General features: G+C 38.7%; 2 protein-coding genes across 8 annotated transcripts; both read left to right on the top strand.

The window, feature by feature from the left end:
* Positions 1–11,176: 11,176 nt before the first annotated feature.
* On the top strand, positions 11,177–12,702 carry LOC137940639 (uncharacterized). Its single transcript, XM_068785792.1, has 2 exons — positions 11,177–11,584; positions 12,163–12,702. The coding sequence occupies exons 1-2, from the start codon at positions 11,177–11,179 to the stop codon at positions 12,700–12,702; spliced, it is 948 nt and encodes a 315-aa protein (XP_068641893.1).
* Positions 12,703–29,036: 16,334 nt separating this feature from the next.
* On the top strand, positions 29,037–62,115 carry LOC137940988 (uncharacterized). 7 transcript variants are annotated; one of them, XM_068786160.1, is made up of 11 exons: positions 29,037–29,203; positions 30,423–30,504; positions 30,662–30,820; positions 30,958–31,116; positions 32,538–32,624; positions 39,661–39,756; positions 39,904–39,996; positions 40,090–40,233; positions 41,208–41,315; positions 61,669–61,720; positions 61,802–62,115. In XM_068786160.1, exons 3-11 carry the CDS (start codon positions 30,725–30,727, stop codon positions 61,837–61,839), a joined length of 873 nt encoding a protein of 290 aa, XP_068642261.1. In that variant the 5' UTR covers positions 29,037–29,203; positions 30,423–30,504; positions 30,662–30,724; the 3' UTR covers positions 61,840–62,115. The 7 variants fall into 7 exon arrangements, with proteins under 7 accessions (XP_068642261.1, XP_068642262.1, XP_068642263.1 ...); XM_068786161.1 differs by lacking the exon at positions 29,037–29,203 and adding an exon at positions 29,213–29,311; XM_068786162.1 differs by lacking the exon at positions 29,037–29,203 and adding an exon at positions 29,350–29,543.
* The last annotated feature ends 9,974 nt before the right edge of the window (positions 62,116–72,089 follow it).

Genomic DNA, 72,089 nt, shown 5'->3' with positions numbered 1-72,089 from the left:
CGGTCCTCATTCTTGACTTGGTGAGAGAAGCCCATGCCACTCTTTCGGCCCTACAGGAGCTACACCTTAAAATTTCTGAGGGGACGATGGAGTCGAAGTGGTCCATCCAGGATTCACTTATTTGCATCAAGCAGCGCATTTATCTTCCACACACATCCGAGTTGATTCCTGCAATCCTCTTTGCATACCATGACAGCGCACATGAGGGAATTCCAAAAACTTTGGCCCATATTTGAGCAGACTTTTATTGGCAAGCCATGAAGATCTCAATCGCTACATCTGTCTCCACATGTCATGTATGTCAACGTCACAAGGTGGACCACTTAAGCCCCACAAGCCTCCTACAACCACTAGCCCTTGCTACTCAGTTATGGGCCAATATTTCGATGGATTTTGTTGAGGGTTTACCATAGTCTTCCGGGAAACCAGTCCTCTTTGTGGTGGTCGATCAGTTCTCCAAGTATGGCCACTTTATTCCTCTCGCTCATCCGTATACAACGTCATGGGTCGATCAGATTTTCTTTGAGCAGATTGTACGCTTACATGGCATTCCTGAATTGATTGTATGTGATAGGGATGCAGTGTTCACCAACACTTTCTGGCGGGAACTTTTTCGTCTGAATGGTACAAAATTGAAATTCTTCTCTGCATATCATCCCTAGACCGATGGGCAAACCGAGGTGGTTAACCGCACCATCGAGATGTCTCTATAGTGTATGGTGGGCGATCATTCGAAGCAATGGGTCCAATGGCTACCATGGGCCGATTACTGCTACAACACTTCGTTCCACTCCACTTTCTAATCTTCTCCGTTCAGGGTACTTTATGGCAGGGAACCCCCTCGCCTTCTATCTTATACTGCAGGGTCCATCCATGTGGATGTCATTGATAAGGCCCTCAGGGATCGTGACCAGGTGTTGGAGACTATCACAGAACGCCTGCGCCATGCTCAGGTTCGTATGAAAGATATCTACGACAAGGGGTACCGTGATGTCTCCTACGAGGTTGGGGACTATGTGTGGTTACGTCTACAACAGCACAAACACCAGTCCATTGGGGGATTGTCACGCAATAAACTTTCCCCCAAGTTTTTTTGGCCTTTCCCCATTGTCCAGCGTGTGGGACCGGTGTCCTATCAAGTACAACTACCTAACACGGCTAAGCTGCATGATGTGTTTCATGTTTCCCACTTGAAACAACATAGGGAACCACCTCCTACATCCACTCCGTTCCTTCCTCCTATAGTCGAGGGACAAGTCATTCTTACACCATCCTCGGTGTTACGTGCCCATTTTCTCAATGATCAGTGGAAAATTATCATCCAATGGATAGCAACAGAGCCCGAAGCAGCTACTTGGGAGCTGTTAGACATCTTCAAACAGGTGTACCCAACTTACGAGCTTGACAACAAGCTCTTTCTCCAAGGCGAGGCAGATGTTGTAGACTCAATAGCACACCTAGTCACCCAAAGGAGGAGACAATGACTTAACAAGTTCATTAGTTTTATAATTCATAGTTTATATTGCTTTAAGTATGATTTTTCATTAAGTATGTAAGGATTATGGACTTAGGGGTATAATGGGTATTTTTAGCCCTAAAACACTTATGACGTCAAACCCTATTTAAAGGGTAAGGAAATAGAGAAAAGGCAAGCATTGATTATTAGGTTAAACAGGCTTGGAGCTCTCCTTGACAAGTTCTAGGGTTTGGAGATCTCCCTTGATGATCTCTAGGTCTAGATTTCCTCAAAATCTGCATATCCACACAGCATTCTTGATCCAATCTTCATTGATTTATACCGAGCAAGGGAATGAGATTTTCTGTCCCTTTTTCGAGTTCAAAGAGAGGCCTCAGCCTCCTCTCCATTGCCAGTAGTAAGAGAAGGCTTCTCCCTCTCTTACCGAGCCAGAACTAAGTAATTCCCTCCACTCCATCACGAGCAGCAGCAAGCTAGCTTCTTGCCAGCATTGAGTCCAATGAGAAGCTAGGAAGGAGCTCCTCAACATAGGCCAAAGGCTATCCAAGTTAGGGCTCCAACCCTAACATGAGCAACAACAAGAAGAGGGGTCAAACCCTCTTCGTCGTGGTCAAGAAAAGGTAACACCTTTCCTCCATAATTCGTGTTCATTATATAAGGGTCTTTGATCTCTATCAAGCACCATAACATCCTCATAAAGAGGGTGTTTATCACTTGACCAAGATCAGTCCAAGAAAGGGCTTCTTTCTGACCTTACCAAGTCCAGCCACTCACATACAATGCTGGATTCTCAAGTCCCACGCCGTGTTACTCGATCCATGACGAGGGATTGTAACACTCATCATGTCATCTCACGTTCACATGGTGAGTCTCACTTGCTCGTGAAACCATGGTGGGTCCCACATTCTAACATCAATATTCTTTCTAGTGCTTGTCTGTGACTAAGTTGTGGTTTGCATGTATTGACTCACCACACTTACTGTATATGATATATTCAGCCTTGTTACACAGAGATAAATGAGTTTCCCCACATGTCTTTGATATTTTCTGATATCCACATCTTCTTCACTGCCTGCAGATTATTTTGTATTGGAATCCAAATGGATTTTTACTAGTCTACACGCCATCATTCTTGTCTCCTCTAGTAAATCAAGGACAAACTTTCTTTGAGATAGTATAATCCCATGGTTGGTCCCACCTTCTAACACCCTCCCTCAAGCTGAGGGTGAGAAAACATCGTAGATGTCCAGCTTGCTGCAGATGGTGGACAAGATCTTATTAGTGACTGGTTTGGTGAGAATGTCAGCAACTTGCCCTTGTGAGGAGATATTTTTGAGAGATAATATGCCAGCTTGGAATTTCTGTCGTATGAAGTGGCAGTCCACCTCAATGTGGTTTGATATCTCATGGAAGACCGGATTGGAGGTGATATGAATCACCGCCTAATTATCGCAATGTAGATCCATAGGAGCTTCTTTATTGAATCCATGTTCAGTGAGAAGGGAACTGATCCATAGAAGCTCACTAACAGCGTGTCTCATGCCTCTATATTCTGCTTCTGCATTGGACCTTGCAACTACTTTCTACTTCTTGCTTCTCCATGTAACCAAGTTCCCTCCAACCTTTGTACAATATCCCAAAATAGATTTTTTGTCATCCAGGGATCCAGCCCAATCTACATCTTAGAACCCTTCTATGTTGAAGTGACCATGATTCTTATAGAGAAGCCCTCTTCCTGGAGCTCCTCTGAAGTATTGCAATATTCTTTCTAGTGTTTGTCAATGAGTAAGTTGTGGTTTGTGCATGTATTGACTCACCACATTTACTGCATATGATATATCTGGCATTGTTACATCGAGATAAATGAGTTTTCCCATAAGTCTTTGATATTTTTTTACATCCACATCTTCTCCGATGTCAGCAGATAATTTTATATTTGAATCTATAGGGGTTTTTGTTGGTCTACACCCCATCATTTTTGTCTCCTCCAGTAGATCATGGACATACTTCCTTTGAGATAGTATAATCCCATGTTTGGACTGTATGTTAAGTTGTAAAGCCTAATTAACGCCTTACGCTGAGTTGGTCACGGATCCATGATGTATCGACTGTTGTTTCATTAAGGGCAGTTTTGGAATTCCTCTCTTGTAATGTGGTTGTCCTAGCTTTCTCATTCAATTGGGGGGTGCTGCTATTAGGGTCTTATGGTCTTAATCTGAAAAGCATCTCGAGTTTCAGCCCAAGAGGTTAGAGAGAAACACCTATAACTGTGTGATTTCTCTTGTAAATTATTATGTCTTCATAGTGGATTACTGCAATAGCGGAAGACAGAACGTAGTCTCACTTTGAGGCGAACCTGTATAAAGCTTGTTGTGTTTTTATGTGCTTGTTTTCCCCTTCTTTCGCATTTATTATTATTGCTCTCATTAGATTGGAATTAGGGTGTCTAATTCCTAGCACTATATCACTTCAATACCCAGAAAGTATTTAAGTAGTCCAAGTCTTTAGTCTTGAACTCTTCACATATATTTTTCTTGGTTTTCTAAATGCCCTCAAGATCACTGCTGGTTAAGACAATATCATCAACATAGATGGCCAAAAGTACATTCCCTTTAGGTGTGTCTTTAAGAAAGATGGAGTGATCTACGGATCATTTGTGAAATTTGGCCCGTATTCGTGCTTGGCTAAATTTATCAAACCATGCATGAGGAGACCGTTTTAGACAAAAAAGAGATTTCTTCAATCGACATACCGACTCCCCCTCAACCACAAATCCAAGTGGTTGTTTCATATCAATTTCTTCCATTATATCCCATTGAGGAAAGCATTTATCACATCAAATTGATAGACCAGCCACAAAGAATTAGCAGCAAGAGATAATAAGATATGTACCGAGTTCAATTTGGCCACCGGAGAGAACGTGTCCTCATATTCGATCCCATAACACGGTGTATAGCCTTTGGCAATGAGGTGGGCCTTAAGGCGAGCAACTGACCCATCCACATTGTGTTTAACTGTATAGACCCACTTATAGCCGACAAGCTTTTTCCCTATAGAAGAGGAACTAGAGCCCATGTCTTATTCGCATAGAATGTTTGCATTTCTTCTTCCATTGTTGTCTTCCACCCTGGATGTCTCAAAGCCTCCTACTAGGACTACAAAACAGAGATAGATGAGAGATAGACATAATAAATTGACAACATGAAGAATATAAACGGTGGTGAGACACAAAATTGGATATGGGGTGAGAAGTAGAAGGCCTAGAGAAAGCTCTGGGTTCTTTCCTTAAGGCGATTAGTCGAGTATCATATTGTGGTCCAAAAGGAACAGGAGAAGATGGACTTTCCTCTTTGGGATCCGCAAAATCTGCATGTGTGGTGTTAGCTAGTGCTTTAGGGGTTAAACAGTTTCTGTAGCATGGGGCATAACTGGTCGAGGAGAGGCTAGTACAAAGGATAGACCTGGAGGGGCATTTTTAGAATAGTATGAAAAGTCTTTAAAAAAGGATACTGTTGAATTTATGGAAAAGTGAAATGCTTCATTGACTTCATTAACTTATTATAATCAGCGTACATGAACCTCTATTTATAATAGAGGAAGGTAGTAGAGTCCAATTACAATAAAACTACATTTGTCCCAATTACACGCAAACTCTAACACTTAAAGATAAATCCTAACATAATTAAATAACTCAATATAGATAAAAGACAAACATAACTCAAACTAGAACTCTTCTAGAACGTGACCATAAGATAATGATGCCTTTGTGAGTCCTTCTTGATCTTCCAACTGATATGATAAGGATGCCAGCTCGTGGTAATCATGGTGGGTCCTGCTTCTTATGTGTTTGGGCCCATCTTGTCGGTCTTCCTTGGTCTTGTGGCCCATCTTATAATACTCTTAGATATGTGGGCCTCCCTTGGTCGTGTGGGCTTGGGCATATCTTCCAACACTCCCCCTCAAGCTGGGGTGAGAAAACAACATGAACTCCCAGCTTCCTGTAAATGATGTATATAATCTTTTTTTTGTATAAAATGGCACATCTTCCAATATACCTTCATCTTCCAACACTCCCCCTCACTCTGTTGCATCCTTCCATGAGGCCTTGCTAGCATAATATAAGTGAGAGTAAAAATCACTCCTAGTCGGTAAGACATTGTTCCATACTCCAGTCCTAATGCTAGATGTAGGGCACACTCTGTCTTTTGTAGATAGTGTGTCTATCAGCATTGCATTGAAGTGTCCACCACCGTGCCCCTCCACAGGACAACGAATCTTAAGTGGTAGGAGTAATAAAATTTATTACAATTGGGGTAGTGGGTTTATTTATAATAGTGTCCCAATCTGGACACAGACTCTCATGGTATCCCAATCGTAATATTTTTTAGAGTCAAATTTATCATGGTGTCCCAATCTGGGCACCGACTCTCATGGTGTCCCAATTATGATATTTTTTAGAGATAAATAAATTATGGTATGAGAAAAGGTACTGAGGCCACCTCTTCTTCAATAATAATGTCTCATTCAAAGAGACATAATAGCAGCAGCTGCAATGTAACACAACCATCTTCCAACACATAAACCTTGTAGAAGGACCCATTAAATAATCTTAATTTGATATAAATATTTTTTTCTACATGCATAAACTTCATCTTTTGTGCTCCCCCTTTCTTGAATATTTTTTTTACATAAACTTATCCACAACATGGAATAAAATACCTCTTTCTTCTACTTCTTCTACTTCTTCTACTTCTCCCCCCTCAAACTGGGAGATAATGATAGTGACCCCAGCTTGAACCAAATATCATAGATGTAGCAATAAGGCCAAATAACATAGACGTATGAATAAGCCTTCAAACCAGGGATAAGTGAGATATTTTCATGATATATCAACTCAAAAAGTGACGCAAAACAGTGGGCTTAAATTCTGATTTTTCAATGCAACAGAATACCAGCATGACCTTTGATTCTTCCAATGTGAATATATCTTTAAATATAGATAAGATTGACATAAAAATTTTTACTTATGAAACTAGACTTAAATACCTTTCATTCAAATATATATATCTTCATAAAATATAAGTATCAGAAGATAAATAATCAGATAGATTTCGGTCTCTGTCATCTGGCCGAACAAAGCATTGTTCTCCTTTTTTTCATCATGACCATTGACTCTTCCAAGATCAATATCTCCTTATAAAAAATTCAGATCAAGAATTGATTGAATAGGTAAAAAACTATACTTACATATATTTTTTTATATATATAATTATCCATATAAAGTCTTGTTCTTGATAGCATAATATACCTCGGAAGTTGAAGCTTTCTACTGCCGCTTGAACCTTTTTTCCAATCTGACCTTCACTGTTTCAAATATTAATTTATCTTTGTATATAAATCCGATTGAAAATTTATTGAATATTAAAGAGAATAGACTTACATATATTTCTTTTGATACAAATTTTTCCATATAAAGTCTCGTTCTTGATAGCATAAATTACCTCAAAATTTGAAGCTTTCTGCAACTGCCGAAACCTCTTTTGCAATCTGACCTTTGCTCATTCAAATATCGATTTCTCTTTGTAAATAACTCCAATTGGAAAAAATAATTTTTTTTTTGAAAGTAGACTCAAATATATTTCCATCAATATATAATTTTTAATATGAAAATATCAGTATAGAGGTGAAAAATGCAAAGTAAACTACGAGTGTAGAAACAGAAAAAAATCACGACGAACCTAGACTTAGGGTTTAGGTTTTAGAGAAAATGATCTCATTATCTTTGTGGGTTGACCAAGTCAACTCACAGAACCTGCTCTGATACCATGTTCAATTTATGGAAAAGAGAAATACTTCATTGACTTAATTAAATTATTATAATTATAGTACATGAACCTCTATTTATAATAGAGGAAGGTAGTAGAGTCTAATTACAATAAAACTACTTTTGTCCCAATTACACCCAAACTCTAAAACTTAAAGATAAGTCCTAGCATAATTAAATAACTCAATATAGATAAAAGACAAACATAACTCAAACTAGAACTCTTCTAGGATGTGACCATAAGATAAAGATGCCTTTATGAGTCCTTCTTGATCTTCCAACTTATGTGATAAGGATGTCAGCTCGTGGTAATCATGGTGGGTCCTACTTCTTACGTATTTGGACCCATCTTGTGGGCCTTCCTTGGTCATGTGGTCCATCTTATAATACTCTTACATATGTGGGTCTCCCTTGGTCATGCGGGCTTGGGCCTATCTTCCAACAGATACATCCCTATACACAAGTAACCTTTGTAGAGTAGGATTGTAGCAAACATAACCCTTCTGCATGCGAGAGTATCCTAAGAAGATACACTTGACAAAGTTTGGATTAAGTTTACTATGTTATGGGGAGGTAATATGAACAAAGCATGTATAGCCAAAGACTTTCAAGGGAAGCAAAAAAGGATCACCATGTAGAAAAATAAGGAATATGGAGATCTATGACCAAGAATGGAAGAGGGTGTTATGGACTCCATAGCATCAAGAGTGGCTAGTCGACACAAAGGGTAGATTATGTAATTTTCAACTTATTTCATTAGTAGGATTTCTTGTAATTCGGTTGGAACTTATGGCCTCTTGTTTGGCCTTTGTTGGCGGCATTCCCGAATCCCCTTAAAGGGATGTCTGGTTAATGAAAGGGTAAGCATTGATCAATAGTTGTAAATGAGATCAGGTTCTCTCTCTCAAGAGGCCTAAGGGTGGAGCTCCTTCGAAAGCTCAACATCTTCCCTACCCTAAGTCACTCCCTTCATCGTCATTCAACCTGGAAGCCATAGGAGATCCCTGGGTGACTCGATCTATGGCAAGGGAACCTAACATCGTAGTATCAGACAGGACCATCATTGGTGATTCCTCTTCCCCGACTGATTTGCAAAATTTCATAGAGGAAAATCATGCTGAGCTTCAAGCTCAGGTTGATGCACTTCAACAGGAAGTTTTCGGCCTCAAAGACAACTTCCACCAAATGATGGTTCGTATGGAATAAAGGTTTGCTCGCATTGTGGCTCAGCTAGGAAGTTCCTCACACTCGTCTGACCACCCACCAGCCCATCCCTCTCCCCCACCACCGTATTTGTGCCAAACACCTCCAACCGAGGGAGTCCAGGGACCAGGCCACACGACGGTGCCCCGGTATACTAAATTAGAATTTTCCACGTATGATGGGTTTTTGGACCCTCTGATTCGGTAACACTGGTGTGACCACTTCTTTTGCAATCGAAGAACCCAGCCCGAGGACAAGGTTCCATTAGCTGAATTCCACATGCTCGACGAAACGCTTCTGTGGTATCATCAATTTAAAAATGAGCATCATGTGTATGGTTAGGAGATTTTCAAAGACTGTTGCATGTTACGGTTTGGTCCTCCAGCACGTAGCAATCCTCTAGGAGATTTGGTCAATCTCAAACAAATTGGGTCTATTAAACAACACCAAAAATTATTTCAAGAACAACTTGCCCGCCCGCGCCAGTCTGTTGGTGCATCCAAACCAATATGTCCACTTGTTTACCGCTGGTCTGGTTGAGGCGTTGTGCCTTGAGGTGGAATTACACGACCCCCCATCTTTAGCACACGCCATGAACTTGGCACGTACACTGGATGCCAAACAGCATATCTTAAAGGAATCATTGGGCAGGAAACCCCCATGGCTAGGCCGAGCACCACCAGGTGTTCCATCAAGACCCCCCCCCCCCCCACCTACTGCGCCAGGGAACCCCTCCCTCCAGTACATCATAGACTACCACGCCCACTCCCCCACCACAATTTATCAGACGCCTTTCCAAAGTAGAAATGGACCAAAGATGGGCTCAAGGACTGTGTTTTAATTGTGAAGAAAAATATCGAACGGGCCATCTCTGCAAAAGGCTATTTTGGTTAGAGGTGGACGATCCAGGAGAGGGTGCCACACAAGAGGATGAAGACGACACCGAAGTGGAGGAACCAGCTATTTCCCTTTCCCTCCACTCCATGACTGGGTTGCACAACACCAACACCATGCAGGTCCATGCTACCATCCAAAGTCTCATGTTACTGGCACTAGTCGACTTGGGCAGCACCCAAAATTTTCTCAGCCAACCAGTGGTACAACAGTTGGGCTTATCACTTCAGAAAAATTCAGGCATTTTAGTCTTTGTGGCTAATGGGGACAAGGTTATCAGTGTGGGGTTCTATTCAGTTGTTCCATTTGTTATAGAGGGGAACACCTTTGTGGCCGATTTCTTGGTCATTCCACTTGCTGGCTTCGATTTGGTATTGGGAATTAAATGGTTGCAACAGTTGGGTCCGATTCTATGGGATTTCCAAAGTTTTACACAAGACCATCACCAGCTCACCCTACATGGCACCCAGGCTCAGTTACCGTGCACTCTCCAGAGTATCAACGGTATGGATTCAGATTGTTGTCACTTAAACACACTCTTGACAAAATTCGCTGACTTATTTCAGCAGCCAGTTGCACTTCTGCCCATACGAGCTTGTGATCATTGTCTTCGGTTAAAGATGGACACCGAGCCAGCGGTAGTGCATCCCTACCGTTACCCATATTTTCATAAAAATGAGATAGAACGACAATGTCAGCAGATGTTAGCTCATGGCCTTATTCAACCCAGCCACTCCCCATTTTCTTCCCCGGTGTTGTTGGTGAAAAAACATGATAATTCTTGGCACTTTTGTGTGGACTACCGCGAGCTCAACGCTCGAACAGTAAAGGATTAATTTCTTATTCCGGTGGTGGACGAATTATTGGACGAGTTACATGGGACACAATTATTTACTAAGTTGGACTTGAAATCTGGCTACCATCAGATTCGGGTACACCCTGAATACGTGAAGAAAACAGCATTCAGAACGTATGATGGTCATTTTGAGTTCTTGGTGATGCCATTTGGGCTTTCCAACGCCCCTTCCACCTTTCAGGGGCTTATGAACAAGGTATTTCGTCCATTCTTACGTAAATATGTTTTGGTCTTCTTTGATGATATATTGATTTATAGCAAGACTTGGGAAGACCATCTGCAACAATTGAGACAGGTATTCATACTACTACATGCCCACCATCTCTTCCTCAACCAATTGAAATTTGCTATCGGTATGTCAAAAGTTGCTTATTTGGGTCATGTTATCTCCGCCTCCGGCGTCAAAGTGGATACTAGCAAGATTCAGGCAGTTATTGATTGGCCTACTCCCCAGTCAGTCACGGCATTAAGGGGATTTTTAGGCCTCACTGGGTATTACGGAAAATTCATTCGCGAGTATGGTCAGATTGTAGCACTATTGAACAACTTACTCAAGCATAATGCCTTCCAGTGGTCTGATATTGCAGTGTCATCCTTTCAAAAATTGAAATAGGCATTAGCTTCTGCCTTGGTTCTACAACTACCCAACTTTGAGGAACCTTTTGCATTGAATGTGATGCTTCAGGAAGAGGCATTGGCTCCGTCTTAAAGCAATAGGGCCACCCCATTGCCTATTTCAGCCGCCACCTTGCCCCGCACCACCACAAGTTAGCTGCATATGAAAGGGAACTTATCGGCTTAGCAAAAGCTATTCAGCATTGGAGGCCCTATCTGTAAGGTACGAACAGACCACTGCAGTCTGAAATACTTGTTGGAGCAACGCCTCACTACTTCGCCGCGACAACATTGGCTGAGAAAATTAATGGGGTTTGATTTTCATGTGGAGTACAAACCAGGCCATCTTAACAGGGCGGTTGATGCCTTGTCACACAAGGAAGTAGGGGACTCGCAGCTGCACGCCATTAGTCAACCCCGATCACTTTTACTTAATTCCATCCAGGAGGACATTCAGCACCAGCCCGAGCTTCTGGAATTGTACGATAAAATCGAGCACCATACTATGGATAGCGACTGGGCAGTTCAAGACCATCTTGTAGTGTATAAGAGCTGCATTTATCTCCATCCGACTTCTGCACTCATCCCCAGCAATATCTCTTCCTTTCACCACAGCACTCATGAAGGCCAGCAGAAAACATATTTTTGTCTTCGTCGTGACTTTTATTGGAGGGGTATGAAAAGGATGATATCTGAATATGTAGCTGTTTGCCAGGTTTGCCAACGAAACAAGGAAGAATCTTTAAATCCAGCATGCCTGCTTCAACCTCTTCATCTACCGTCACAGATATGGGTAGATATCTCCATGGACTTTATAAATGGCCCTCCCCCCTCTTCCAGCCTATCCATTATTCTGGTCATTGTGGATCGGTTCTCTAAATATGAGCACATCCTGGCCCTCGCACATCCCTATACCGCCTTCATGTCGCTCAGCTTTTCATGGACCAGATTGTCCACCTTCATGGCTTACTCGAGTCCATCACCAGTGACCATGATGCAGTCTTCATCAGTAAATTTTGGACCAAACTATTCAAATTACATGGCACGAAGTTAACCTTCTCCTCGGCCTACCACCCTCAGACCGATGGGCAAACATAAGTGGTCAATCGCACTCTGGAAATGTATTTGAGGTGTTTCGTTGATGACTCGCCCAGGCGTTGGGTCTGTTGGTTGGCTTGGGCCGAGTATTGTTATAACACCTCTTACCTCACAACACTGGGCACCACATCGTTCCGGGTGGTCTATGGGCAAGACCCACCTCGTCTCTAATCTTATGAACCTGGGTCATCTCAGGTCGCGGTGCTGGACCAGGCTCTAGAGGAACGGGATACCATGCTTTCCGAGGTTAGAGCTCACTTGCAGCACTCTCAAGACACTACGAAGCAAACATATGACAAGGGCCATTGTCCTCTTTCCTTTGCTCCTGGGGATTATGTATGGCTGAAGCTCCAACCATACCGCAAACTTTCACTTGCTGTATCCAAAAGGCATAAACTTTCTCCCAAATTTTATGGTCCCTTCCAGGTGCTACAACGTATTGGCAATGTGGCGTATCACTTGCAACTTCCACCTAACGCCAAGCTCCATGACGTTTTCCACGTCTCACTCTCGAAGCCATTCAGGGGCGACTCCCCACTACTGCATACACCCTTGCCGCCTATACAAGATGGCCGGTCGATTCCTACTCCAACGCAGGTACTGCAAGCTCGCTGTGCTCAGGGCTCATGGGAAGTTTTAGTTCAATGGACTACCCAAGACCTGGTTGAAGATTCTTGGGAGCCACTCGAGTCCTTCCAGGCCACTTTCAAGCTTGAGGACAAGCTCTTTCTCTAGGAGGGGGGTGATGTTATGGACTCCATAGCATCAAGAGTGGCTAGTCGACACAAAGGGTAGATTATGTAATTTGAAACTTTATTTCATTAGTAGGTTTTCTTGTAATTCGGTTGGAACTTATGGCCTCTTGTTTGCCCTTTGTTGGCGTCATTTCCTAATCCCCCTTAAAGGGACGTCTGGTTAATGAAAGGGTAAGCATTGATCAATAGTTGTAAATGAGATCAGGTTCTCTCTCTCACGAGGCCTAAGGGTGGAGCTCCTTTGAAAGCTCAACATCTTCCCTAACCATTGGTCGTTCTAAGCACCCTAAGTCACTCCCTTCATCGTCATTCAACCTGGAAGCCACAGGAGATCGCCGGGTGACTCGATCCATGGCAAGGGAACCTAACAGAGGGTAACCTATTTATAAGAAAGCATGCAGTAAGGATGACATACAGCGAATAAAAATATGGTGCATTCATGGTATACAATAAGCTACAAGCTACCTCAAGAAGATGATGGTTCTTCCGTTCTACTACACCATTCTACTAAGGGGGGCGTAGACACAAGATTTTTTATGGATAATGTCATTCGCTTGAAAAAATAGTCAAGATCACTAGAAATATTCTTTGGCATTATCAGACCTAAGTACTTTTATTTTTCTCACTGAATTGAGTTACCACCATAGCATGAAAGAATTTAAAATTTGATGCTATTTGAAATCATTCTTTATAGAGAATGAGCCTTGTGGTACGAGTAAAATCATCAATAAAGGTAATAAAGTACTTCACTCGGGAAATGTTTGAGACGCTCAAGGGTCCCCATACATCTGTGTGAATCAACAAAAAAGGAGCAACACTTTTAAGTTCAGGACGAGGAGAGTATGTGGTCCACTAGTGTTTGCTCAGTGGACACACTTCACAATTTAAACTTGACATATCCTTAAAGGTAGGAAAAAGAAAATGAAGAGATTGTGTAGATGGATGTCCCAACCGATTGTGCCATAATAGACTTGTCTCGGTGTGCTTGGTTGAGACGAAATTTATTTGAGGAACATCCAGGTAGTAGAACCCCCCTTGTTCACAACCTTCACCAATCACCTGCTTCATTGTAAGATCCTAAAACACACAGGAAGTGGGTGTGAAGGTAATGGAGTAATTGAAATGTTGTGTAAGTTGACTAAAAGATAATAGATTCAAGGGAATGGTAGAAACAAAAAGAACATTTGTGAGGGAAAGTGATGGTGTAACAATGGTGGATCCTTTCCCAAGAACTTTAGTTTAGGTGCCATCAATTATGGTCACAAATTTATTTGAGAGACAAGTAGAGATAGAGTGGAGTACATTTTTGTTAACTGTGAGATGCTCGGAGGCTCCTGAGTCAATTATCCAGGATGAAGGGGAGGAAGATGTAGAGAGCATACTTGAAGCGGTGGTGGCAGCAGCAGTTGAGGAGGAACTTGGAGGAGAGACCATCAGAGCTTTCATTTTTTTGAATAAGTCATACTCATCATCCGTAAAGGTTTTCTTTTCTGTTAGTGAGGCAGACTTGTCCTCCTTTGTAACGCTTACTGAAGCTTGATTAGCCTTGGGCCATTCCGGCGTGCCATGGAATTTCCAACATTGATTGATAGTGTGGCCATATTTCCCATAGTAGGTGCATTCCTTGCCTTATGTTCCAGAGGAACTATTCCTTCCACCTCTTCCTTTTCCTCCTCTATAATTTTTTCAATTGTCTCGGCCGCGATCGATTGATGTTGCCCTATTCCCATAGTATATTGTGGATGATACTTTAGTGGGAGAAGAAGAAGAAGAGTCTAGAATATGGAGTAAGGTGGAAAATACATCATCAAAGGTTGGAATAGCAAAGGTGTTAAGGAGTTATGTTTTAGCAACCTCGAGATATGGCTTAATATTTTCTAGACAAATGGCAGTGGCTATGGCTTCCTTTTGCTTGTCTTGAACAGAGAGACATCGGTGGAGTTAGGTGAGCTAGCTTCCATTCTTAAAGAAGGCCTCTAAATCGAGCCAAATATTCATGGATATTTTCTCTTTGTTTAGTATTTAACATACTTTGGAGAATATCATGTGGCCTTTGTAAGTTGTCGGAGCTGGAGTACAACTGAGTACATGTCTCCCAAATTTGTTTGGCAGTGTCGAGATGAACAACATTATTGGAGACAAGTTCTTGCATGTTGTTGATGAGCCAACTAATTACCAAAGTGTCATTTTTTAACCACTTAGCATAAGCAATATCTTCTTCATCAATGGGTGGCCCAAATTTGGTTAGGTGGCCGCGTAGGTCCCTGTAATTAGAAACCCTCGAACCGATTTGGACCAGCTCAAGTAATTTGATATCCCTTAAAAGGGTATGGTAGTAATCTTGAGAATATAATTCTTGTTACCCATATATTCTTCTGCCATAAGAGGCAATTCAAGGCAAATAGTATACTCAAATGTCAAGTTGCCTAAGTAAGTGGCTTGTAGAATCAAGTGAAGCCAAGTCTAGCTCAGGTAAATGGGAGGAAAACCCGAGCTTATCTAGCCTTTTAGGCAAGGAGGAAACCCTTTTAGGGAAGTAAATTTGCTGGCCAAAAAAATTTATAATTAATTCTCTACTCTTCTTTTTAGAGAATAGCAAAAATCGATCAACCAACATGAAATTAAGTAAGGTAAGGTGGCATTTTGAGTTAGATCTTTCTATGATCATTCCAAAAATATATTTGACTTCAGCCTGGAATAAACCAATTTAGATTCAATCCCTCATGAATTAGGCAAGATATGATTGATCAAAAATTTAACAAATCAGGCCTAATCAAAATGATATTGATTGAATGTGAGATCTCAAAAAAACACAACAATCTTTCTTCAAATAGATCGGTGCCAACTAGACCACTTCCTTAAATATTTTGTATTTGCTTCCTTTTATGTAAAACAGAATATTCCATTCTTTATTTTTCAAGAACAAGCAGCCAACTCGTGGCTTTGAATCAAACATGGTCTAGCCTCCCAATTTTTAAAAAACTCTTCACAACTTTTTGTACAAAAAACAACCTTCTTCTTTGAGCTTTGCCTTTCTTTTTTTCTTCAAAACTGATGAACCTTGGCATGAGAGATGAGCATAACTTTTTAATACTCATATGAGCACCGAGACCTAAAAAAAATCTCCATAAAAAAAGTCACAAAACCTAGTAGAGTTCCAATTCTTCAAACAATTCATTTAATGGAGAAGCTTAGCATAGAAGCTAAGTAATTAGATTTTAAAAATCCAATGGATAAAAAAACCACTCATAGTAGGCTCAAGAACATTGATCTTCATCAGAAAAAGTTTGTTCCTTCTAAATAATAACTCTTCATGCAAAAAATTTCAACATAAACTGATTTTCAGCCAAGAACTTGCAAACCAACAAAAACAGCCATGGTAAACTTATTGTAATCCGAGATGCATAAATCTCAATACTTTCATATGATGAAGACAGTACAAAATCATCTTTGAACCATATTCTAGAGATAAGAAAATCAAGAGCATGAAGTCATAATAACAAAAAAAAAACTTATCTCAACAAGTTTCAATCTTTCTTCACAAAGAGCCTTCTACGAGAGGCATTGATCATTTCTTAGAGCATCCTTTTAATATGGGGATCCTAAATTCAATACTCTGATACCATGTTCAATTTACAACCCCATGCTTGAAGCCTCAAGCAAGATGAGAGAGTGAAAAGAGAGAAGAGAGAGAAGACAAGAAAAGAGCAAAGAGAGAGAGCTCGGGTAGAAAGGAGAGAAGAGAAAAGGGAGAAGAGAGACTTTAAGGTAGGAGAGAGATTCTTCCACGCATTGGAGAAGAAGAGAGTTTGATTGAAGCCTTCAAACAAGACCTCTATTTTTACTATTTCTATTACATATTTAGGGAAACTCCTCAATCAATTAGGATCCCTAATTACATTAATCACGATTAGCTAAATTACATCAATCAAAAGAAGATCAATCAAATACATTAATCAAGGAAGATTAGAAAATCTTCCAACTCATGTGATGAGGATTCCTCCTCATGTGACTCATTATGCCTCTTCATGTGATGACTCATTATGCCACCTCATGTGGTGACTCATCATACCACCTCATGTGGGCATGGTAGGTTTGGTCCCACCTTATAACAATTACCCTCATTGCTGCATATTGGGTCCTTTTAATTGAGATATTTGTGTTGAAGAAGAAAATCCTCGAATTGATTACCTTGGATTGTTACTCACTAACTATTGTTAGTACGCACTACGATGGCTCTTAAGAACACCAAAGGCTAAAAGACTGTCTCTGCCATAGAGTTTCTTCTACTTTAGTAGATAAAGCGTCTGATGGCTTATACAAACAACCAGGTCACCTCCAACAAAAATTTTCCTATTTTCGCTACTTCTATAAAAGGTATGGTTTCAGCTAATTCTCCATCATGGATCACTGACTATGGGGCCTTTGAGCACTTGACAGGTAATGGTACCCTCCTGAGTTCTATATCTTCTTAGTTTTTTTATAGTAGATGGATCCCAAACCAAGGTCTGTGGGATGGGGTTCACATTTGCTACACTTACTCTTCATTTGAAAGATGTCCTATTTGTTCCTGAGTTTCCATTAAACCTTTTATCCATCAGTCAACTAGCAAATTTAACTGTTCCATCACCTTTTCTCTCACTTCTTGTATTCTTCAGGATTTGAAGACAAGGTTATTGGTGGAGACTGTGAAAGAGGGAAGCTCTATTATCTTGATTCACCAGCACTAACAGCCACAACTAGTGCTTGGCATATGACTCTTTAGTAGCACAATAGATTAGGACATCTATCCCTCCAGTCTCTCAAATAGATTATTCCCACATTATAGTCCATTTTCAGTCTCAATTGTGAAAATTGTCACGTGAATAAACACCAACATAGTACTTATTCTCCTCGTAGTGAAACCAAAGGCGTTGCCCCATTTTCTTTAGTTCATACTGATATCTGGGGCCATATGAACATCTCAAATGTTTCTCGTTTAAAGTATTTCGTTACATTTGTGGATGATTTCTCTCGGGCTACATGGTTGTTCTTATTAAAAGAGAGATAAAAAGTCTTACCTCTTTTATGTCTTTTTGTGTCATGGTATCTACTCAACTAAACACTACCTTAAAGATTCTTCATTCCAATAATGCCAAAGAATATTTTTTTACAAACTTCCAATCCTTTTGCTAGGACAGCACCAAAACTCTTGTGTTTATACACCACAACAAAATGGTGTAGCTAAAAGAAAAAATATACACCTTCTTGAGTTTGCCCATGCTCAACTCCATCATATGCATGTGCCTCATTTCTACTGGCCTCATACCATCCTCACAGCCTGTTATCTCATTAAGAGGTTACCATCTTCAGTGCTTGGTAACCAAACATCATACTCTCATCTTTTTTTCCTAGAGATAAGTTGTTCTCTCTTCCTTTGAGAGTTTTTTGATGAACCTACTTTGTTCATGATATTTTATCTCATACTTCTAAATTGGATCCCAAGGCAATTAAATGTATTTTATTTTGGCTAATCTCATACTCAGAAAGGATATGTGTGTTACAATCTGTCTCTTTAGAAATTGTTTGTTTTGAGTGATGTCACATTCTTTGAGCAGGCCTTTTATTCATCCATCGGTGCGCCCACCTAGTGTTATGTATCAAATGATTTTCCTAAGCCTATTGTGCCAATTGATTACTCAATAGCTCATGATCGTATTAATGTAGCTGTCCCACCACTACACCTATGGAGTCTCCAGATGCCGATGAGGTAGGTTGTCCTTCTCCACCCCCTATTTTTGGTCCTCGGTTTGATACTCGGCCTATTGCTCTTCGGAAAGAACCTAGGGCGTGCACTTGACCTTCTACCTCTCACCCCATTGCTCAATTTTTATCTACCCATTGGTTATCACCATCTTGTTGTCAATTTATTGCCTCTATTTCTTCTGTTGTTATTCCTCAGTTTTATCAGGAGGCCCTATATAATTCAAGATCAAAATATGCCATGGGCGAAGAGATGACAACCCTGTACAAGAATCAAGTGTGGCGCCTTGTTTCCCCACTAGCTGGCAAAAATCCAGTGGGTTGTAAATGACTCTTCACTGTCAAATAGAATCTAAATGGCACAATGGCTAGCTTTGAAGACCGCTTTGTGGCTAAAAGCTATACCCAGTGTTATAGTATTGATTATGAAGAAACCTTTTCTCTAATCGCCAAGCTAAATTCGATGCATCTGTTATTATCTTTCACTGCTAATTCTCGAGGACTATCTTTCAGCTCAGCTCGATGGAAAGAATGTCATCCTTAATGGAGATATTAAAGAGAAAATTTATATGCATCAATTACCTAGATATGTGGTTAAGGGGGAGTTGTTGTGCCACCTTAAAAAATCATTATATGGTATGAAGCAATCTCCATGGGCCTGGTTTGACAAGTTTAGTCAAGTAATGATTTGATTCGGGTTTACAGAGTGCTCTGTGGACGATTTTGCATTTGTCAAACATACTGAGAAAGGTGTCGTACTACTTGCTTTATTCGTGGATGATATTATTTTGATGGAAAGTGATACCGATAGTATTAGACAAGTAAAAAAAAAATTGTACAATGAATTCAAGATGAAAGATTTGGGACTCCTTAAGTACTTTCTCGGTATTGAGGTTCTTCAGTTCAAGAATGGTATTTTATCACAAAAAAAATATGTTATTGACTTACTTGAAGAAAAGGAATGGTGGGATGTCACCTTGTTAACACCCTTATGGAGATAGATACATAACTATGTGTTGCCTCAAGAAAAGAAGTTGATGTGGGCAAGTACCAGAGGCTAGTTGGCAAGCTTATCTATCTGATTGTGATTAGACCATATATTTCTTTTGCAATTAGTGTGGTCAGTCAGTATATGCATAAACCTCATATGTCTCCTTGGCAAGCATTGGAGAGGATTCTCAGGTACTTGACAAAGGCACAAGGACAAGAGTTTTTATATAAGTGTCATGGTCATTTCAATATTGAAAGCTTTGTCAATGCGGATTGGGTTGGATCATCAGATGAAAAAAAATCTACTCAGGATATTATACTCTAGTTGGAGGTAACTGTTAGGTTCTTCCCGAGCCATGGATCGAGTCACCCTGATTTCCTCTCTTCGCTCCATATTGGTTCTTGACACTGGAAGAGGATTCTTGTTTCTTGAACGATGGAAATAGGAATGGAATGATTGAGCTTTGAAGGAAGCTCGATCTGGACCTCAAAGGGAGAATCCGACCTAGATCTCTGAGGGAGAATCTTACCCATTTAATTCTATTTCTCAATACTTACTTTCCTTCACCTTGACATCCCCATAAATAGGGTTGAGGACGGAAATACAAATTAGACCCATGGTTCAATTGGTTCATGCCATATTACAAACCAAACCAAACCAAATGGAATTACATTAAAAGTAAATTAACATAATTTAATTCCTATGCTTGTGGATAACTCGTGATGCTATGGAGTCCACAACAATAACTTGTTACATGGAGGAGTAAAAAAAATGTGGTTGCAAGGTCTAGTGTAGAAGCAAAATACAAAGCAATGGCACATGCGGTAAATGAGCTTCTATGGACTAAACCTCTTCTAGCAGAATTGGAATTCCACGAAGAAGGCCCTATAGAACTCTATTTTGACAATCAAGTAGCAATCCACATTGTCTCCAACCCAGTTTTTCATGAGAAAACTAAACTTGCCGAGGTGGACTGTCACTTTGTGAGAGAAAAGTTTCAAGCAAGAATCATAAGTCTTAAACATGTCTCAACTCATAGACAACTTGCTGACATATTCACAAAGTCAGTCAACTCCAAGATTCTCTCCACTGCATGTACCAAGCTAGGGATATATGATGTGTTTTTAACACCAACTTGAGGGGGAGTATTGAAAGACATAGACAAGCTTAGGTGTCATTATTATAAATATCTTATATTTTTTTATCTTTTCCTCACTCTTGCTTGGGTGAAGGGTATACTTGTAATTTATGTACTTTTGACATATATAAATAAAGGCTAAGGAGGAGGGTTTGGTTATCTTCCACATCCCTAATTCACTTTCTCTCTTCTCTACTCTAAGTGACCATCTCTCTCTCTTTCTCGCTCAGCCATACTCACACCTCTCCTCCTTCACTTCATCTCTTCTCTTCTTCTCTTCTCCTTCTTCCTTCTCTCCAACACTCGAAGTTGAAGATCTTAATAGTATGTAATCCTAAAATCAACAAGTTATATGATGCTCTTAAAAAAATGTTATAATACCAAATAGGGGGAGAATTTGCATGATTATTTTTGTAGGCTTAGAAGACTTATGCAAGAATGGAAGCTTGCCCTACCATATTCAACTAATATTACAGCTCAAGAGAAGCAAACAGAATCATTAGTGGTTGTCATCTGTCTTGAAAATCTGAAACCATATTTTGAAGTGGCTAAAACCCAAATTCTTAGCTTCACTGCATTGCCCTCATTTGATGGTATATGTGTCAAAATGTTCCACATAAAAAATGCATCCTCAGCCACACCTACAAATACATCATTAGCCATGTACTCTTAGGGTAGAGGAGGAAATACAAATAATAGAGGTCATGGAAGGAATACTAAGGGTGGAAAAACTAGTCAAGGTTCCTAGAGAGTAGAAAATCATAATCAAATGTGTACTTATTGTGGAGGACCCGATCATCTAGTTGAGACAAGTAAGAAAATACATAGAAAAATAGCATGAATCACTGTTGAACAAGCTTCAACTACAACTACAACCAAGTTTGAAGGGAGTGTTGAATCCTCAAAAGGTAAATAGGCCTTAAATAATGAGGGGTTTTGAATAACTTCAAAAACTAAAGGTTATGTTCCATTCTACCTCAACACATTATCCACCTCTACTACTGCTGCATCTATTTTCACAATTATGTTTTCTATTAATTCTTCCTCTCATCTCCTTGTATCATTGACTCTTGGGCCTCTCAACACTTGACTGGTAATTTTAATCTCTTGAATTCTTTATCTCCTTGCCTGAATGATAAGTTTGTGTCTATAGCAGATGGATCACAAACCATGATACAAGGAATGGGATCCACTGCTCCTACACCCCCTCTCTACTTAAATGATGTTCTTTTTGTTCTTCGATTTCCATTGAGTTAATGTGTGTCATTTAGATAATAAAAAAGTGAAATTTCTATATAAATTTTTCCTACTCATTATATTTTTTAGTATCTATAGACCAAACAGTTGATTGGTGGAGATGATGAGTAGGGGGCATTTACTTCTGAGACAAGCCAGTAGTAACTACCACAATAAGTTCACAAGAAAATGCTCTACAATGGCATAATAGATTGGGACATCCTTCACTATACTTTATCCAATCATTGTTTACCTCCTTGAATTCTATTTCTAACTTACAATGTGAAGTGTGTCATATGAGTAAACATCATAAAAGTACTTATTCTTCTCGGTCTGAAATTAAGGTTGTTACTCCATTTTCTTAAGTTCTTAATGATATAAGGGGTCAACTGAATGTTTCAAATATCTTGTAGTCTAAATACTTTATCATATTTGTTGATGACTATATAGTTATTCTTGATAAAATATAGGTCTAAAGTTTTACCTATTTTAAATTTTTTTATGCTATGATCTCCACTAAATTTGGTCACATTTGAAAATCCTTCACTTTGACAATACCAAAGAATATATGTCTAGTGAGTTTTAGAATTTTTGTATTGATGATGATATTATTCATCAAACATCATGTGTTTACACTCCATAATGGAATAGAGTGACTAAAAGAAAAAAATGATAGTAACTTGAAGTTCTCAAGGCTTTACTATAGTATATGAATGTGTCTTATTGCTATTGGCCACATGTTGTTCTCATTGTTTGTCTCATTATTAATTGTTTGCCTTCCTCATTCCTCACAATAAGTCACCATACTCCATGTTGTTCCCAAATGATAATGGTTTTTCTCTTCCTTTGAAGATTTTTGTATGTACTTGTTCTATTCATGACACATCTACTCACAAAAACAAGTTGGACGCTTGGGCTATTAAATATATTTTTCAGGACATTCAAGGTTGTTTGTGCTAATAGATGTGACTTTTCTTGACGTAATTTTTTTATCCATTGGAAATGTACCACTTGGGTTCTCACCTTGTACAAGTTTTCCAAATCCTAAGATGCTACTGGAAGATCCATTCAGTTCACGCACAAACAACAATCATCTACATTCTCGTTCTCAATGGCCACAACACTCCTCCTTTGAAGTCTACAAATCATCTTGAGGTCAGTTCTCCTCCTTTGCTTGTTGTGCTTGGTCCTCCCTATAACACCAGGTTATTGCTATTAGGAAAGAAAGACGGTCTTGCACTCAACCCCTCTACATATCACCCTATATCTAATTTTGTATCTACTCATCGGTTATCCTCTACTTGTTGCACATACCTTGCTTCTACTTTTTCTACACCTTGTCTTAGGTCTTATCATGAGGCCTTTCAACATCCAACATGGAGAGCAGCAATGGAAGAAGAAATGGTAGTTTTATATGAAAACCAAACTTGGTAGTTGGTGTCTCTACCACCATAAAAAACCAACGGGATGCAAATGGGTGTTCATAGTTAAACATAACCTGGATGGCGCAGTGGCTAGGCTTAAAGTTCAACTGGTGGCTAAGGGATAATGCTATGGAATTGATTATGAGGAGACATGCTTCCCTATGGCCACATTAAATTTGGTATAAATTCCTTTTACCTCTTGCTAAAAATTTTTAATTGTCCTTATTTTAGGTTGATGTGAAAATGAAATTCTAACTTGAAGACATTAAAGAGGAGATTTATATGGATCAACCACTTGGGTTTGTGGACGAGAGGGAGTTGGTATGCAAATTACAAAAATCTATATATGGTTGAGACAATCACTAAGAGCATGTTTTGATAAGTTCAACTAGCAATGCTTTAATTTGGCTTTAATAGATGTATGATGGATCACTCGATATTTGTTAAAAATACTAATGAGGGAGTTGCTCTCCTAGCTGTGTATGTCAATGATATTATTATAAAAAGAAGTTATTCAAAAAGTATCAGTTGGGTGAAAGAGAACCTATGTAAGGAATTCAAGACAAAAGACTTGAGACTCCTCAAATATTTCCTTAAGATTGAAGAGCTACAATCCAATTATGCCATGATTGTCACAAAGGAAATATGTGCTTGATTTACTTAATGAGACAAGGATGTGCAGACATTGCTATGACCACTAACATGAAATTATGTGTTGGTTCTGGAGAAGATGTAGATGTAGAAAAGTACCAAAGGATGGTAGAAAAATTGATATACCTTACTGTAACTAGACCTGACATTTCCTTTACAGTAAATGTTGTTAGCCAGTACATGCATAGGCCTCAAAGTTCTCACTAGGAAGCTCTAAAATGGATCCTATGATACTTAAAAAGATTTCTTGGACAAGGACACTTATACAAATGCCTTGGTCATATTAATGTTAAAAGCTTTGTAGATATTGGTTGGGTAGGTTCTCCATATGACAAAAAATCTACATCTAGCTATTGCACATTAGTTGGAGGAAATTTGGTAACTTGGAAGAGCAAAAAGTAAAATATAGTTGCTCGATCTAGTGCAGGGGTAGCATACAAGGCCATAATACATGCAGTGAGTTAACTAATATGGATTAAGTCTCTCCTCACAGAAGTGGAGTTTAACAAAGATATTCCGATGAAACTCCATTGATATAACTAACCACCCATCCCTATTGCCTCCAATCTAGTCTTCTATGAAAGGAGACAAGAGAAAATTTATAAGTTGGTGTCATAAGCCTTGAGTATGTTTCCTCTCAAAGTTAGGTTGTTGATATATTCATAAATCTTGTTGTTTCAAGGACATTTAAAACTACGGGGGGGGGTCGGTGTTAGTGTGGACAAGTTCATGTTCGAAATCTTCGAAATAGGGTGTTAGTGTGGACAAGTTCATCTTCATCTTCATCTTCGAAATTTAAAACCATTGATTTTATTAATTATAAAAATGAGTTAATTAAACCAAGTGTTTGAGTTAACAATATTTTAATTACCACTATTAAATCACTAATACAATAGAGTAAATAAAAAATAAATATGATTAATGAATAAAAAAGTATTATATTAATAACATAAGATAGATTTTTTCATGGTATTAATTAATAATATATTTTCACAAAAATAAAAGTAATTAATTAATCAAATGCATACTTTAATTATATTTTATTTACCAGAGACTTAAATATGAAGTTTAATATAGTAATAAAATTGATATAGTGTTGGGTTGTTGGGTTGCGTCAGGCGCTTGAACGGCGCCACATCAATTTTTTCCTAACTTAGGAAAATCAAATTTTCCAACAGTGTCTTCTTCCCACGGCACCGAAAAACCAGAGATCACGGCGAACAGAGAAAATCAATCCAGGCAGCTAATCAAGCTCCAACCGAATTTACAGAACAGATCAATACGGCTTGTCCTCAAGCTCGAAGGTAGGGTCTGTATGTCGATGTCTCCACCTGTGCCCAAGTAGCATCCGCGATAGCTATGTCCACCCTCTAGACGCCCAAAACTGGAGCTTATTTTTATTTTTATTTTTTATTTTTTTAGTTGGCCTGGTCTGAGTTGGCCTGGGTTGACTCGGTTCAGTAAGCCCGGTCCGGCTCGCGACTCAGCGTATTGCGCTGATTAAATTTTCCTAACTTAGAAAAATTGTAATTGGAAGCCTTCTTCCTCCTTCTGCAAAAATTTCACCGTCGGGTCATTTGTCGTTGTGCTGCCGAGACGGAGATTGAGCGGAAATGTCACCGACGGAGTCTCCTGCTTCTCCAGTGGCGAATCGCAGCCCGTTGGGGCTTCGCCGCGTGGAGAGTTTTCGAGACAGAGGACTCTCGAAAACCTGTTAAGCTCTGTTTCCCAGCCCCCGAGAATAGAGAACCCTTGTGGAAATTTCGCCGACGGAGTCTCTTGCTTCTCCGGTGGCTAATCGCAATCCATTGGGGCTTCGCCACTTGGAGAGTTTCCGAGACAGAGTATGGGAGAGAGGAAGAAAAAAAAGGAAAACGAGGATGCGCGAGAGAGGTGGGTGTGAGGAGAGAGAGGGGAAAGGGAAGCACCGCGTGTCCTTCATCTCAATGAAGATCAAATTTGGCCTTCTTTGAGATGAAAGATTTTAAACCGTGGAGATGAAGGACCGCTTCATCCCCTGCATCCTGATGAAATGTCATTTGCGCTCCACTAACGACTTCAACTGTTGAAGGGCGTCATGCGGTTGAAGATCATCTCGAACTTCAAGCTGAGACTTTATGATGTTTTTGCACCGCTTGAAGGGGAGTGCGAGAAGACATGAAGAAGAGTGGCATATAATTTATCTTTTGTTCTTAGTCTTTATTTCTAACCCTAAGGTTAAGGGTATTTATGTAATATTTTAACTGTAAGTGATTATATAAAGATTAAGGGAGCAGATTAGGGGATCACTTCGAAAACCCTAATCTCAAGTTAACTATGTCTCATCAGGTAGAGATGCCAAATCTCATCAGTCTGTCCTAGATGTTCAATTTCAATGCTTCTTATAATTTACTCAGTTAACTATGTCTAAATCAAGTAGAGATGTCAAATTCCAGAAATCAAACCAATTAAAATATTCAACTCAGACCTTCAATTCCAAAAATCTATATTCAACATTCAACTAATTGTGCTTACAGTGCTGAACAATACAAATTTCAGTAATTAAATCCACACCCATCTATCCTAGATTTCTAATTTCAATAATTGTTACTCCTTAATTAACTATGCCAAAATCAAGTAAAGGTATCAAATTCAAGAAATCAAATCAGCTAAATATCCAATTCAGACCTTCAATTCCATAAATCTATACTCAACATTCAACTAACTATACTTAAATTGCTCAAAAATATAAAATTTCAGCAATTAAATCTACACCCATCTATCCTAGATTTCCAATTTCAATGCTTCTTACTCCTTACTCAATTAACACTCGAATCTCCTTACCACATGGCAAAAACATTCCATAGCACTTCAAAAATTCTCAACAACATTCTCAAACATTTTAAAATTAATTAAACTATTTTCACTACTGCATATGCACTAAACAATGAGAAAATACACACATCAAGTCCAAATTCACCAACCACCCCTTGTTGAGCCCCATATAACTTCACAGTCACTACGAACTGTACCTCGTCAGTGATGGGGGTCAGGTTTCGTTGGCTAATGGACCCCCGTATAGGCGACTCAGCTTTGTTTGAATTGGACTAAAAAACCCCTAATAAAACCTAAACCATAAACCATCAAACCCTAAAGTCAAACCCTATCACCTACTAAACTCTAAACCCTAAACTCTAATTCCATAACACAATACCCTAAACCCTAGACCTCCTAAACCTTAGAAGTCCTAAACCCTAAACCCAAAAAACCCTAGAGCTTAAAAACACAAAACCCCCAAAACATTAAAAACCCTAAACCTTCAAACCCTAAACTCTATCACCTACTAAACTCTAAACCCTAAACACTAATTCCAGAACTTAATACCTTAAAAGCCCTAAACCCTAAACCCTACATCCTAATTCCAAACCTTACCCCCAAAAAACCCCTAGAGCTTAAAAACACAAAACCCCCAAAACCTTAAAAACCTTAAACCCCCTAAACCTTAAAAAGCCTAATCCCTAAAATCCCCTAAATCCTTAACCATAAACCCTAAACCCTAAATATAGGACCCTTAAATACTAATCATCAAACCCTAAAAATAATCCCTAACACGAATCAAGAATTTAGACCCTAAACCGTAACCCTAAATCCCACAATTATGCACAAATAACCCCCAATTAGGCACTGAAAAAAATTAAATCAAATAAACACTAATTTAATGAAAAAAATTAGGGTTTAGGTATACCTTCTGAAATTTGGGGAAAACCGAAGTCGAAGGGTGAAATCGATGCCGAATGGAGAAATCGATGCCTAATCGAAGTAGAAATTAAGCAATCGATGCCCAAATGTCCAAAATCGAAGAAAGTAGAAATGGAAATGGGGAAATCGAACAAAATCGAAAGATATTTTCGGGGAAAATGAGAATAGCTAGAGAGAAAAGGGAGTGGGAGGCCGAAAGGGAGAAGAGAGGGAGAAGACAGAGAAGACAGGGAGGTCGGGAGGGATAAGAGAGAGAGAAGCGAGAGAGAGCGAGTCTGAGAGAAGAGAGGGAGTCACAGAGACGAGAGAGGGGGTGCGAGAGAGAGGGCGAGGCAGAGAGAAGACCGAGAGATGAGGCCAGAGACGAGAGGGAGCTGAGACGGTGGCCGGAGACTAAAATCCGATCGATTTTATGGCAACAGCGTCGTCGAGGGGGGCGTAGGGAGATGAGAGATGGAGTGCGGGAGAGAGGAAGAAAAAACGAGAAATGACGATGCGTGAGGGGGGGGGGGTGCGAGGAGAGAGAGGGGAAAAAGCCATCGTCGCGCGTTCTTCAACTCAAAGAAGATCAAACAAGGCCTTCTTGGAGATGAAGGACCCCTTCATCCCCTGCATCGAGATAAAGCTTCATCTGCGCTCCACTAACGCTTTCAAGTGTTGAAGGGCATTATGCAGTTGAAGATCATCTCGTCCTTCAAGTTAACTAACCCCCCCTTAAGCTTCTTTCATTTCACCTCTCCTTCGAGCTTTCTTCTTCTTCTTCACACCTCTCTTTCTCTCTTCCTTTCATCTTTCCTTACTCAACGCCTTCTCAAGTTAGTGATTCTGAAATCCTAAGATTTGATGTGTATGACCATATCAGCTTGTCTTGTATTAAAAAAGTTATTAAAATTGAAAATATTTAATTATATCATATATCATTGAAGGACTTCAAATATAGAAGACATCACACAATTTGCTTACAAATCCACTAGGACTTGCATCCATGTGCTTATACACTTATTGTTGTTTGCAAAGGGAAAAGAGGATTATGCACTTAAGTCTAAGAAGTGCACAAAATTTTTAATCCAACAATCAAAGACGAATTAAATGATTTTAAACTCCAATTTTCTTCTTGAACATGTATTTAGAATTTCATGTGTTCGCGGTTTATGTTCATTTATTTTTATTAATTTTTAATAATGAAATAAATATAAAAATATTATTGTAAATATATGAAAGTCAAACATATTCTTATAATTACTATCTTTGCTAAAGAAAGAAAAGTTAGATGCAGTTAAAGTTGGTTCGACTTGATTCTATACTCTTTTCCCTCTTATCATGGAATGACTCCATCCATTTTCCAAATTCTCAAGTAAAAAGCCAATCGGCCCTGTTCATTGAAGGCTACGATGTATTTACTCGAGCGACGATAGATCGTGGAGTTGATAATCCCTAGCCCAATCGTGGTCTGTGGTTCTTACTTACTCGAGTACGTCTAAAAGGATCACCATCTTCGCGAGTAAGTCAGCTTGTCAAGGAGCCGGTCGTTCAGACACTACTGAATTCCCACATACCAGCGGTGAGGCTTCACTGGCTCCGAGGTCTTTCTATTCCGAACTCTATCCGTAACTGTAAGACAATCCCAATAACGAAAGGGAACGACGAAGTATATACGAGTAGTCCGATTGTGAGTCTTTGATTCGTTTCTGCTTTCAGTCTTGTCAAAGTGCTTCCGTGGCAAGCATCTTCTTCCTCCTTTCTTGCTCTTACTCTATTCGACTTTGGCTTAATATAGTCATGAGCAACAGGCCAAACCCGCATTTAGGGTTCCATTCTTCTTTTGCTGAAGTTTGAATGACTTTCGTACCTGAATTTCAGGGCCTACTTACTGGCTGTCCTTTATCCTTGTCAACTATGTAGTTAATATTCATCTCTTTGGCCTGAATATGTTTTGTAATGCTGTGTTAGGTGGTTGTCTTTTTCCAATTGAATTGGTATTATGAGTTTGCAGTGCCCGTTTTATGGATATTTTGCTGGCTCCAATGTATCAGGTATTTGGCAGCGATTGAGAATATCCTGTATAGTAAGAGTTTAGAACTATAATGTTATCTTGCCTATTGTAGTTCGTTCTAAGTTGATATTTTGAGTTCTAATGAAGGAGCGAACCATAATTTTTTAAGAGATCTCATTTAAAAAAAAAAAAAAGTTTTAAGAGATTATTTATCTCAATTTATTTATTCCTTGTACTGACGTGGAAATGAAAAGACACTGATTTAAGTTTTATACTAACTTAGATGGTGGATAAATCATAAAAGAATATCTCTAACATGAGAAATATGCTTGCTTATAAGAATGCTGGTGGATAAACTTCTGGTTAGTATAATGCACCTTCAAGTGTATAAATAAATTATTCATGTTATAGACCTTGGTAAAATCATCAGAAGAGTGAATTTCTTTCACCTTGCTGCATTTTTGTTAATTAAGAAAGCCTCATAAAGGTCACTATCAGTTCTACCCTCTCTAAAAGTGTCCTAAAACGTTGCTGGGCTTGTGAGGAATACATGGAGCCGGAAATATCACTGATCGGCTGCATGAAAGACCTAGCTTACATTTGTACACAGTGGCCATCATTTGCAGGTGGGCCTTCTTTTTGTTCTTCTGACACAAGAGATGTCCATTGTAGGGTCTCTCCAAAGTGTTCTGCCGTTATCTTGAATATTTTATGTGCTTTCCTGTTTCACTTTAATTTCAGCACAAATCATTTATTACAGGCTTCTCTGACATGTTTGGTCTTTTAGGTCATTTTAGTTTGGCCCAAATAAGAGAACCTTTTTCTCTGGAGATTTGACCAAGTGGAAATCCTGTGTGAAACTGCATGCTGTACGTCTCTTCCTCAGCTAAGTTTTCACAGACTAATCATTTCATCATGAGGAGTCCTTTTTATGGCTTTCCTAGATCATCATGGAAAAGAAGCATTTGGCATACTGGTATTAAAGTGATAAAACTGGAACTCATGCTGGCAAGGTTTCCTGTTCAGTGCTACTCTACTCAGCGAAAGCTTGCTGCTGGCCGGTCGCCAAAGACAGATCCCAAACCATCCATGGAAGATGAGAGAAATGCTTTCTATGTTGTCCGAAAGGGGGATGTGGTTGGCATTTTCAAGAATTTAACTGATTGTCAGGCACAAGTTAGCACGGTAATGCTTTTTCTTCAGAAAAAGAACGTTTTTTAAGATTGTTAGTTCTGTTAAACCTGTGGATAACTTAGAAGTTTCTTTCTGTTTTTCTTTTTCACGTATTTCATTATTGATTTTTTCCCCTCTTTCTCCAATAGGTAGCAGATCCTGCTGTTAGTGTATACAAAGGATATTTTTTGCCCAAGGAGGCAGAGGAACACCTTATCTCTCATGGGCTTAAGAATCCAAGTTATGTCATTAGTGCAGCTCATGTGAAAGAAGATCTTTTTGGCACACTTGTGCATTGTCCTTTCCAGGTTTGATACTTGATCATTCTTTCTTACACATGTAATCAGGGACTTAACCTCAACAATTTTTTGTTCTCATATACAGAAAAAGGTATTGGCATCGTGAGCAAAACAATGTACAACTGGAAACATCTGATCTCACGTTTCAAGAAAGACCATTTTGCGTAGGCAAAACCTTATATAAAGATATATTCCCAAGTTTTCTCAGCCTTGATTCATTGGATAATCCACAGAAATTTGGGTATGGAAATGCTTCCGGCAAATAAATAAATATACCGAAATACTATTTGTTGCTGAAATCAACCTTGGAGGGTTTAGGAGGTGGGGGGAGTATTTAGGGTTTGGTCTATGCTCAACACTAAGTTGGTGGCCTAAAATCTGAGAGCTGATAAAAACTTCTGAGGCATTTCTTTTTTTATTGATTCAATCATATCTATCAGTTCAGCGTTTTTATGCCTATCTCCAGTGTTGATGGGTCTCTTACTAAAAACAGAAGTTCATGTCTTTTACAAAGATGACATATCGGGTTCATGTATTTTACAAATATGATGGGAGGAGAATTTCATTTTTTTTTTTCTGAAACTTATGGGATGTGGTTTATTGTGGACTTGATGATCTCATGAGGAATGTTAGATCAGTTCAGCAGAAGTTAAGCTAGGGTAATAATACTAGTCGCCATTCATGGGTAGGTGGTTTCTGAAGAAGAAGCTGATGTGTTATTTTTATTGGAACTGATGCATGGTGATTTAGTCTCTTTGTGCAAGTGGGCTTGGTGAGGACTGACAGCCATGGCACCAACCACAATTTGGAGCCTCCTTCTAATCTTGGAGATGTAGCTCAAATGTTGGACCTCTCTTGATGGAGTGGAGGCTGATCCTGTGGATGTTGAGCACCAGGGTATGGACTGAGAATCAAAGTGCCTGACCAGCAACAAAAAGAGGCTGACTAACAAGAAAGTGGCCTGACTGGAGTAGCACTCATTCTCATGCTATTGCTGCCTCAACTCTATAGCCCTTCCATCAGATTGCATGAGGCCCATTTTCCTTGTGTATCTGTCCATTGACATTAGACGAGTGGTAGAAGTTGACTGGAAATTTGTGTGAATTTCTGTTAAGAAATTAATGGAACAGGCCTGGTTGCTTTCAAATTTGCACTCTTGACTAACAATACATAATGTAGAAATTGTTCACTTGATTGGAAGAAAATGATTTTGTAACAACTGCCCATCATATTTGCTGGTAGGAAAAGCTTGTAACTTGTTTTGGACTGTTCCTTTTGGTAAAATTCCAAAGAAATGATATCTTATTGATTTGCTCGCACCGCAGAACACAAATTTGATATAGTTATATTTAGACCTGTGTCCATAAAAACCCAAAACTTTTTAAAGTACTCTGTTTCTTGAAGAACTCATTATTTTGTCTGCAATCCAGCAACCACATGGAAGTGCTTTCTCTGTGACTAAAGCATCTGAAAAGAGTGCAGTACAGAAGAGATTGCCCTCGGAAATGGAGTGCAATGTGAGTTTTAATTTTAACATTTGTTCTAAGTGAATTTGTTATCTTACCATGTCTATCTCTTGGAACTTCATGGTGTATTAAGATGAATATCAACTTGTGAGGGGTTTATTTTGGCCTTATTCCAAATACTGCCATGACTTTACTGCATTTCCTAGTTGGACCTAATTCTAAACACAGGCACTGCATCCTTCTTTTTATAACTACAACCACTGAATCTTAATGTAACTGTTTAATATAATAATTTAATAACAATAATAAGAGTATTATTGAGAAATCAGTGCACGCTGTCCTCTGGCGGACCAAGCTCCTTCCGAATTTTCAAGAATGCCCTACATCAGGGAAAACTGGTGCTGCATGGCCTTGCTCTCCACCTTCAAGCCAAAGCATATTGCCACTTGGAGCACACAACCTCCCTCCCTTCCTTGGGCAACCTGGCCCCTCAGGATTCCTTGGTGTTTTTTGGGATCATAACAGATTCAGTTGAGCTCGCCTACTACAGCCTCTCACTATTTTGGACTCCAGTTCTGCTGAGGTTCACGGGCTCCTCCATGGGGTAAAAATCTACTCCACACTTCTGTCACCCTCGTGATTGTAAGGATCCCTCAGAAAAACTGTCATTGCCTGAGCTGATGGATCTCCCCCCTACAGCTGAAAATTTGACTAGGAATTTGTTCAAATTTGTGAATTATCTGGATTGCTTAACATCACCTGGGACCAAGTCCCTACCAAAACCAATTCTTTGGCTGATCATTCCACCCACCTGGGCCATTCCTAGCATGGCTTAACTATATGTACTGATTTGTAATCCCTTTTTTTGGCTAGCCTTCTGGTCCTTGGCCCCTTTATACCTCTCTTTTCTTGTTTTATAAAATTTTAGAACCATTTTAAAAAAGTGTGTTATTATTATTTAACTTGTTGTTATATTTGAATGTCAATTGCACACATACTATACACACTCCATACCCTACTGAGACCTGAAACCCAAGACTTCACACTAGATAATTATAAGAGAAAGAATAGAGAAAGAGAAGAAGGCATTGTAAGAGTATTATTGAGAAAGAGAAGACTGCGATGTCTACAACACTTGTTAGATGTCTGGAAATCAACCTCTTAACTCTTAAATACTCATGTAACTAAACTCGCTATAACTTCCTATTTACATGTTACAAAAAACTTAAAGTTGGACCACGTAACTACCACATGAAGTAGAACATTTTCCTACTTTTGAGGTATAATACAAAGAAGGTAAAATGATCACAATACTCCTTACATATAATCCCAACAACAACCCAACCCTCCCACAACAACAACGTCCTACCTTCCCTTCCCTTCCCTTATTTGCTTTACTTTAAAATTCACAATATTTTGTTAGGACAACAGCAAGGTCATACTTACTGGATTTCAGTTTTATGGTTACTATTGGAAATACAGCAAACATTTAACTACATTTGGAATGAGGCTAAAACTTAGGCCCTTACATTATGACTTATGAATCCACTTATGATCATTTATTCAGTTTCTACTATTGGTCATTTGTTGTGTCTTCATGTTAACCATGCAAAATGTGCTTAGCTGTATTTCATGCAGAAAGGTATATTGAACAGCGGTAGACATTTATCTCGAAACTATGTTTCTTTACTTTTGTAGTTACTTGCTTTTAGCAAGTTAATCAATTTTTGTTGTTTTTGTGTTTGTCAGAGATGGACTGGTTCCTCTTAAAATGTTTATCTGAACTTAGGAGGCATCTTCCCAACTAATAAGTATGGGATCTTTTCAAAACCAAACCATTGTGGAACTCTTCTTCTAGACCCAACAGCTCCTCTCATTGCCAGACAACTAGCTTGATGTGGAGCACATGTACAACTACTGACTGGTGGAATTTTTTTGGCACCAACATGTTTAAGTAAAACTTGCTTCATGATGTGCCTTATTGTTGTCTGTTAAACAATCAGTCATATGTAACATGCTGTGTGTGGCTTGTTAACATATTGGTATTCTTTATGAGTTTGAGTTCATTGTCTCAAGAATACGTCCAGATTATGAATTCAGTAGTATCTTAAGTCTTCTTCAAGTGAGGAGTTAAGGAACATAGAGACAAGAGGTTAGAGAAGAGAAGAGAAGAGAAGAGAAGAGGAGAAGAGGAGAAGAGATGAGTAGAACGAAGAAGTGAGAAGAGGATTAGGGTTTGAGAGAGGGATTGAGAGGAGATGGGAAGAGTTTATGTAAAGTCCACCTCTACTCAATTGTACTTCGATTATAATTAAGCAAAACAAAACATACGATAACTAATCTATCCTTGTTCCCATAGACCTTGTTTCATAAAGAAAAGAGAAATACATGTAAGAAACTACTTTCTAGAATCTCCAAGACTTCCCCACAAGGTGGAGCATATATATAAAAGATGCCTACTTGTTACAAAGGAAATCAAACTATTCTTTTCAAGGCCTTGGTGAAGAAATCACCTAATTGCTCTTTAGGTCTCACATTTGGTGTAGTTATAACAACTTCTCGAATAAAATGATAGTCACTCTTTGAAGACGAGATTGCTAGCTATGAACGTTGCAATTTGATCATTGCATGCCATGTCATGGGATTGGTGGTTGGGAAAACCAAATTCATGAAAATGACATGTGATAATTGAGGGTCAATCCTCGTAATCAGCAATCCTTGACTTCCATGATAGAGCACAACGCATTGAAGTGGATTGTCACTTTATTTGAGAAACTGTCATGAATGGTAAAATAACTACACCATATGTGAGATTTAAAGATTAGTTAGGTGATATCTTCATTAATGCTTGAAGTAAAGAGCAACTTGAGTTCAGTGACATGCGGCACGGAGAAGGAGAAATCTCTCGATGCGCGAGAGACGGCGAAGGAGAAATCTCTTGATGCGAGAGAAAAGGCGCATGAGAAAATTCTTGATGCAAACAATTTAGGATAAGGATTTGATTAAAGAAGGGAAACGAAGTGATGATCGCCGAAGGACCACTGATGATGGCGACACCTCATTGGCTGCCATGCGACAAACTAGAAGGATTCTTCCAAGACCTGATGAGGAATACAAAGACCTGTCATTGGGGAGGAATTCTATTTTGCATGGTGAAGACGAGGAAAGCGGTTGGCAAAAGGCAAACCGGCGCAAGACAACCAGAAGACAAGCTCGAAGCCCCACCACAACAGTGAACCCGATCGTCACCTTTCGGGTAGAAAATACCACTTTCTCTTTCCAGAGCTTTTCTAATCGTGCCAAACAATTGGTCCATTTTTTCTTGACAACAAACAACAAGCAATCCTTTTTTGTTTTTTCTGAAAAAGCAATCCTTCATCTCCATTCCTTTCAACGCCAGCACTGCTTTTGTCACCCAATTTGATATTGCCACCCAACCATTTGAACTGACAAGGACATCGAAGGAGCTCTGGACCGGAGATCTCATCTTCCTCTTATCTGTCTACAAGTACAAGGGCAAACAGGATTGCAAGATCATCCTGTGCCGCGGTAGGCAAATCATGGGAAGAGTCTATGTCCCGGAGGCATCAAATTAGGATTTTGAATGGTGCCAATTTCGAGCCTGGATTGTTCGAATCACTAGCACTAATAAAGGCAAAACCCCCGAAAAGCCCCCAAAACCTTTTTCCCCACCTTTGAAACCTCCAAATTCCCGCTTCCGCTCCCCACCTCCACCCAAAAACCACCTTCCCTCTACCACCACAGTCTTGACCACACAATCCTCTGATCCTTTCTCCATCCACTTAGACCCTCACCATCTCAGCATAGGAACCAAACTCCTATCCCATTCCATCATCATCGCCACTCAACATCCCATTTCGGACATCCTACCAGCTCTATCATGGCTATCTGAGACTCTTCAAATCACATACCAACCCAATTTCTTCTTCATAAATGATCGAAGTTGGCTGATCCACTTCTGTAACCGAACAGACACTGAATGTGCTCTTTGCCTTCCTCTTGCCCCCGCCTCACCCACCCATTTCCAAAATCAATTGCTGAACCATTCCATTCGGAACTGCTTCTCGGTCAATGGATCTGTATCTTAGGCCTCCCTAAGGAGCTTTGGCAGGTGGACATTTTTCGCTGAATCGTCGAATGCTTCTGTCAATTTGTAATGCTCCACGACGACACTTTCAGGCTGGCTCGTCTCGACATGGCCCACATCTTTCTCATCCCCGCATAGCCTTGGTTGGGTTTCTCTCTCATCAAAATCACTGTTGAGACCCATGTCTTCTGGATCTGGGTCATCTTCCTTGGCTCCGATAGTTGCTCCTCTCCGGCGATGGTGGATGCGCTCAGACAACAAACCAGCAACCTCCCGCCCTGCATTATCCACTGGATAATACCCAACCACCTCTGCCCTTTAACTAGGTAATGTCCTTTAACCCGGTCTTATCACCCCGTTAGGTACAAAACTGTCAGCTGTGATAGGAGTTTTTGAATTCAATCTTCAGTACACCCCCCCCCCCCCCCCCCCCCCCCCCTCTTGAAAACTACCTCAAAACCACTTGGCCTCCATCATACACTCTTTCGCTACACTTGGTTGGAGAAGATAGGGCCTCCCTACAAGGGTTCTATTAAGTGGTATCAGAGCAATCCTTCTTCGGGATCTTTTCCAGCCATGGTTAACACTAGGAGCACGGTGAAAGATGAAGAAGAAGCTGCACCTCCAGCCCCTAGAAGCGGAGAAATTGTTAAATGTTTTGCTCAACTTGTAAAGATCTCTTCCTGGAGAGACCAGATTTCATCTATGCGGGTAACGATCTCTACTATAGCAACCCAAGGGGAAAAGATGTCACTTTCAATGCAGTCATTCATGAACAATAAAGTTTCAAGGCCTCCTTCATTCTCTCATCTACCACTGCAATAGCCTTTTTCATCTTCTCACCGACGACCCTCGTTGGCCATGCCACCCAACCCCACTGACCCTCCTCAGCCCACCTTCCCACCAACCAAGCTCCTCACTCAACCACCAAACCCAATTCCCTTCAATTTTCCATCTATCACTCCTTTCAATACACGCATGAAATGCCCCTCCACCCTACTGCACTACCCCCTCTCCCAAACACACACTAACCATAATTCTCACCCTATTTCCTAAGTCAACACACACTTGACTCACTCCACAAACCCTACCTCTTAACTCCTAACAAGAGAAACCTCATTCATACTCCCATGTAAACCTTATGTATGTTGCACTCTCACCACCACCACCATTCATTAATTTATCTCCCGCACGTTCTAATTTCCTCCCTTGGACTTGGAAAGACCTAATGGTAGGTGCTCTAGCACATGGTTAGCTAGCCCGATTTGACCTTTAAACTCATCAAGCACCACTTCACCTTAGCACACCGGTGGTTGCAAATTCAGCATAACAAGTAGCACCAAAAGCTAGACTCTAGCCTGATCGAAGAATTCTTACAAAGGTTTCCCAATTCTTCAACCTTGAGGACAAGGTTGATGTCCCAGGAGGTGTGCCATGATATAATCCATAGTTTTGTATTATAAGGGGAGTTAGGGGATCAATAGGGGTAATTTGGAGATCAAGGGTAGTTTGGGAATTCATTCTATGACTTGGATGCCAAGCATGGGAAAGGGAGGGGGGTGCCATCTTTGGGGTAATTTGGGAACTTTTGTCAAGGAAAAGTCAAAAGGTTGGTCAAGCAAGGAGTCTTAGGGTGTGAGTTTAAGTTTCCTATTAGGAGTCCTAGATTTCTTATTTGATGTAATCTCTAGTTTCTTATTTAATGTGTTTGAGTCTTTGTTAAAGTAGGAATAGCCTATTTGATGTACAAGAGGAATTATAAATAGAAAGAGCTTGGCTAGGGGTAGGTATGCCTAAAGCCATTATTTGTTTTGCTTGTTTCTCTCCTCCCTCTCTCCCCACTGGTGCCTAACACACTCTCTCTCTCTCTCTAAATTTGAGCTTTCTCTATCTACTTCTCTTCCCTCTTCTCTCCTTTTCTATCTACTCAAGCCTTTCTCTTCTTCTATCTACTCAAGCCTTTCTCTTCTTCTATCTCCCTTTTGTTTTCCTCCAAGGAAACGTCTCTCCCTCTCTAATTGTTCTTCCTTCTTCCCTTCTCTTACCTCCTTTTCCCCTTTAGAATTACCTTCACCTAATTATCCTAGCCTTTTAGCCTCCAACTTTCACTTTTTCTCTACACTTGGTTGAAGAAGATAGGACCTTCTTAAGAGGGTTATATTAGATGTCTCTTAAAAAACTGATCTGGGAGAAATACAGTGTGTGCAACATATAAGTTTCTTGGATTCCATCAATTTTTACCAATAAAAATATCATAAGTTGGATGGTCCTGGGCCAGCTGGAGCAGGTGGTGTGTTCAGAGGTCACAATGGAGACCATATTCTTTCTTATGCTGGTCCGGTGGGCATTGTCGATTCTATTACTGCTGAAGTTAGTGCTCTACTGTTCGGCCTCCAAATCTTCAGGGATCGTCTCCATGGCAAGTTAATCATTGAAGGCGACTCGAAGACTTTCATTATTTGGTGTTCCAAAGACAACTTCTCCCCTTGGCGCCACTGGGCCATCACTAATAGTATTGCTGACATTGTATCTTCTACATATTGTACTTGGAATCTCATTCCTAGATCAGCCAACTCTTTGGCTGATAAATTGGCAAAATTCGGAACTTCCCAATAATCTCTCATTGTTTGGGAAGGCTTCCCTCCTTTGTAATATGCTCTCTTGAGCTTTTGTCTTAATAAAAATCAGCATCATTTAAAAAAAAAAAATATCATAAGTTGAATCTTGACTTCATGAAAAGTAAAGTATTTTAAATGCTAATTTGATCTATTCTTCAATATTAGCAGTAACAAGATGAAAGCAAATGTTGGAAGCATTTATTTTGCTTTGTATTTTATAAAAACCAAAAATGGGTTGTGCCCTATAAAAAAACCCAAAAATGGATTGAATTTATGCATTCTTGTTGCATAAAGACAAGGAAAAATGTTGACAAATTTGGTCATGTTTTCACTTTATTTTAATCTGCATGATATTTTCTAGGAATTGGTTGAGTCGGCAACTGTTTCAAAAGATCGGCAAAAAAAACAAATAAAAGTGGGAGATTTCGCAGAGTTGCAATCATCTGTTTCGAAGAGTGTAAGTTGATGCAATGAAGGGGTTGATATCTCATTAAATTTACTACAAGTAAAAAGTTTTCGACTTCAGTGTATCAGTTTCACCAGTGGCTGGTTTTTTTTGCTTTTCTAGGGCAATGACTTTGTGTGATTGCAATCTTTACCACAGCTTTCTTGCATTCTTGAGTTTGATGGTGCATCAAAAGGAAATCCTGGAAAAGCTGGTGCTGGAGCCATCTTGCGGTCTGAGGATGGAACTGCAGTATGCGTTGTTTCTAACATTTGTCACTTATCTTTCACTTTTTTTTTCTTCTGTCATATATTTTCTCTATCTTACCTAATTTTTCCTGTTAAGGTTTGGAGATTAGCTCAAGGTATAGGGAGTGCGACTAACAATGTTGCTGAGTATCGATCTATGATATTAGGATTAAAGTATGCTCTGATGAAAGGATTCAAGAATATTCATGTGAAAGGGGACTCTAAACTTGTCTGCATGCAGGTTAGTTTTTCTTCTCTTCATTGTCATCATTTTTTGAAGTCAGTAGTCTTTTTAGCATTTAATGAAATTTTGCCAGTCCTTATAAATCTGTGCTAGCAAGATGTGCTAAAATGAGCATTTCATTGCAATCAAAATGGTCTGTCATATTTCTGACATTTTTTATAGACAAAGTAGAATAATAAAACATAGGTCTGAGGGTTAGTGAAGTTTTCTGTAGATTGATAGTACATGTATATTGAAAGAAATAATTGAACACTGGAAGTTGGATATAGTTTATATTACAACTGCTAATGATTCATGCCTCCAATATTGATTACCATCACTTGATGAATTTATAACTTGATAGAAGAGAGATAACGCTCTATATTAAAGAGTTTGTCTATAGTCGTTTTCTGTGTTATTTTTAGTTGTGATGGGGTATTAGAAGTGATAGTTTAATTAGGAACTTATTGTTCGATTTGGATTTCTGAGTAATGTTCCAACTTTATTAGATGTCTCTTTCTCTGTAGAGATGTTAGATTTGAATTTCTATTAGGTGTCTATGTTAAGGAAAACGGGTAATTATTATACTACATCTATGGTTCTCAATTGTTCCCAAACTCTGATTCTAAGCTGACCAATCGAGAAGATTGACTTGATATTTGTTCAGGTAAACACCCTACTGATATATTCCTTTTCATCTTCTTGTTCTACCTCTCTTTCTCTCTCTCTACTCTCCATTCCCCATCTTTATGAATGTTAACTGATTTGCCTTGTACAAATAAGATTCTACTCTCTATCAGAAATCATCTTTCCCACACAAGCTCTTCTTAGGTGTACATTATTGATTAATGCTTTCTATTTCAGGAATAATGCATAGGTGAATAGTGTCACGGCACTCTTAGTGGAATAAAATATTTTTTTATAATCTGTATATTTTCTTTCCTTCTCTCGTTGTACCACTTGATACACAACACTCTTTTTGATTGAGACAGATGCAAGGTCTATGGCAGACCAAGCACCAGAACATGATTGACTTGTGTAAGGAGGCCAAGGAGCTCAAAAAGAAATTTCTTTCTTTCAGTATCAGTCATGTTGATAGGGTACACAACATTTCCTTATTTCCTATATTAAGGATCTCTAACCTTTTCTGGAGTTGCCATGGACATGTTTCTTTTTTACTGCAGCTGGTATATGTTGAGTTTGGTTGTACTGATTCTATATATGTGCTTAACTTGATGAGGCCCTGTTACTTAATGTTTCTGTTAAAAAATCTGGTAATGTGAGAGAAGAAGAGGAGAATGGTGGTTGAGGATACTCTGTTTGATCCCTTGTATTTTATATATACTTGTACGCTATAATTTTCTTTGTTTGTATTGAAGCTAAAATAGATAGATTGAATTACACAATGACAAGGACTGCTTCTTTAACAACAAATCTTCCTTTCTCTGATTTACTCAAACAATGAGACTCCCTTTATTTTATGTACCTAACATTCTCCTCAAGCTAGTGCATATAAGTTATAGATGCCAACCCAACTTGCCATAGTTGGATGCATAGCTCACCGCAGACAGATGACAATGGAGCTGACATTAATGAGTGCCAAATGCACCTGCAGGCCAACTTTGCAATGAAACATTCTATTAAGATATGACTTTGTCTGCATTTTATCTTACAAAAATAACTACAAAAAACATTCTTTTCTCTGTATGGTTGCCTAAGTTGTGCAATTGTTAAATGAGTTCTTGGACCAAATTTTATCAATATCATAATACTATCCCTCAAGCTGAGTTATTATGGTATGGAGCCGCAACTTGGAACAAAAATGTAAGTGAAACATAGTAGGAAAATTTAAATTACTCTCAATATTTAAATTCTTTATTGTCCTGCTAAATAACAGTAATATTTCAAGAAGTCTAATTGGATAGAGGCTATGACAGATTGAAAGATCCAATAAGCTAACAGACAAATAAAAAAGATGTTGAGTCACATAGGCTGGGGTACTTTAGTCATTTTTCCATGTCTGATAAGTATCATAATGTACCATCAGGATAGTTTTCATATCATATGCCTATGTTTCAATTTGTGTTAAAACCAGGGTTGTATAGAGAGAGATATGGAGTGTTTGTACTTAAAGGGCATTTCTGTCCTTTTACCATAATTTCACTTAAGTGAGTATAAGAGGGATCAGTCTTGATTTTCAAGACTGATCACTCAACTTTTCTCTGCTGCTTCTCAGAAAACCTTTTCCCCCTTCTTCTCTTTTATCTTCATATTTTCATCATTTTTTTGCATTTTATTGCCCTATCAAAGCAGTAGCTTCGATTCTTGGGGACTTTTACTGCAGATTGTGTCTCTTTCTCACAGATCTATTAGTCCTAAAGGAAGAACTGAAGGCGATCTCCTCTCTGGTAGGGCGAATCTCAATTGTTTCTTTTTCCTACTGCCATAACCTCCTTTGGTTGATGGCTACTGCTGCTATTTGAGCAGTTATAATACCCAATTGTGCCTAGGGACCCTTCCTGAAGCCTTTACTTCCCAATCTGCCTGCATCATCTTACCTATGTCTGCATCATCATGCTAAAATTGATTAATATGCTATGTTGAGATTGTTGTTGCCTGTAATTGGGATTGATTGAGTTGTTGTGGAAGATTGAGAAGGGTGTCTCCTAATTGGAAGTGTGGGACCCACATGCCCGTGGCCTAATTTTGAAAATATTGAAGTGTCTTCAAATTGAGTTTGGTACTTCCCCTGATTAGTTTTGTATGCTTGTTGGGGTGTTTCTAAGACTCTAAATGGCTGAATTAAGCACACAAGATGCTGCATTTAGACCTTCTGAGGTCTCTTAAGGTAAGGATTCAGGTTCTATTCAGATTACTTCAATCAAATTGAATGGTTCAAATTATGTGAATTGGTCTTTATCTGTACTTATGTACCTGAAGCCAAAAGGAAAGCTAAATACATCAGAGATGATCATCCTCCACCTATCACTGAAGATTGGGAAGCCGAAGATAACCAGGTCATGACTTAGTTACAATAGCATGGAAGCCCGATTTAGTGATCAAATATTGAGTTGTGGGACAGCCAAAGAAATATGGGCTACTCTAGGCTCTATTTTTTCACAGGAGAGCAACCTGTCTCACATATATGAGCTATATGTTCGGCATTTCAATATGAAGAAGGGTGATCAGACAGTAACAAACTACTTAACTGAGATTAGAGGAGTATTGCTGGAGATTAATATATTTCATCCTTTCACTATGAATGCTGAAGACATTCGAAAGAAGGAAAATCAGATACATGTTGCTTGGTTCTTTGATGGTTTAGGATTAGAATATGATGCCATAAGGGCTCAGTTACTATGATGATACCACTACCCTTGAACATACCTTTAATAGAGTTATATAAGCAGAAGGTGTAGTGGTAGGCAAGGGTGAGAAAAATACCCGACCATTTCATGCAACAACCCTTAACCTTCATCCATTATATAATAAGGTTGAGAACCAAGATCGTGGAAATGGTAATAGAGGGCATGGGAGTGATTCCGTTACTTGTGGTCGTGGCCGAAATGATAGGGGTGATAGGAGATGTATTCACTGTAGAAGAAACAACCACTTCTCTGAAAATGTTGGGAGAAATTTGGTAAGCCAGCCTGAGCTAACTCTATTGTGACAAGCCCTGATACATCCTCCTATCTAGGACCTCAGGATGAAATACAATGATAGCTTCAACGACTAGGTTAGTTGACCACTGCTTCTACTATAACCATTAGTACCTTTGTGCCTAACTCCTCTACTACAGCAAGTGCCACAATGGCAAACACAAGTATGAGTGCATTGAATGTGTCACACTCTCTCTCCTAGATCATTCATTCAAGAGTTTCTTCTTACATGTCAGGTATAAAGTATTTATATCAATGAATTAATTCCTCATAGTCTTATGTCATGTGGTCTTGGTTGATGGTTCTACTTGCCCAATTAAGGGGAAGGGTAATCTCCAACCTACTTCAAAATGTTATTGGAGTCTATTTTGTTTGTTCCCAACTTTCTAGTTAATTTACTTTCTGTCAATCACATTGCTAAATCCTGGAATTGTTTTGAAACATTCTCTCCTATATCATGTGTGTTTCAGGACTTGAAGACAAAGAAGATAATTGGTTTCGAACATGAGAAATATGTTCTTTATGTGCTGAATAGTGTATCTACTCCGACAATTGTGGCATTGTCTGCAAAAGATTCACTTTTTTATGGCACCTGAGGGTGGGGCATCCATCACCAAAAAAACTCCTTCAGTCCTTTTCATCTTTATCTGTTGATGTTTCTTTTGACTATGAGTCTTGTCAATTTGGAAAACAAAGTAGCTCCAGTTTCCCATTTAGTTCTAGTCGTAGTTCTCGTCTTTTTGAATTAATTCATTCTGATGTATGAGGCCCACATAGAGTCCTAAGTCCATTTGGCTTTACGTACTTTGTGTCCTTCATTGATGATTCCAGTTGGGTGACTTGTACCTTTTACAAGAAAAATTCAAGGTCTTTGATGTTTTTGTGAAGTTTTTTAATGAAATAAAAAATCAATTTGATGTACGTGTTAGTGTGTTTCACACTGTTAATGGACTTGATTTTCTCAACCAGCAGTTTGCATCTTTTTGTGCCTTGCATGGAATTAATCATCACACTTCATGTGTGTATACTCTCCAACAAAATGGGGTTGGCGAGCGTAAAAGTTGACATCTTCTTGAAGTAATTCATACTTTATTATTTCACTTCATATTCCTAAATCATATTGGAGATTAATCGTATGCCATCATCTGTTGTGCAAGGCAAAATTCTGATTTAAATTTTAAAACCATAATGAAAATTGTTTGATGTTGTTCCTCGAATATTTAGGTCTACTTGTTTTGTTGATTCTTTCAATCCATCTATGGATAAGTTATGTCCTTGTGCTATCAAATGTCTTCCTAGGTAATTCACGTAATTAGAAGGAATACAAGTGATATGATCCAGTCAATAGGAAAACATATATTTCTTCTGATGTCACATTTTTTGAGTCTACTCCATATTTTGCATCTTCTACATAATCTCTATCTAAACCTAATATGGATAACCCAATTCCCATTGCTGTTATGATCCACCTTCTATAGGTCCTACTCCACCACTTCAGGTGTATAGGAGACGTTCTCGTCGCTTATTGCCTCCATTAACACTAACAAACTTTCCAGCTCGTGAGCTCTCTTCTCATGACCAGCCATCTTCCTCTTTGCGTATAGGTCCTACTACCTTTGACTTGGATCTTCCTATTAGTCTTCGGAAAGGTGAAAGGTTGTGTACTTCTAATCCTATTTCTCACTATGTATGCTTTGATTTCTTGTCCCATTCATACATGTCGTTGTCCTTGTCTTCTATTCCTCATTCAGTAAAAGATGTTGTGATTTTGACCTAAGAGGAAATGTGCTATAGATGAGGAAATGGGTGCATTGGTTCTAGAGGCACATGGAGCCTATGTGACTCTCCTTTTGGAGCAGTTGTTGTTGGATGTCATTGAGTCTATACTATCAAGTATAAGGCAGATGTGACTATTAAGCTGTATAAGGCCAGATTAGTAGCCAAGGGCTATACATAAACATTTGGTGTAGATGTCTTTGAGACATTCTCACCTGTTGCTCAACTTACTTCCGTCTGTATATTGGTTTCAATGGTATTAAATCAGGGTTGGCCATTGTTTTAGTTGGATGTAAGAACACTTTTCTATATAGGGACTTGAAGGAAGAGGTGTATATGGGGCAACCTCCGGGGTATGTTGCTTAGGGGGAGAATGCTAAAGTGTGCCTGTGGATGAAAGCCTTTTATGGGCTTAAATAGAGTCTAAGAGCTTGGTTTGAGAAATTTCAGTACCGTGGTAACACATTTTGGGTTTTATAGAAGTCACTATGATCATTTGATCTTTGTACTCAAAAGGAAGCAAAGTATTGTTATTTTAATTGTGTATTTTGATAACATTATCTTGTTTGGCAGTGATTTAGAAGGGATTGTAGAAGTAAAATAGTATTTGGCCACACAATTTCAAACCAAAGATATAGGACAACTTAAGTATTTCCTTGGCATTGAAGCAACTCAGAGTAAAAAAGGTATTGTTCTTTCTCAATAGATTGAAACTTAGGATTCCATGATGTATAATCAAAGTAGAAGATGATTAAGGGGTGAGAAAAAGAAGGAGAGTTGTGGAGAGCAAGTTTTAGGAGGAGAAGAGGAGAGTTGTACTCAGATTACAAGAAGTTAATCAAAGTTTTCCTCTTTTCCAGAAATTCAACATGGTATCATAGCATTTTCAGTGAGTTGACTTGGTCAACCCACAAAGATAATGTGATATTTTTTTGATCTATCATCTCTAATAGTTTAGGTTCGTATTCTATCTTTTTTTTTCTGTTTGATTCCAATATCCGTTGTTTTCTTGGCATTCGCGCCTCCATACCGAGCTTTTCATATTGCAAGTTACATATTGACGGAAAGATAATCAACTCTACTTTCCAACACTAAACAAATTTTGGAAATCAGAGTTTTCTACAAAGAGAAATAGATATTTGAAGCAGAAAGGTCAGACTGCAAGAGAGGTTCGAGCAATAGCAGAAAGCTTCAACTTTTGAGCCATCTTATGCCATCAAGAACGGGAATTTACAGGGAGAAATATATATCCAAAGAAATATCTATAAGTCTATTTTCTTACGTATTTAACCAATTCTCAATCTGAGCTTTCTAGAGGGAGATATTGATCTTGGAAGAATCAATGGTCTTGCTGGCCAAAGAAGAAAGAATATTTAGTTCGGTTTGATTACAAATTCCCGAAATATATCAACTTCTTTATCTCAAAAGAAGTATGTTTTATGAAGAGAAGTTATACTTGGATGAAAGATATTGAAGTCTAGTTTTTAGAATGAGAAAATTTCATGTCAATTTGATCTATAGTTAAGGAGATATTCACATCGCAGTCGGCAAGGGTCAAAATACATAATGAAGAAAATCAAGAGGTCATAAAAGATTTAAGAACGAATATTTTTATGGCAAATTGAATATCAAATTAAAGATATTTGAGTCTAGTTTCTTGATTAACAAATTGTTTGTGATTCTGAGCAATATTTTTGGAGATATTGATATTAGAAGTATCAAAGGTCAGTCCTGCTGAAAATCTCTCATTTTTCCCTATTTCCTCTCCTATTATCTCTCGAGGCATTGACATGATTTGAGTTTCCCTTTCTCCTAAAATCTGAGTTTTTAGCCAAATTTGTCTTCTAATCATAAAGTTTTAGTCCAACTTAATCACTCCATGATGTGCTCATTCAAGATATATCTTGCATCAATATTGTTTTTAAGTTTTGTGTTTTTGTTACTTGGTTGTATATCTTCTACATAGTTAACTATGAAAAATTGTGATTACCCCAAAAAAGTTATACTTAGTCAAGTTTATTAAGTTCTACAGTTATAGTCTCCTCTAGTTTTCCAAATAAAAAGGTCACTATGGAAGTATGAGTGTTGCATAATCGCCTCCTTCTGGTTAAAGTTGTTTTCCTCAAGTATTTTTTCAGTTTATCCTCTTGTGTTTTTATCACTTCAAAACAATACCTAGTCCCACTACCTAAAAAGTATAAGAGTGTACCCAACATCCAGCTTAAGTCAAGTCTTTTATTTTTCACTCAAGAGGTGATTTGTGTTTGAGCTACCCTTAAAAAGTGAGTAGTATATATTTTTAGCCTTAAAGTTGGGTTAGTTTTCCACCTTTAAAATTGAGCGGAGTGTTGTTTCAAACTACAACCGTTTTGACTGGTGTATGGAGCTTTGTCGTACGACTAGGAATGATTTTCTTCTCCCATATTGTGTTTTATCCAAGTTGATTCTCTACGTCCTTTTTATCCCCAGCTTGAGGAGGAGAGGTAGAAGAAGTACAAGAAATAGGTATTTTGTTCCACACGTTGTGGTAATTTTTATGTGACCAAAATATTCAAGAAAGGGGGAGTACAAAAGATGAAGTTTTTACATCTATGAAGAGTATTTTGTGGCAAAGAAAATTGAAGACCAAGATCCTTTTCATTGTAAGCTGAAGTTATAAACTTCAGCTGGAGGGGGAGTGTTGAAGCGAAGATATGGAAGACTCTTACATGATTCTCACAGTAAAAAGTTTCACAAAGCAAGAATTAATATGGAGTCTTACAAGAGTCTCACAGAAGGAAGGCTCATAGAAGAGTCTTAGCTTAAAGATGTTTTAGTTATTTTAGTCTTCTATTTATGTTGAGTTGTTGAATTATGCTAGGATTGATTTTTAGGTGTTAGACTTTGGGTGTAATTGGGACAAAGGTAGTTTAATTGTAATTGGACTCTATTACTTTCCTCTATTATAAATAGGGGCTCATGTACTAAGATTACAATAAGTCAATGAAGTTTTCCTCTTTTCTAAAAATTTGACAAGGTGCTTAGCTTGTGGACTTCTCCCATGGTCCTTTTGTTAAGGATAAGACTGAGTACAAACGCCTAGTTGGGAAGTTGATCTATGCGACAATCACCAGGCCCAATATATCTTTTGCTATGGAAGTAGTGAACTAGTTTATGGAGAATCTAAGGTTGGTACATTTAGATGCGGCTCACCAAATTTTGAAATATTTGAAAGGGGCTCTTGGAAAAGGCCTCATGTATACTTAGAATGATATGACTGATGTACTAGGTTACTCTGATGCAGATTATGTTGGGTGTAAAATGGATAGGAGGTCCACTACTGGTTACTATTGTTTTATTGGAGGTATCCTAGTGTGCTAGAAGAGCACGAAACAAGCTGTAGTGGCCAAATTTATTGTAGAGGCTGAGTACAGAGCAATGATTCGCACAGTTAGTGAGATTTTGTGGGTTAAGTTTGGCTTGGTTGAGTTTGGTTTTTCTGTTCTAGAACCTATGACTATGAAGTGTGATAATCAAGCAACAATTTTCATAATAAGCAACCCAGTGTTTTATGAAAGAACGAAACATAGAGAAGTCGACTGTCATTTTATTAGAGATGCTGTCTTGCAAGGGAAAGTTGTTACTCTATAAGTGAAGTCCTTAGGGCAGCTTGGAGATTGTGTTTATGAGACCTCTTGGAAGGAACGAATACTTGAAATTTTGTGATAAGCTGGGATTTTTTTATATCTACTCTCTAGCTTGAGGGGGAGTGTTAAATTACATAGCCAAATGTATTTTGGTCATTTATTAATGTATCATAAGTGTCATAATGTACCATCAGGGTAGTTTTCATGTTATATGCATATGTTACAATTTGTGTTTAAATCAGAGTTGTACAGAGAGAGAGAGATATGAAGTGTTTGTACTTAAGGGACATTTCTGTCTTTTTACCATAATTTCACTTAAGTGAGTATAAGAGGGTTCAGTCTCGATTTTCGAGACTGATCACGCAACCTTTCTCCACTGCTTCTCAGCAACCTCGTCCCCCTGTTTTTTGATGAAAAAACTTCGTCCCCTGTGCTTATTCTTATTGAAAAAAGTAAGAAGAAAGAAGGTTGAAGAGAGAGAATGAGAGGGAGAGAAAGTGGAGAAGAGAAAATTGAGAAAGTAGCTGAGATGGGGGACTTTGACATCTCCCAATTTCTATTTATAGCTTAGGGTTGAGTGAGTTGAGTACAATTTACAATATTGCCCCTACTTTAAGTATAAATCCTAATTCTCTATATCTCTTATTCTACGTATCCCCTATACATGAAATTTGGTCCATAGACATAGTTTGACATGTAGAATAAGATTACATCAAGAAATATAAATAATGATAAGGTAAAATGACCAAAATGCCCCTATTCTTGTTTTTCAACACTTCTCTTCTATCTTCATATTTTCATCATTTTTTGCTTTTTGTCAAAAAAAAAAGAGGATCTCCCAAAATAAGTAGAGAACTGGAAAGTTGGGATTTGTAAAAAGTTTTGTTAAACAAAGCAAAAAAAAATTGAAATCAATGAAAACATGAAAGATGATTTCAAAAGAAAAATTGTGATAAAAATCAACAACTAGAAAAACTTGCTTAGGAACTACGGAAACAATTATGTCTTGTTTTATACTTTTGAAACTGTTGAGCCCCTTACCCTGGTGAGATTTAAACTTGGGGCTTCACACTAGAAAACCCCCATGTGGCCATTGAGCAAGAGGCTCAATCCACAAAACCGAAGACATGGAAGCAGTTTTATACCATTATTAATCTATTAAACATGACAAAGAATCAATCCTTGGACCATAAAATAAGAAGATCAACCTAAGAAACTCAAAATTAGGAATTTAAATAAATCTCAAAACAAAAGGGAACTTTTTTTCCCAAAAGAAAGTTTTTACTAAACAGAATACTGACAAGGTTTTTGCAAGAAACTAAGGCTGTTTCTAAATTTAGAACCAAAAAAATAATGAAATTCCAAAAGAACTCTAGAATTTGATGTCATAGGTTAAAAAGGATGCTCGTTCAGTGTTACCTTTTTTTGAGATGGAATTGGATAATGGTAATAAATTTTGGCACTTCCTAATTTGACTCCAATCAACCATGGACCAATCCTGTCAGCCATGATTAAACAATGGAAATGAACTGGAGGAAATAAGAGTGGAAACTCTTACTACAGGAATCTTCTGAAATTTTTTAATTTTTTTGGATATTTTAGAAATTTTTGGTATCGTGATATACTCTTATGGAATTTTCTGACATTTTCATCGATTTTTTTTTAATTTTATGGGATGAATTAATATTTTACAGACTTTATAGAAATTTCAAAAAAATCAAAATTCTCTGAAAATTTCCTGGAAACATTTCTAGGAATTTTGAGAAAATTTCCAGAATTCTTGAGGAACATCTGAAAAGTTTATGATTTTCCTGGGAATTTTCTGGATTTTTTATGTTTCCTAGACATGTTCTGAAATTTAAATGGCTTTTTGGAAAAAAAATTGTGGAAAAGTTTTTTATAGAAAACAATTTTTTTGAATGTAGATGTTGGTGGGCAAACAAAAATGGAACTAGAGCCAACCCAAGTCTGATTTTGTGTTTTGTGTTACTTCTTTGTTTGTTTTCTGGGGCTCAGATTTGAGGTCTTAGAAGTGACTTGTGTGTACCAAAACACCAGTTTATAGTTGTATATGTGCACAACGTCGTATGCTAGTTGTTTGAAAGTGAATGTTGTTGTATGTGGAAGAATAATCCCACATTGGTTTTGGGTTGGAAAGGATACTACGTTTATTAATTGGGAATAACCTCTCAACTTCGACAAGTCATTTTCGAAGAAATGGACTCAATTTTAACATTCTTATTCCTCATATTTGATTGAAATTCGAGCAAAGCAGTGAAGTAAACAAAGTTCAAAACCTAAACTTTGATACCATGTTACAATAAAATGATCAGAGTAAAGATTTGTAATCTGAGAGAGAAGAAGAGAATGGTGAATGAGCATATGCTGTTTGACCCCTCATATTCTAATTACACTTATAGACTTCACAATTGTAGTTTGGTTGGAACTCAAGTAGAGATTGATTTACATAATGACAAGGGGTTCTTTTTAACAAGAAGTCTTTTTCTCTGTTTTACTTGCCCTTTACATGATGTGCCCAGTCAACTTACATCATTGACAAATTTCTGTACTCTGGTGGTTGTTGAGATTACAGTCTCCTCTGATGTCATAAAAAGGGCGACTATCACTGAACTGGCTTCTGTTCCAGTTCAATTGGGTTCATATTGGTCTGACCTTTGTGCTGTCACATTATGGAATACAATATTATGGTTGTTGAAATTTTGTTGATCTATCTTCTTTTTTTTTGTTAAGTATCTCAAGGTGAAGAAAAACTTACATCTCCTAAAAAGGAGGTCTTGGAGGCGACATGCGCGACACGGAGGTCTCAGTGATTCGGGGAGTCTCAATCCCCTCCTGCAGTGGCCGACGGCTTGTGTCAATCTCTGTCGACCCCATCGGCGGTTTGGAAATCGTTTCGACGAGGTTTTTTGCCGGTAAGGAGAAAGACAAGGTGTACAATACAGCCTCCTCCCTCCCTCTCCTTTCGTTCTACTAGAAATGGTGGTCTTGAGCGTCGTTTCGAGAAGGGAGAGTCTAGCTCATGGATCCCGTGTCTCAGTGCTTCAGCTCGGGATCGCCCGACCGGGAACGAGGATCCTTCCGATCCTCTGCTGCCCGATGATGACTTCCGTGAATCCAAAGTAGATGAAAATCGGGACCGAAGGGGCTGGACAAATGTTCTGGCTAGGAGAGTCAGAAGAGGAGGAAATGTTGTGTCATCAGAAACATCTTTCTCTTTCGGCGACTCAGCTTTGGTGATTTGTCGTACCCGAGACCGAGATGACCTTGCAATCTGAATCATTGTACATAGCATCGGGAAGCGAGCCTTCGTTTCCTTCCCGGAGACTGAATGCTCATCGTTCCCTAGGCTGTTTGTGGCTGCTACCTCGGATGATGGTCATTGAACCCAATCCAAGGAGCTTCAGGTTGGTCCGATTTCTTTTCATTTCTCCGTATTATGCTACTAGAAGAGCTAGGAATGCAAGATTGTCCAAAGTTGAGGGGAGATGGTCATGGCGAGAGTACCAGAAGTGTACGTACCTGCTGCAACGAGCCTTCAAGATGTGCCATCCCCAAGATTTCGGCCGCTGCCATTACTGAGCACTGCACCCACTGTTGCTTCACCTCCTAAGCCCACTGTTGCTTCACCTCCTAAGCCCACTGATGCTTCACTTCCCATGCTCAAAAGCACTGCAATGCTGTTGTCACTGCCCATGGAAGTCTTTCTCCTCCCAGACTCCTTGTCGATGCACTGACGACCATGATTGACCCAAGTTGGAACTCCATTGGCCTCACGAACTGGTTTTGTGCTCGATTGCATCTTGACTATCTTCTGAGGGCTTCTTACCTTGGGCCGCTGGTTTGACTGATTTCCTTCTTCTCCATCCCTTCCTAACTTCGATCTAGATCTCTTGGACTCAGAATCAGCCACTGAAACCTTTACTTAGCCTGCTACTGTTAAGTTGCGGAGCCCAATTAACGCCTTACGCTGAGTTGGTACACAGGTCGATCTTCTAGTTATTGAGATGGAGAATATTGCTCAGGAAGACAAGGAAAACATACCCTCAAAAGTAAATTAGAACATTCCTGTAACTGAACTCAGGAGATCTGCCAGAACTAACAAACCACCAACAGAGGTACACCCTTGCATTGATGGCAGCAAGCTGTACAAGGCAAGACTGGTGGTAAAGGGCTTCCAATAAAAACAAGGCATTGACCACATTGAGATTTTCTCTCCAGTAGTGAAATTGATTACTATTAGAATAGTACTTGGACTAGTGGCAAATGCAGAATTGCACTTAGAGCAGTTGGATGTAATGACAACCTTTCTTCATGGTGATTTGGAGGAAGAAATTTACATGATGCAACCACAAGGTTTCAAAGCACAAGGAAAGGAGAAAATAGTGTGCAAACTTCAAAAGAGCTTGTATGGTCTTAAACAGGCTCCAAGATAGTGGTATACGAAGTTTGACATCTTCATGAGTAGTATTGGTTTCTTGAGGTGCTAGGCGGATCATTCTTGTTATGTGAAGAAGTTTGATGACTCCTACATCATTCTACTACTATATGTTGATGACATGTTGATAGCAGGTGTTTGCAAATAGAAAATAGATAAGTTGAAAAGGGAATTGTCCAAGAAGTTTGCAATGAAGGATTTGGGTGCTACAAAACAAATCATTGGGATGAGGATTACTAGAGATACTGATGTCTTGATGTTGCAAGAAGAATATGTGAAGTTGTTGAGCAGATTCAACATGAATGATACAAATCCAGTGAGTGAGTCCTTTGGTTATGTCACTTTAGGCTATCTAAGGAGCTTACATGGCCAATGTGCCTTATGCTTCTGCTATTGGCAGTCTCATGTATGATATGGTGTGCACTAGACCAGACATAGCTCATGCACTAGGAGTTGTGAGCAGATATATGAGTAATCTGGGTAAGCAACATTGGGAAGCAGTGAAGTGGATTCTCAGGTCTTTGAGAGGTACTGCAGACAACCTTATGTTTAAGAAAGTCAGACTTAGGATTACAGGGTTATTTAGATGTTGACATGGCTGGAGACATTGATGGCAGGAAGAGTACCACTGGATATGTATACACATTAGGTGGTACAACAGTTACTTGGGTCTCTAAGTTGCAGAAGATAGTTGCTATTTCCACTACTGAGGTAGAATATGTCGCCGTGACCGAAGCCAGCAAAGAGATAGTATTGTTGTAGTCAAGCATGGGAAGAATGTGTTGTATTGTCACAGTCAGAGTGTTATTCATTTAACAAAGAACCTTGTTTATCATAACAGAACAAAGCACATACAGGTGCGTTATCACTTCATTAGATCGGCTCTTGAAGATGGAGTATTAGCACTTGAGAAGATTCAAGAGAGTCAGAATCCAGCTGATATGTTGACAAAGACTGTTACGATTGAGAAACTGAAGTTGTGTGCAACTATAGTTGAACTTCTATCTAAGGATTGAGAAACTGTTGCCGCTACAGAGGAGATAGTGATGATGGATTAGTCTCCAAGCTGTTGCCCTAATTTTTTCTTTATATTTCGGGGAGCCTCTATTAGGGTTTTATCACATTCCGAGGAGCATCAGTTGCGGCTGAGAGAGGTTAGAGAAAAACTACACCTGTAAGTGTGTGCGATCTCTCTTGTAAACTATTTCATCTTCATAGTCGATTACCGCTGCAATAGAAGACAGGACATAGTCTCACCTTGAGGCGAACTTGTATAAATCTTGTTGCTTGTTCTCGTGCTTGTTTTTTCTTTCTTCCGCGATTATTATTATTATTGCTCTCGTTAGTTTGGAATTAGGGCATCTAATTCCTAACAGCTACTATTGCTCCTAGCTCTAGTCGTTCGGGGAGCTCATCCACCCTTGCTCTCGCTACATATTAGATGCGTCGTAGAGCTCCTGCTCAAGCCTCCCCACAAGGGGAATCTTTTGGGCGACAGTCTGGTGGACTTGACCACTCTTTGGAATGCATCTCGTTCCCCCCTCAGGATGCTCGTTCGGATCAATTCATTGCCGCCCTTCAGGCAGAAAGGCACTGCTGCGATGATGATACTTGGCAACAAATGATGAATCTTGTCAGACTTATGAGAGTCGTCTACAAAGGCTACCTGCTTGGTGATGATGGTTCAGGAGTGCACAAACCACCCGAGAAATGATTGTGGTCTCCTGGAACATTCGAGGAGTTGGCTCACCTAGGAAGTCCGTTGTAATTACCCGCGTTCTTGCCTCTTGTAAGCCCTCAATTGTGATCCTCCAAGAGACGATGTGTCAGAATATGACTACCTCCATTGCTCGGGAAATCTGGCCTTGCCCAATCTTGGATTGGCGTGCCATCGATATGGTGGGCCACTCTGGTGGTTTGATTGCCCTCTGGAACTCCACACGGTTGACCTCACGGATCTGCCTTGGCCAGTTCTCGATTGGGCTGAGATTTTTTGTGACTGTTGTTGGGGCAGCATTTGGGGACTAGCTGGGGTCTATGGGCTTACCAGATACAGGTAGCGTAGATCTTTTTCGGAGGAGCTTCAAATTCTTCTACAGCTTTGGTCAGTGCCTTGGCTCATTGCCAGGGATTTTTATGTGATCAGATTTTGCAACGAGAAGTCACCACTTGCTATCCGTATTTCCTTTTCCATGAGACACTTTGAGGATTTCATCGGAAGCTTTGAGCTTGTGGAGATTCCACTGTCTGGAAAGACCTTCACTTAGTAGAATGGGCAGAGGCAACCCATCCTTCCCAAATTCGATAGATTTCTTGTGAGCGTTGATTGGCTTCTGTTATATGACAATGCTTCTGGTAAGGTTCTTAATGTGTGGGATTTTACCACTGGTTGATCCTCCTTTCCACATCTTTTGGTAGATGGGGACCGACTCCTTTTCATTTTGAGAACTCGTGGTTGCTTGATGTGGACTTTGATCATCTTTTGGCTGATTGGTGGTGGCCATGCCGACTGGTACCTCCCTTAGAAGCTAAAACTCCTCAAAGGCAAATTGAGATCATTGGCTTCCAACATGAATTCTTCCCTTGGTGTTGAGAAAGTTTCCCTCCTCTCACAGATTGGCATTTTGGACCAGATTGAAGAACAAAGGTATCTCTCAAATGCTGAATTTATCATCTCGTGTTGTTTTGTAGTCTCGTCTCCATGCTTTTGATGGAAACAGTGTGCCTATTTTCAATGGTTGAAAAAGGGGGATGCCAACATAAAGTTTTTTCATGTCGTCGCCTCAATGAATCGTAGGACTAATCGAGTTACCTCATTATGTGTTGACAATAAGGTTACCTCAGATAGTGTTAAAGTTGTGGAGCCTAATTAACGCCTTACGCTGAGTTGGTTGCGGATTGACTTGCGTGGTCAGGTTTTCGTGGGGGTGGGAAACCCTCCGCCCCCGCCCGGTCCACGATATATTAACTGTTATTTCATTAAGGGCAACTTGGGAATTTTACTCTTGTATCACGGTTGCTGTTGCCCTAGTTTTCTCTTTATAATTGACGGGCGTCGCTCTCAAGTTGTAGCCTGAGAGGTTAGAGAGAAACACTTGTAAGTATGCGATTTCTCTTGTAAACTATTTCATCTTCATAGTGGATTACTGTAGCGGCGGAAGACAGGACAGTCCCACCTTGAGGTGAACCTGTATAAATCTTGTTGTGCTTTTCTTTGCTTGTTTTTTCCCTTCTTTTGTGTTTATTATTATTCCTCTCATTAGTTTGGAATTAGGGCTTTTAGTACCTAACAGATAAATCCTCCATCGCTGATGCTTTGGTCAAGTTTAATGTAGATCTTTATATTGAGTGTCCTCATCGGCCTAGGCTCCATCACCTTCATTTTGCCAAAATCTCCGCTACTGCCGCTTCATTCCTGGAGCTCCCTTTCTCTGATACAGAGATTGAGAAGGTTGTTCTTGGGTTGGCCTGTGATCGCGCGCCAGGCCCTGATGGTTTGAATGGGGATTTCTTCTATAGTGCTTGGTCCATTACTTTCAGAAGCATGGGGGCCTCCTTTATTGCCTTAGTCCTTAAGAAGGCTAATGTTGAGCAGCCAGGTGACTTCCGCCCCAGCAGTCTCATCTCCAGCTCTTACAAAATTATTGTTCAACTCCTCACTCGGTGTTTGAAAGCCTTCCTTCCCTTGGTCATTCATCATGGATAAGGCGCTTTCCTTAGGGGAAGGAACATTCTGGACATGGCGGCGCATGAACTTTTTGATCATTACTCCTGCTCTAGCATCCCTCGCTTTGCGCTGAAGCTGGATCTTGAGAAGGTGTTCGACAAGGTTAATTGGGACCTCTTGGATGATCTTTTGGGCCAGATGGGATTTGGCGACCATTGGGGGTTTTGAATGAGAACTTGCATCTCTTCGGCCTGTTCCCTCCTTATTAGTGGGACCCTTTGTGGATTTTTTAAGGGATCTAGGGGAATTCAACAGGGGGATCCGCTATCCCCACTCTTATTCAAGATCGTGTCTGAGTTCCTCTTGGCTATGACCTACAAGGCTAAGGAGGTTGGCTAGCAGGAGCCAATCAGCAGCATTGAAGCCTTCTTCGCCTCCTTCAGTATGCAGATGATACTCTGTTATTCGGGGTTGGATCTTTGGACTATATTATGAAGGTCAAGGCCTTGCTAGGCCTTTTTGAGATTGCTTAGGGGCAGATAGTTAATTGGTAGAAGACACTTTATTGGGGTTTAACATCAACTTAGAGGAACTTCGTTCCATGGCGGATCTTCTGGGTTGCTCTCTCTCTGCCCTTCTGGCAACCTACCTTGGTCTCCCTCTCTTCACCTCTCGCATCAACATGGACCTTTGGTGCCCGGTTATTGAGAGGCTGGAATCTCGTTTGGCTTCTTGGATGGGTCATCTCCTCTCTAACGCTGGGAGGCTTACCCTTCACAAATGATTTCTTGTTTGGCTAGTATCCCAAATTATTTCTTCTCGTTCATGCATTGCCCTACTTTGATTTGCCACCAAATCGACAGTTTGATGAGGAAATTCCTTTGGCATGGCACCTCTACTGATTTCAAGTATCATCTAGTGGGTAGGACGGATGTTTGCTCTTCCAAATCTAAAGGGGGCTTGGGTGTTTGGCTCACTAAGGATATTAATTTGGCCCTCCTCAAATGGATCTGGAAATTCAACACTACCGGCAATAACCTATGGAGACCAATGGTGTCATTCAAGCTTAACTAGCATGAGAAGTGGTGGATCTCGGGAGGGAGGAGAACTACCCTTTCTCCAATCTGGAGAGCTATTTTTTCCTCTCCTCCTGCTATTCCGCTCGGGCATTCGCCTCCACGTTGGTAATGGTCACTCAATCCGCTTTTGGGAGAATTGGTGGGTTAGCTCTTGGCCTCTGAAGGCTTCCTTCGGTAGCGTCTAGCGAGCCTCCACACAGTACTGCCTGTCGGTCGTGGATGCTTGGGATTTGGGAGCATAGGACTCCGGTTACGTCGTTGTCTTGATGATGTTGATGCCCTTCTTGCTTCTCACCTGTTGGAGGTGATTTCCTCCTCAAGGCCTTGTGATGCTTTGGCTAATTTGAAGATTTGGTGGCCGGAGGCTAGTGGTATGTTTTTTGTGTCCTCCCCTGACTCCCTCATAAGGGATGAATTTCGACAACCCCCAACCGAGGTGGCTCTTATTTGGCATCTCTTTGTTCCCCCGAAGGTTAAATTTTGGTTGTGGAGTATTGGGCTTAATAGAATTCTCACTGCAGACAACCTTCATCGCCCTTGTGTGGCCTTGAGGAGGAGACTACTTGCCACCTCTTTGTGTCCTCCTCTTGGTCCGTGTGGATGAACATCCTCAATCGATTTGGGCTTCAGCTTTGCTTGCCGAATGACATCCTCTCTGTTGGGCGCTTGCTTCTCGGTGTTCCCCTCCCTAAATTGGGAAAGATGATCATTTCAGCTTGTGTTGCCTTCATTCCCTGGGGCATTTGGATGGAATGCAATAATAGGCGCTTCAACGCTAAACATCTATCTAGTGATTGGGTCACCTCCTCCATTATTGGCTTCATCTCCTCTATCCTTCATTCTTGGAAGGAGTTTTCTATTTTCTTTGGGCTCTTGCTTAGGGATAATTGGAATATCATTGCTCAAATGGGAGCCCCATTGAAGCCTCCAGCTATGCAAGAGTGGCAACCCCTTGATCCAGGTTTCATCAAGATGAATTTTGATGGTAGTTCTCTTGGCAACCCTGGCTTGGTAGGCTATGACTTCCATGATTCTGATGGTAACCTGCTCATATCTTATTCTGGGCCTATGGGCATTTCTGACTCCACTGCTATTGAGCTTCAGGCCCTCCTCGGAGGCTTCATCATCTTTAGTGAGCACTTCTCTGGGCCGCTCCACATTGAGGGAGACTCTGCGGTGATTGTTGGATGGTTTTCCTCTCCCTCTTCTCTGCCGTGGTGTCGTTGGGATCTATACTATTCCGTTCTTGATATTCTCCCCCACCTTACCTGTATTTGGTCCCATGTGCCCAGATCTGCAAATTCTGTTGTGGATGGTTTTCCTAAGCAGGTGGCCTCTCTCCATGCCCTTCACATCCCTAATCTTGTTTGTTTGGCTTTAATAAAATCATCACTTTCTCCAAAAAAGTATCTCAAGGTGAAGTCAGTAGGTAACAACCCCTTTTGAGGGTATATATACTCAAGTCTTGGGAGTGTCACCTTTAAGTTTTGAAATTAGAAGTTTAGATTGTCAACTGAAACAGACTGGTTTGCCCATGCTTGGTTACCGGTCTGCTGTCTAGCTGGCTGAAAATTTTCGGCACAACTTGTAACCATTATGAACAATCTTTTAATGAACAATCCTATGGTTGTTAGTTGGGAAATGGCATCGTAACTAGGTTAATCATTTTAGGATAGACTTGGATCCAACTTTAATACAGTATAAGAACAAAAAAATTGCTTGTTGGGCCCAGTTTGTACCCCAGTTAGTTTGTATCCTGTTTATGTTGTTCATGTCTCGGACCTGTCAGTCCTACTTGGATGAGTTTAAGAAGATATTTATGGTTATTAGTTGGGAAATGACATCCTAACTTAGGTAGTTATTTGGGAATGGACCTAGACCCAACTTCATAGTCATTTCAGTAGCTGAACTCAAAACCAAATTGTGTACAACATTTTGATTCAACCAACATTGAAATGACTCAGAAATCTACAATTGTGAGATCTCAATCTGTCTTACGGTTTGAGGGTTTAGTACCTGTTGAAGTCTAGCAAAAAGTTAGGTACATGACAAATTTTTCCCTTTGATCAGATTTCCATGAGTTTGTGATGATTCTAATGAGTATTTAAAATGTTAATTACTTCAATCAGGGGGAAAGAGGAGAAAATGTTTGTGTTAATTCTATGAGAAATTCAAATCACTCTGATTCCTAACCTTGTGGAAACAAGAAGAAAATCATTTCCTCTCTCCCAAATACCAAATAAAAAATCATTATTTGAGAAACAAAAAAACACACCAAATAACAAACAACGGGACAACAAATTGATTTCATTTTTCTTTTTGTCAAGTATAGATTCTTATTTTGTCCTCAAAAGAAAAGATAGAGATTCTTATTTAATCCTGATTTCCAATGGTCAAAAGTTTCATTTCCCCTGAAAATATGTCCCCATCTAATGTGAAAATGGTCCAGGGAAGTAAAAGTAGGAGAATTCTCCTTTTTCAGCTGAAACTATGCTTTATTGTATATAAAAGCTTTTTTATGGATCCAGTTTTACTAATTCCATTAAAATGGAATGAAACCTTGGGTCAAAGAATTATGAAGCATAATTTATCTTCACCATTGGCTTGTAAAGCCCATTCACCCAGGTGTTCTACCTAGTGCGCATCACCCTTTCATGAAGAATAGGTACAATAATGTACATATTGTTGTTTCGCCTCCTATTACACTGTGGTCTTCTTGACATGAAATGACTTCTGTGTCCTGTATTGTTGATCTTAAGACCCTTGGTACCTACAGTACTTGTTCTGAAAAACAATGTTTACTTTGCGAATCTCTCAAGTCCAGCTCTTTCTTGATGTTTACAGCGTCTTCTTATCATGTTTGATGTGATGCTCATTTTAGTGTTATGAGCACATTTCTGCATAATACAGAAAGAAGGAAAAAAAAAAGAGGTGAAACCACCTACTTTAAGGCTGCTTGAGTACATGAGCGTCCCTTGTCATCAACCACCTTGAGTTTTACCTGCCCATCCTCCCTACCCTAAAAAGTTGCTAGAGAACAAGAAGTAAAAAACAATAGAAGTTGCCAGTGAGTTTTCTTTCTGATAATCATGCTTGTAGACTGCTGATTCTGATTGAGAAACATAAATACGTTTCTGTTGGTTGGAGTAAAAAATGCTGATCTTTGTTTTTTCTGTGTTCCACGTGGAAGGAATTCAATTCTGAAGCAGATGCTCAAGCAAATTTAGCTGTTAATCTTGGGGGTGAGAAGCATCAAGTTGCTTTTGCTTTTGATTTGCTTTTGGCCTCCTGCTCTATTGATTTAACTCTATGCCATTAAACAGATGGTGAGGTCAAAGAAGACTATGACAGCAAGAGCTAGGTCAAAATATTCAGATTAATTTACCAATTGCAAAATAGTCCTGGGGAGTCTCAGAAGCTTTTGACGTTGACCATGCTGCTACTTGTGGGAATTACGCAGAGATTATTACTCATCAAAATTGAGTTCGATAACATTGCCAAACAAACCATGGATTAACATCTATTATATTCATCACTTTGCTTCTATTCCTTTTGCAGAATAGCGGATGTATCGTTTGATTCAAAATGTAAGGTATGGTATCTCCAATAGAGCTTAAGATGAATGATTTGGGAGGAAGTTGTGCATCTCTGCCTTTGGTAGATTCACCTGCTTTTATGGGTGGTTTAGGTTCGTTTGACGGCATGCATGAGGATTTTTAGCCGTCGTTGATAAAGAAAGTGAAATGGGCAACGAGAAGCAACGAGAAACAATCTTAAAAAGGTATTTTTAATGGAATCTAATAGAAAACAGTCCCTAACGTAGGAAAGCATAAAAATTAGCTCGAGCCTACTTACTAAGCTTGATGCAAACAATCATAAGTCAAGTTTAGGTTTTTCAGGTTGTTGGTCTCAAGAAGAAAACCGGTATTGGCCCGAAGACAGATTGGCAATGCCCAGTAAGGAGAAAAAAATTCATTGGAAGGGTCCATTCATTAAGTCGACGGAAGAAGTCGATCACCCAGGAGAGAAAAATGTGTTGGAATAAGGAGTCAGTCCATTTGTCTGAGTCTGAGTAGAAGGATGAAAAGAAGTTCATTGAAGACCGTTTAATAAGTCTAGAGTTGTCAGAATGGCATGTTCGTATAAAGTTACAGAACGAGATTGAAGGTTGATTTTCCCAAGATAGATCTCTAAAACATTTAAGTGATCTATTTATGTGATTAATAATTCATAAAAAAAATCTCAAGTATTTTTTTAAGAGTCTTAGTCGAGATTCTATTATGTTTTGCAAAAGGATAAAAAGTTTTTTCAAACACTACGGTTCGATTTTTGAATATTGAAAACATATTTATTTAAGTTAAGCTCACCCAAAACATCACCTCTCTCGATTCCTAAAGCTTGCATTGAGTACTCCCAAATGCACATATACTTTGAAATTACATTTAGAATTGAATTTGGGCTTTAACAAGGACAACCCTCAAAGAGCCAAGTATTTATAGGTTTTCATTTTGAAATTTTCATTTAGCATCTTCCATGTTAGAATCATTTATTTTTAAAATCATATTATTCTTTTCTAGCAAGCTGATTTGTTGAGGCATTTGAATTATCTTCATTTGGGGCTAAATTTTAAATCCAAGGGTCAACTTGTTCTTACTTTGAAATCTATTGATTGCCCTTGTTTAAGTGAATCTAAACTAAATATTTTATACTTTGGAGTCAAATTATCTTTGTTCAGATTATTAGTTATAGACTTGTACTGTAAAACTAGTTTGTAATTGAATTGCTATTACAAAGTAGGTACATAAATTGCAAAACCAATCTAAAATTTTAAAATCAAGTCATTAAGGACTTATTGAGTGGCTATTACAAAGAGTAAGCACATAAGATTGGTTGCACCTTGTACTTGTGTTTGTATTGTAAAATCTGGCTATCTCAGAGGCTTTTGTAAAAGGACTGAATTACAAGTTATCCATTCAAGCTTTGGTCAAGCATTCTATAGGTAAGATCACATTTGTTAAGAAGCTTGTATGGCTGAGGTTAACTGTTATAAAATCCATTTAAGTTATGTTGCTTAGTCGATTGTTGTTTTTCTTTGAGAGTCTAAAGATTGAGAAACCTTGTTTACTGTTGTTTGAGTTATAAGTCCTTGTGTAGGCAAGTTGTACTACAGATCCTTGCGCGGGGTTTAGTCAGTGGGACTAGTTAGCAACTACAAATCCTTTTTTGAGTCTCGACAAGAGTGTCTAGTGAGTTGGTAAAAATCACTTTGTAGGTCTAGATTGTGTGCCTAACTTATTGCTATAAATCTAGGTGGGAGTATGTTATTGTAATTTGATTGCTATGGTCAATTGAGTAATGTAAAGTCCGTGTATATAGCAACATTGCAGTTGGCCTTGGTGGCCCAAGTGGCTTATCAAGAGGGGGTGAATTGAGAATTACAATTATAAAATCTTAAAATGTGGAATATAAAACCATGCAAACATGCAAATTAAAGCATAGAAAATTCACTCACCACAATAGTTGACACCAAATATTTTGTTAGCGATGTTTCCCTATTGATATTCACCATCCAAGAACCCATGCTTGGAAAATTCCACAAATCAAACTCTATTAGATGAAATTTACATAAAAGAGATTTTGACTCTCTTTAAGTCGTGTGTAGCTCAAATACACGATTTACAAAATAATATATCTAAGAAATTGGCTAGATTCTAGTTCTCGTTAGGCCCTTTCTATCTAGATTTAATCAGGTTTCAGATGAACTTATCTCCAAACAATATACAAAAGAAAGGTAAAACTGACACCCTTATCAATTAGAGATAAACTTTTTCCTTTGAGAGATAGAAGCCTCCAACCTTTGTAGGACAATGAAGAATGTTATAGCTTGTCTAATGTGTATGCAATGAATAGGAAATGAGAAAAGAGAGGATTTTTTTTCAAGAGTATGACTCACTCTTTCTCAAAAATGCAATTTAGGAAGATTTGTAAATGATTGAGAATAAATGCTTATGTATATACTAATAAAAGCTCGTTAACTTCTCAATGGTAGGTTTGTTGGGGTAAATTTAAGTTTCCCAAGCTAAACTAGACATTTTTTGCCCATTTATGAAAACATGTTTGAATAAAAAATATATCCTAAAGATCCAAGTTTGCATTGTACCTCAAATTTTGGAAGGAGTGGACTGCTCTCTTTATATAGATTGATTTTTTTACATTTCTGAGTGAATCCTAAAACTCTTAATCTTCAATTTCTTTCATCTTCTGAGGATGCTTCTTCAAAAGTTCTTAACTTTCAATGATGCTTGAGGCTATTTACAATTGTCAACTCTATTAAGTTTTGTTATCATCAAAATAAAAAAGAGAGTCAATATTGGGTCAATAAACCCTTGTGATTATTGTTATAGATGTCATTTGACAACCCATATATAGCAAATTAACTTTAAGATGTAAACACCTTGGGAGTAGGTTAGCAGTCCATGGAGAGGATTGTGAACTAGTATAAATATTTTTGCGATCTTTGTGTGTTTTATTTGTTATGTATGATCTTGTACTTTGAAATCAACTTTACCAATAGGAATTGTATTAAAGTGTAAACACTCATGGGTTAAAAGAAAAAAAGAGTTAAAAATTATTAGCAAAGTTAATAAACCAATTCACCCTCCCCTTTAGGTTTATTCCTCGACGGATTTAACAAGTGGTATTAGAGCAAGTATTCTCTAAAAGCTTAATTTTAGGTTGAGTACTAAAGATATTGAGTCAAAATTTAGGACTATAGCACATTAGCCCTTATTTTCATAGGAGTGTAAATATGACAATTTAAGATAAAATAATATTCTTAGAGGGTCACGGTCCCTTTGCTCCTCCTATATTTAATAAGACATATGGTCAACTGTGGGAATACAAAATGAGAGTATTCATTCAGTCATAGAGCCTAGATATGTGGGAATCCATTTGTGATGAATCCCATCTCTTAGCTAATAAGTAAATGACAAACTAATCCCCAAATTTGTATGTGATTGGGATAATGTGAACGTTGCCAAGGTATGAAAATGCCATAGCTATGAGACTATTGCTCAATTCCCTAAGCATTGAAGCAATTGATTCAGTTTCATGTTATAAATCAACTAAAGAAATATGAGATAAATTAAAGTCAGATTACTCTAGGAGCTCTTCTCATTTAGGCACTTGTGCATAATTTGTGTGATTATCATAGAAGAAGATGAATTTAGGAGTGAGAGAAATAATGAACTAGACTTGGGAGAATTCATATTCTTGTGATGTATCAAAGATTGCCTTAAAAAATAAAACCCAAGAAAGCGATGGACTTAGTGTGCAGGTCACTAATTTAGAAAAGCAAATTACAACCTTGAATTATGAGAGTTCCTCAAGATTAGAAGAGCTTGAAAAGGAAAATGATAACCTCACTTCCAAATATGAAGAGATAAATATTTTTAATGAGATGAGAAAGGAGTGTGACAATGTCTTTGAAAAGGACGTTAGAGCTCTATTGAAGAATTAAAGAGAATCAACTACAATTGTAATTATGTTTTGTGCTTTGTCTACAGTACTTATTCCAGCCTTAGTGGCATTATTATAATTTTTATTTGAAGGTGATTAAAAATAGAAGCAAAGGGAGGAAGGGGGAAGATCACAACCGACTCATCATTCTTTCTCCTCTCTTTTCATCTTCTTTCTCTTTCTCTCTCTTTCACACAACTTCACTTACCTTCTCTTCTTTCTTTCACATTCTCACCTAAAGGCCTTCTAGAAGTTTATTATTGGAACCTTAGGATTTAACATAGTATTAGAACGGGATCTTAAGGTTCCATTTTTATTTTCTACTTGTTCTTTCTTAGGATTGCATGGGACAAATTTTATTCAACGAGCAACTTTTTGATTATCTTCGATTCCTCGTTATTTTGTGTTTGGAATTCAAGAATCTAGTATTCAACCTGTGGTAGATTGATTCTCCGTATATTCTTCTATATGTGCTTGCCAAATCCTTTTTTGTTCCTGCCAATGCATGCATCTCTACCTTGCTTGCTATATATGTCAAAATCGCTCCTTGTTGCTGGTTGAACATGTTCAACAACTAAAGTTTTATTTTTCCTACCATATGTTGAACATAGTTCACTTAGAAATCACCTCTTTCTATTAACTTACTGCTCACGTACTTGTATGAGAAATTTCGAACAAGTTTTCATGTAAAAATTAGGAAAGAGCAACAAAAACATCACTTGTTCTTCCAATAACCAAAGGTATCACTATGCTGGTTTTCTATTTCGTAATCCTCAAAAAGGAAACCTACGGAGTTTTCGAAACTCCTCTAAAATTGTCTCGCCGTCTCATTGCTTGGATTTTCAAATTGATTAGAGTTTGAAATCTACTTGAAGTTTGGTTTTGCATGTCCTTTTAGTACAACAATACAACTTGAATGTGTTTTAGTTCTTTTTAATTAGGACTCTTAAGTGCTCTTAGTCCTTGTAGGTTGCTAGCTCTTGAGGGTCCCACCAAGACTCACCATTTTCTTTTATCATTCACAATTTTTTAGCACTCATGGTTGAGGAGAATTTCATATGAGTTTTAGTAAAAGTGAATATTTAAGAATTATAATCATTCCACTTAAACGATAGTCGAACTATATAAGTTGGTCATAATTTGTTAAGAGATTTCTCTGTACCAGGGATCAATCTGATAACTTAACCAAGCAACATCTTGTGGTTAATAAAGATGTTGTGTATACAAAGGGGCATTGAGAGAACACCCTAGTGATTAGATGGTTAATTAATAGTGTGGAGGATCATGTGGCAAATAATGCGGTTCACTTGAAAACTGCAAAAATTATTTAGGCAATCTATGTAAAATTATATTCTACAACTTATAGTTTGCAAACAATGGGAGAATTTACATAAATATTTTTTCTAGGTTCAAAGAACTTATGGAAGAGTGCAAGCTTGCACAACCATACTCCATTGACATTGTTGTTCAACAGAAGTAGAGAGAAGCATTGGTCGTTGCCATTTATCTTGTAAACTTGAAGCCATATCTTGAGGTGGCTAACACTTAAGATTCTCAACTCTGTTGCACTATCTTCTTTTGATGATATATGTGCCACAATGCTTCGTATGTCAGTTACATATTTGACACCTATAACCATACCAACAGACACATCCTCTGCCAAGTACACTCAAGATAGAGGAGTAGGTGTTAGTAGTAGAGGCTGAGGAAGAAGTAATTGAGGCAAAGGAAGTGGAGGCATAACTAGTGGTAACTCGTTTTGGAGGATAGACATTCAAACTGAGGTACGTACTTATTTTTGGGCACCTAATCACTAGTTGAGACATATTGGAAATTTCTTGGAAAGCCAAAGTGGGCCATTGCTAATCAAGCCACCAATAATGGTGAAATCGAAGTTGAAGGGATTGATTGAGGAGTACTTTGAAGTTCTCCAAAAACTTACATTATGTTCTAGTCTACCACAACGTTCCTCTCCTACTATTGCTGCCACCACTACTATAAGTATGTTTTCTCTTACTTCTCATGCTTCTTCTTATTGGGTTATTGATTCTAGGGCCTTTGAAAATTTGACTAGGACTATTGGCCTCCTATTACCCTTGTCTCCTTGCTCCACAAATAGTGGAGGGACCATTTTCGGCCCAAGAACCAAAGAAGTAAGTTCATAAAAACATTTTCATCAAAGAGCATTGTATAACCCACACAAGTAGATTTATGTTTTTGCACTGGGGAAAAAATGGGTTTTGATGAAGCATTGGAACAATACATGAACATTCTCGAATGTCAAAATCCCATCTATCCCCAATTGGTGAAGGTGTTCTATGCAAATTTGGAAGTTCAAGAAACCTCACCTGGATACCTCAAGATTTCATCGGATGTGAAGAAGACACCAATCGCTTTAAACTCTAGCAACCTCAATTCTATTCTTGACACTTCCTCTATGGGGCTCAAGAAGTATATCAAGGAGAGTTGGCCCCAGGATCTACTAGAGTAGTTTCCTCAAAACATCAAGATGCAATTTCATTGGTATTTGGCTAGATAGTCTGGAGTTCCTACTAGATCAACATCAAGGATCTTAGTATAGAATAGTGGTTCTTCATTGAAATTGTGACACATATCCTCAATCCAAGGAAGGGCACCTTCTCTCAACTCACCGTTGTTGATATGTTTTGGCTATGGGGCATCACACAGCATGTGTAGCTTGACTTTGGATATTTCACGGATTACAGGATGTTAGATTTTGCAATGAGAACACAAGCAGATGGGTTGCCATTTATGCAAAAAAATCACCTCCATCCTTTGCCATTTTGGTGCCAACTTCCTTGACGAAGAGTGTGTGTACCTCATGAAGAGGATGATTATAGGAGAAATAAAGGTTGTCAAATTAGGATTTTCCAATTGTTAAATTCTAGGGTTTAATCCATAGGTAACTTAGTTTAAGAAGAAGAAGAAGATAGAAGAAGAAGGAAGGAAGAAGAGAACATGATGAGAAGGAAGTAGTGAGAGGAGTATGAGTTGAAGAGGAAAGAATTAAGGTTTAGAAGAGAGCTCGAATGAGCTTCCTCCCCCTCACAATGTTATTTATATATGTGGGGCTTGAATGCATTAGTACTGAAGCAAAAAAAAAAAACCCTCAAGCTTCTAACTAATTACAACTTATACCACTCACTCTCTTAATTACATGATATACGACTTGAACCTCTTCAATACTCCCTCTCAAGCTGGTGAAAAAACATCAAATATTTCCATCTTGGTGCATGTATCTGTGAGTGACTTCACAACAATAGCTTTTCTAAAGATGACTGCCAATTGATTTCTCGAACATATATATTGCAAAGATATTAACTCAACTTCGAGTTTTTCCTGAATCAAATGACAGTCTATCTCAATATGCTTTCATGAATTATTGGATTAGTTGTATTATGGATAGTTGCCTGATTGTCACAATGAAGTTGCATGGGCTTGGTTATTTGGAACCAAGCTTAGTCATGAATGATCTTAGCCATATCAACTCACTCATTTCTAATGTCATAGCTCGGTATTCAACCTCAACACTCAATCTTGCCACTACATTTTGTTTCTTGCTCCTCCAAATGACTAGATTGCCCCCAATAGTCGTGCAATAACCAAAGGTGGATTTCCTATCATCAGGAGACCTGGCCTAATTTGCATCATCAAATCCTTCAATTTGAGTGTACCCATGACATTTGTATAATAATCCTTATTCTGGACTTTTCTTTAAGTACTGAATAATTCTTTCCAACGCTTGCCAATGCCATTGTTGCGGTCGATGCATATACTGACTAATAACGCTGACTAAATAGGATATATCTGGTCTCCTAACTTTGAGAAAGATCAGCTTTCCAACTAACTATTGAAACTGACTAAGATCAACATCACTCCCAGTTCCACCACATAGCTTAACATTAGGTTCCATGGGTATATTGGTTGGCTTACATCCACGCATCCCAATTCTCTTTAATAAAGCAAGTACATACTTCCTTTGTAATACAATTATACCATGTCTAGATTGAAGAACTTCAATCCCTAGGAAGTACTTGAGAAGCCCGAGGTCCTTGGTCAAGTAACACCATGTAACTCTCATGTAATCCACAAATATAAAAATATTCTTGGATTAAGAAATATTTGGGACATTAACGGTCCCCAAACATCTGAACGAACTAAAACAAAAGAACTAGAAGTAATATTGTTTTAGCTGGGTTGAAAAATATATTAATGGTGCTTCCAAAGCTCACATGACAATTGTGAGACAGAATGAAGGCAATGTATTAAACTTTTTAAGTTTGCTAAGGAGGGATGGCCAAGCCTCTTCTATTGTGGTTGTTGCTACTACTGTCAGGGTGGTAGAATCCCTATAGTAAAGACCCCCTCTTTCATGGCCGCCATCTATCATCTATCTAGTCTTGATGTCCAGAAACACACAGTGATAAGGAAAAAAAGTAACAAAACAATTTAGTTTCTTGGTTAATTGACTAACTGACGTAAGACTCAATGGAAATTGAGGGACAAAGAAAACACTAGAAAGTGAAAAATACTGTGAAATGGTGGATGTACCATTACCTTGAATGCTTGTTTGGATACAAATCAGTCTAAAGTTCATGGTGTCACAGAAGATAAATTTTCAGTTTTACTCGTGAGATGCTTAGAGGCTCCGTAATCAATTATCCAAGGTGAATTTAGTGAACTCCAATGGATCAGGTCTCTTCTTACCGAATTGGGATTCTATAAAAGAGGTTCTATGGGTCTATATTGTGATAACCAAGTAGCTATAATATCACTTCGAATCCACTCTTCCATGAAAGGACAAAACACATTGAGGTGGACTGCCATTTTATATGGGAGAAATTTCAAGCTGGTATAACATCTCTCAAACATGTTTTGTCACAAGAGCAAGTAGAATATTCTTACTACACCGGTTACATCTAAAATCCTATCCTTTATATGTGACAAGTTGAGTATTCATGATGTTTTCTCACCTCCTTCTTGAGGGAGAGTGTTATAAGATGGGCTCAAGCCAACACGTCAAAGAGGTGGCATCTTGCTAAATAAGAAGACTTCTCATAAACATGGCATGAAAGTATAATTAGTTAAAGAAATAATGTCTTTTCTTTGGTAAAGCTTGTAGCCATAAGGGTATTATAGTCATTGTACTACTCTCTCTAAAACTATATATAGAAACCTTTGGCTACGAGGTAGATCATCAAGTTCTCTCCTCTCTTCTCAAATTCGTCCAAGCTTTCTCCCTCTCTCTTCTCTTCTCCTTCTTCATCTTCTTCCCTTCTTCTTCTTACTTTGGTTGAGGTTCTTATCATGGGATCCCAAATTCTACATTTAGGAATAAAGTTGATCAAGCTAATAGAATAGTGAGAAACAAAGAAATATTATTTACCAAAGGATATGACCAATAAGAGGGAATAAACCATCAAGAAATCCTTGCACTAGTAGCAAGGGTAGAAGCCATTAGAATATTCTTAGCATATGCCTAACCAAAAAAAATTAAGTTGCAACAAATGAACGTTAAAATTGCATTCTTAAATGGGTACATAAAGGAAGAAGTCTATGTAGAACAACCAAAAGGATTTGAGGATTTTACTAAGTAAACCAAACTATGTATACAAATTACACAAAGCCTTGAATGGTTTGAAGAAAGCTCCTAGAGCTTGGTATGAGAGACTTAGGGGGGGTTAGTCCCCCAAATAGATTTTTCAAGTTCAAGTTCATGTCCAACATGAAGATCATGTCAGTCATGTACATGAAGATCTTCTTCGCACTTGGTGTTAGTGTTGACGACTTCATGTGCACTGGAAAATAGTTTCCAGTGTTAGTACCCCAACATGAGAAAAACATAAAAAATAAGAGAATCACTAAAATTTTACAGTGCACTTAATTACAACATAATCCTTAAACCCCAAATTAGGTAAAACAACCATTATTACTACACGAATAAGTTATTTAATGTATAATTAGATATATTAATATATTTATTAATTAAATTAGATATTTTATTGTGCATTAATATGGTAATTACATGAGCCATTGAAATACGTATATGATTAATTACAAATAATAAATAAA

Source organism: Aristolochia californica, unplaced genomic scaffold, assembly GCF_029961685.1.
Source record: "Aristolochia californica isolate CCGP_79_NKW_82.1479 unplaced genomic scaffold, dmAriCali1.0.hap1 SCAF_9, whole genome shotgun sequence".
NCBI lineage: Eukaryota > Viridiplantae > Streptophyta > Magnoliopsida > Piperales > Aristolochiaceae > Aristolochia > Aristolochia californica.
Note: the sequence above shows the minus strand (reverse complement) of the source record. Positions and strands in the feature narration are given on the sequence as shown.

Coding starts and splice junctions, on each gene's coding strand:
- LOC137940639 (XM_068785792.1), top strand. CDS start 11,177: ATGGGGTTTGATTTTCATGTGGAGTACAAACCAGGCCATCTTAACAGG. Junction 11,585..12,162: donor AATATGTAGCTGTTTGCCAG/GTTTGCCAACGA, acceptor GGGTCATCTCAG/GTCGCGGTGCTGGACCAGGC.
- LOC137940988 (XM_068786156.1), top strand. CDS start 30,551: ATGAGGAGTCCTTTTTATGGCTTTCCTAGATCATCATGGAAAAGAAGC. Junction 30,821..30,957: donor GTCAGGCACAAGTTAGCACG/GTAATGCTTTTT, acceptor TTTCTCCAATAG/GTAGCAGATCCTGCTGTTAG. Junction 39,757..39,903: donor AATCATCTGTTTCGAAGAGT/GTAAGTTGATGC, acceptor TCTTTACCACAG/CTTTCTTGCATTCTTGAGTT.